A 72,089-nucleotide genomic window follows, 5' to 3' on the forward strand; every position below is an offset into this window, starting at 1 on the left:
TGGTTTGTGTTTTAAAGAATGCATGAGGAAAACCTAAACTAAGGGGGAAAGCTTGCTACCTAATGTTATCATACAAAGGGTACAAGTCTAAACTAAACTAGCAACCTACGAGAAAAGGGGGAAGCATACAATAATATCACACAAACGAGCATCCGCTTGTAAAGCAAACAAAACCAACGGTACTGACCGAATGGTAGAAAAGCGGTCCCGCCATAGCCAAGGGGAGCAGCTCAACCCAAGTCAACCAAGCATTAGACCTCGCGAAAATGATCGGGCCATAGACAAGAGGGCGGTCCCCTATCAGCAACCAAGCCGTCACGGATCGTAAAGGAAAACGGTGCGTGCGTACACCGAGCATCAACGTCGAGCGACGCGAGCTATAAGAAAGGCGGGGGTCCGGCTGCATGAACCCTTTTCCTGACATACTCGATAACAAGATCTTGTGCAGGTTCAAAAGTGAGCCAAGCGTAGCATGCGCATAATGAACGGACTCGATGAAACTAGGCGGGGGTTGATTGCTAACCCTTTCCACGTGCCTTCCATGAGGACTTAACGGAGTGCCATATAGGACTTATTACACCGCGACTCCCTGCCGCAAAGCACAAATATAAACACACCAACAAAAACAGAGCCTCTTTCGAGGGCTTGGCCAGATGCATGTCTAAGTCCTACTTCTCATGTTAAAGGATGATGCGAGAAAGCAGTAAAGTGCAATAGAAATAAAATGAAACGGGATCAATACCAAACGGATGATGATCCGTAAACTAAAGCGAAGCAAAGCGAAGAAACTAAGAATCCCGCGAGCGAGCTAGCAAAGCAAAAGCAAATGGTCAGCACACCGATTAGCCATGAAAGCACACAAAGGTCGACATGCGCGTCGATCACAATCACAATACACCTGCAAGAGGAACAAGCAAACCAAACAAGCAGATATAAAGTAATAGGAATGTGTCTCCAAGATGAGAACACGAGGCGAGCGAATAAGATTGTGTCCCGCAAATGAAATGGAACACACAAGTGATAAGCGTCGATCGGTGACTATCCAGGAACCTTGCATACTAGCACACAAGTTAGAGATAACAAACATCGCAATCGGAATTGCGTTATTACTATAAAGCGAAAGGAAACAGACAAGTAATGTAAACATGAAATGGATAATGAAACATCAAAGAGAAATCAAACATGGATGATCTACAAAATAATGAAAACTAAGCATCTAGTAAGATAGTACATCTCATAAGCTTTCCGACGATATAAAGAACGTGCAAATCGGAGCTACGAGCAAAAAGTTATGCAAGATTGAAGTTAGAAAAGAAAACACAAAAATTGCACACAGGAACCGGTTCCTGCTCAGGACAACCCGGTTCCTGGTACTAAAACACAGAACCTGGCCAAACAGAGTAAACTGGGAACCGGTTCCCCCCTAGGGACAACCCGGTTCCTAGTACAAAAACACAGGGGCATGCGTATTTCAAACAGCTGGGAACCGGTTCCTGGCTGGGACGAACCGGTTCCTAGCGCAAAAGCACAGGGAAAAAACAACGCAGGAACCGGTTCCCACCTAGGGACAACCCGGTTCCTAGTACAAAAAACCAGAGAATCAGCATTTTGGATTGATTGGGAACCGGTTCCTGGCTGGGACGAACCGGTTCCTGGCGTAGTAAAACAGAATTTTATGCATTTTTTAAGTCTCGTAGCCATTCGCAATCAATCCAAAACCGTACCGACTCGCAATCAAAACAAACAAACATCGAATCATGGATTAAACGCGTGTCATACAAGTCGAACGAGCATAATCATGCAAAGCGCGACGCGTCAAGCAAAGCAATTATCAAGCAAAGAGTGTAGTACATGCATTTATACGAACACGTTGAGTACGTCGCAAACAACACGCATGAACATCGACAATTATACACACAAAATCATCAACGAATCACGGATTCAAACATGAACATCACAATTCATCATCAACGGATATCAACCATAAGCAACAAACATCAAATCTAACCATAATTCTCATGAACATTATCGATTCGAGCAAAAATGAACAAATTCATCGATCAATCATCATTAATCATCCATAAATCAAGAACAAGAAGTAGATCTAGATTTGAATTCACATGATAATCAACAATTAAGCACTTAATTCAAGATTCGAAAGCATATCGGATGAAGATCCAAACCGAAGCGCGAACACGAACACGATACGAACGCGAACACGACACGAACTCGAAAACAAAGTCCGGAGTGAGAGAGGGGGAGGGCGCGCGCTATGTAGTGATGAGAGGAGAAGAATTCGAACTTCGGATCTTGATTTCTTCAATCCATCTTCATGATCTTGATCCAAATTGATGAATATTGATAAAAGTTTTATGTAATTTGTGGTTTTGATTCAAGAGAATTGAGAGAAAGTGTTTGTGAAGAAACTTGGTGAATTGAAATTATGAGAGTTCCTTTTTTGATTTGTGAAGAGCAAAATGTTTATATACTATCAACGCGAAATGTCCAAACTGCCTTCGGTGCGTCTTATTTTGGCTCGTTTTTAAGGAAACCCGGTTCGGCTCTGAATTCCGGAACGAAACCAATGCCACTGCGAAGATGACCAAATTTGTGACTCGTCGCCGTGAGAATTGTCTCAATCCGATAAGCGATGAAGAAAATACGCCCGTTTGAATGACGAGAAACGCTGATTCATCTGGTGCGACTGTGCAGAATTTTGTGAGTACCGCTCAAAGAACTCTATAAAACTCCATCCTCGGCTCAAAATCTGAACAGGCATGTGTGACGAAGAATCAAAGCTAACGAAATTTCCAAGAATATGCCGCCGGAATGGGATTCATACGATAATAATCGAAAAAGTTATGAATTTTCAAACTAGGCGCGACACACTCGAAAACACACTTTTTACCGAAACAACGCGATGATCCTTAAAATTCTGGGAATTTTCCGTGCATAATTGGCCTTCGGTCCGAACATATGAAATCTTGGTAATGATGGTATGGAGCTCCATTTAAATTTTCAAGCGAATCTGACGAGCGGATTAGGAGATATGAATTTTCTGAGATCCGAAACCCTACATTCAGCACCGTTTTTCACTGTGAAACCTCAAGTAATTTGCAAATCTGGCGACCTTCCTCAAAGAATTGGCTTCCGAGCCGAACACGAAAGTTGTAGATATCGTCGAAACAGTCAAGACAACTCGAGAACTTAGCTCATATCACTTTCCAAATATGACTTGCGAATTTTCTCGTATTTCCACTGTTTAAACCATTTTTCACGCCTTTCTTCCTAAACCCATGAAAACTCTTTATTATTTTTCTTCCATTTTTGAATGACGAAATAAACGTCATTATTAACTTATAGCTCAAATAAAGAGGGCAAATTTTGGGGTGCAACAACTTCCCCTATTCAAACTTCTTGAACCTGACGAGTGAGAAACGAAAGTTTCGAACCGTTGAGGTGGAAGGAGATTGAATACCAGAATGAACTCGAAAATTTGCGCTCTTGATCAATAGAAGATTCCATCTTGTAACAAGAAAGAATGTACCACTCCGCAAGCAGGGAGAAAAAACTTCAATTGATCTGGATAATAAATATGCTCCAACTTGTGATAAGAAGGAACGGGCACCCACAGGCAGGGGAAACACTTCAAATGATCTGGTTATCAAGAGAAGGAACATCTCGACTGATCTGAGTATCAGACGTAGCAGATGTCTCCGAACTTGCATCGGGATAGATGTCTTAGGTCGATCTGGGAATCGAGGGAGATACATCGGTTGATCTGGACATCAACGAGTAATAGGTATCTCTGATCTGGGAATCATGATCTGGGAATCTGGGCAGACATCTCTTCTGATGCAATTAAATCATCAGGTAGATATTCCTACTAATCTGGGAATTAGCGGCTAGCTCCTTCGTAAGACCACGGGGATCCGGAGGCGGCTCCTTCAACTGAACTGGGAATCAGGATAGGAACAATATCTCTTCCGAACTGTGTACGCCGGGGAAAGAATGCCTTTAAACTGATCTGGACATGATGCCAGAAAATAAGTAGGACAATCTTCATCTGAAAGACAAAGTCGATCAGTCAGACATCTCCATCTGATCTGATGATATCAGTGGCTTGCTCCTTCGTAAGATCTTGGGAGATCCGGAGGCGGTTCCTTCAACTGAAAGTCTGATTTATCAGGAATAGGAGCAGATATCTCTTCCGAACTGTGTACGCCAGGTAAAGAAAGTGTCTTCAACTGATGGTTAGGCATCAGGACTGGGCAGACGAGTTTCTTCTTCTGAACGAATTAAATCGTCAGGGAGTAGATATTTCCAACTGATCTGATGTGTCAGAGGGCTCGCTCCTTCGGAAGATCTTGGGAGATCCGGAGGCGGTTCCTTCAACTGAACTGGATATCAGGATTGGAACAAATATCTTCCACCGATCTGGGGGCATCGGGAATAGGAATGTCTTTGAACTGATCTGAGCTATGCCAGAAAATAAGTAGAACAATCCTCTTCTGATTCAAAACATCAGGATAAGCGCCTGTAATGCCTAGGCGAATATTGCTCTCTATAGAGCATTTGAATTTGGATAGCTTTCCTGCAGAAAGAAACAGATATGATATGATTAATGCATGATGCATGTATGAATGTGTATGGAATAACGTTCCCGAGAAGGAATACGCTACACGCTTAGAGAATGCAATGCGAATGATGCATGATTCGAACATTGCTTAGGGAGACAACGGAAGAGCACTGAATTGCTGAAGAGGTCCTGGAAAGAGTACGGAACTCTGCGGGGAGGACAAGATGAGTGACCAAGGGTCACCATTGCGAACTGACAGAGATGGATCAGAAATCTGCTGGAGATGATCAAATCTGGACGCAAGCTTTGTTTAGGGAATAAATCCTGCTTGGGGATACCCCGGCAACTTCATTGGAGAAGCAAATTCTCGACACTCTGGGGATGTTAAGATAAGGGCAAGTCATGAAGACAACTCTGACGGGGAAGTGACCAACTTGCTTGTATAGGACGCATTCCGCTGGGGAAATCCTTGAAGGAAAACAGATTCTGCTGAGGATGCATGTGAATCTTTGCTGAGGAGAGGAACTCAGTGGGGAAGATGGATACTTCTGCACAGCAATCTGCTAGGGACATGAGAGATCCGCTGGGGATAAGAAACTTAGCATAAGGCAACTCTACTGGGGAACAAGATGACTCTTCTGGGGAAAACAGGTCAATCTGTTGGGGAGAGAAACACTCTACTGGGGAGAATGAGGAACTCAGTCAAGGAACCTTATTAAGAGCTTGCTGGAGAATCAGATACCACCCAATCATGACTCAACTGGGGAGAAGGCATTCCACTCGAAAACACACTTTTTACCGAAACAACGCGATTATCCTTAAAATTCTGGGAATTTTCCGTGCATAATTGGCCTTCGGTCCGAACATATGAAATCTTGGTAATGACGGTATGGAGCTCCAGTTAAATTTTCAAGCGAATCCGACGAGCGGATTAGGAGATATGAATTTTCTGAGATCCGAAACCCTACATTCAGCACCGTTTTTCACTGTGAAACCTCAAGTAATTTGCAAATCTGGCGACCTTCCTCAAAGAATTGGCTTCCGAGCCGAACACGAAAGTTGTAGATATCGTCGAAACAGTCCAGACAATGGGGGAACTTAGCTCATATCACTTTCCAAATATGACTTGCGAATTTTCTCGTATTTCCACTGTTTAAACCATTTTTCACGCCTTTCTTCCTAAACCCATGAAAACTCTTTATTATTTTTCTTCCATTTTTGAATGACGAAATAAACATCATTATTAACTTATAGCTCAAATAAAGAGGGCAAATTTTGGGGTGCAACACATGTTTACTTTTTTATTTCTTTTTTTTCTCATAGATCTATTTGAATTATGCATTCGATTATGACTGTTGTGTTGGACATTGAGCAACAGACTCGCCATCCTCATTCTCTTTCTAAACCAAAATGAAACGCAACAGACTCGCCACCACTTCGCCACGAAGCTCCAAAATGCGAATCACCAATTCATACTTCGTCGCTGCGAAATCACCCGAAACTCACCGGAAACAAACACACCATTACATTTGTGAGCCTTCCTTTCTTCCAAATCGGAATCATCACATGATTTATTTTCTTTCTTTTTCATATTTTTCATTTTTTCCAAGCTTCAATTTGCATTGTCTTTGTATCTTTGTTGTGTTTTTTTTGTGGAAAACATTGTGTTGATTGCCATGTTTGATGTTCGGATTCTATGGAGACGTGATTTCCATGTTTGTGTGGAATGTTTAGGTTTGATTTCTACTTATTACTCATATCTTAAATTAATTTTAATGATAAGTTATGATAATTGATACACTGATTTGTGATGGTTGAAAGTTTTGTTCTTTTTGTTGATGATTTGGAGTTTGTGTTCCTCAGAGAATGATGTTAAGATATTAGTTTTGCAAAACAAGTTATTAAACATGGTGGTATCAAAGAATAACTATTGGACTTTTACAAACGAGTTCTTTGCAAAACTAAAGGTTGAGGTTTAACAAATTTGGCAGTCTTATTTTTTTTTTAAATTTGTGAACAAACGTATTATGATTGAATTTCATTATTTGGATGCAAAAATGAGCAAAAACACTTCATGAACATCAAGGGTAAATATTGGAGTTTAAAAAAAATTGAGCAAGCTTATAATGACCAGCTTAATCGAATTGTCGAGTTGGTACTTTTCAGATCTATTCTTAACAATCCCCCACATTTCATCTTTCTTCATAACTTTTCTTCAAGACTTTTTTTTAACAATCATCTTAAATGCACCATCATTTAAAAAAATATGCCTTTAGTCACTGTCCAAAATTGCTTATTTTTAGCTAATTTGGCTACTACCATTAAAAATTTAAAAGGGAATGAGAGCTAAGCCATGAAGTATAGATAATTCAAATAGGGAAAAGTATTGTGTCCAACACTATCCGATACTCGTAAAGTGGTATGTGGCCGACACATTCATTTTCAAAACATTTTACTCACTAAAGACTTTCTTGTTTTGTTTTTTGACACATTCATCTTCAAAACATTTTACTCACTAATGACAATTTTTTGTTTTGTTTTGTGACACATTCATGGTTAAAAGAATATGATATGATATAAGTACATATGGGGAAAATAATCACCATGTATGAATGACATGATGACACGCATTTTGGTCTTTTTTTAAATTATGATTCTCTTATGTTGGCTACTGATATGTTTATGCATCCATGAGCAGTTAGCAATGTAAATATCTTTGTACAAACGTCTACATGATATACTGATTGATTTTCAATTTTGCTTAGATGATTAGATATGCATATATTTATTTTTTAACACTTTGTCACATGTTTTTGGATTCCAGTTTTAGCCATTATAACAGTCGTAGTGACAATAAGAGTAAAACATAATTTTAGATTTTTTCTTCTTTGTTTTGGAAAATAAAATTGAAGAGGCGTGATGAACTGCACATGACCTGTATTTAGAATAGAAGACTAAAATGTTAGTGTATTATTCATATGTAAGTTGTTCTTTCTTTCATTCCTTGTCAATGTGTTGTCATCCAACACCAACAAGGTTTATGAATCTCTTAATTCCTTTTATCTCTTACCTCTTATTGATAATTATGACATGTATCCACGTTTTTTTTCTTATGATCACTTCACAAATTAATAAGTTTGCTCATTATTTCATTATTGTGACAACAGGTTACCAGGTCTAAAGGAGGAATTAATGAGTGTTATTTTTAATGAGTGTAACCTAATAAGTTTGCTCATCATTTTAATATTGTCACAGCAAGTTGTTAGTTGTGTTATTGTTACATGATTATCCTTATAGACAAAATTGTTGTGATTTTTCTGCACTAATGTGATTTTTGTTTTTAGTACTTTTCAATCAAGATGATGAAATGGATAATTGCTACTTCTTATTCAGTCGGTGTTATGTTTTACATTGATCCAAGTAAACTCTTGAATTTTTGAAAAAAGCTTAAAAAACAACATTGATACATTGCTTTGTGTTGATGATTGGATTAACCATATTGAATTTTGATTTGATTCGATGTAGGATAAGAAGAGGATATGATTTTTGATTCAAGATTAAGTGTGGTGATTACAGTGGGTAGCAATAGCGAAGTTGATCGGAAAATGGACAAGATAAGAGTCATACCAATCTACTTGGAGCTAGTAAAAAAAAGGTATATATCTCTATTTATTAAATTATTTGTTTTATTGTCTCTAATTGTTGTTTATTTTATTGCGAATAGTGTATTTAGATTTTCTCCTATTGTTGTTCATTGTTCTTTGTTGAAGTATATATTTTATAAGGGTGGATTCTACAAGAGATTAAGGTGAACTAGATGGGAAAGTTGGACTGATCAAGATACTTTGTTGTTGTTTGAAGCAATGGAGATTTACAACGAGAATTAGAATTAAATTGCCGAGCATGTTGGTAAGTGAAAAGTACAATGCATCCTTTATATATATACAAGTTGATTGCCAGCAGTTATTTTTTTTTATTTAACTCATTCATTTTTGTTCTATGCATTAATCAATATCTCATCATCATGATATAAGTTGATGTTTTACTCTACACTGATTGCTTCCATGATGGAAAATTTGCCTTCCATCATTCAAGTATATATTTTATAGGGGTGGATTCTACAAGAGACTGAGGTGAAATAAATGGGGAAAGTTTGACAAATCAAGAAACTTCCTTGCTGCTTGAAGCAATGGAGATTTACAACAAGAATTGGAATGAAATTTCTGAGCATGTTGTTACCAAGTTAAAAGCATGATGCATTCTTCATTTTCTTTGTCTATGGGAAAATGGAAAATATCAATGTTCCAAGCATGCCTTTGTCATCCAGTGCGATGAATAGAGATGCTAATGGAAGATCACATCATTACTTGAATGAAATAGATAAGAAGGATGAAACTGCAGAAAATGCAGCTACTGAAAAGAAGGTTGTAAATTTGTTATTTGAAGGGATAATATCATTTATTTATATTTTCTTCCGCTCAATGCATATTAATATTTCAATTATGTAAAGTAGAAAGCCAAAATGGGTACATGTTTATGTATTTGTATTCGGTGGACTTAGATTGTATCACAAAGTTTTAGGATGAAGTGAAAATAACATAAATACCCTCTATACATTGATCAGATCGTATTATATTATACTTAATGTTAAATAAAGTCAGATGTTTGTTTTACTATTCACCTTTTAAATCTACTACGGATGTTTTTCTTATTGGATTGTGTTATCGAAGAGTTACAATTATCCTCTTTTCCATTTCTAATTAGGAATATTTTGGTTTCGTTTATACATTGATGTAAGGTATCTAAATTGCAAGTTAATTCATACTGTTGGAGTAATTCTTCAAGACAGTGATCTCGATTGATATATAAAATTTTATGAGAATGTGAGAATCAATGCAATTTATGTTGAATTACAATCTTCTTATTTTCTTCACAAACATAGTTTTAGTTTATGTGAATGATTGTCGTGTAGGCTGTTAGACCAACTCTGTCAGGAACATGTGTAATAGCATAAGCAGATTCTTTACAAATATGTAATATGTAATTTAGATAATCAATTTATTGCTTTACAAATTGCTTATTTGATTTGTTTTCAACTTTGTTTTTATTGTTATTTGAAGCTTTTGTCATTTTATTGAAGAAGTTGCTATAAGCTTTTGAAATTAGTTCTATAATACATTCAATAAATATTCCAAAATCATAATATTTCTTTTCTCTTTTTAACCAATTTCCTTCATGTTGGTTTTAGTTGGTTAATATATGTTTGAATTTGATATATTAATTTAATGAGAAATTTCAAATAAAAAAAAAGGAACTTATAATTATTTATTGACATTATGAAAATAAAATACACTCTCTCATTTTAAAATATTTATTTTATAACTCTGACTTACATAATCAATTAGGGGGAAAATTATAATATTTTTTATAAACGGGAAAAAGTCAACTATTGATTCAATTATTTTTATAAAAGGAAAAAAGTCAATTGTTGATTCAATTATTTTTATAAACGGTAATAAGTTACAAATATTTTTATAAACGGAAAAAGTCTATTGTTGATACAATTATTTTTATAAACGAGAATAAGTTACAAATATTTTTATAAACGGAAAAAAGTTTATTGTTGATACAATTATTTTTATAAACGGAAATAAATTACAAATATTTTTATAAATATAAAAAATCCACTATTGATACAACTGTATTTAGGGTTAACATTCAATTTCCCCCAGCCATTTGAGCGAGATTTGAAAAAACTCCCCGTAAAAAAAATAGATTCCCACCTTATCATTTAAAGATTCCACTATTTTAGTATGGATGACAAGCAGACTCAAACCCACGAGCCCCACCCCTATCCGAATCCGAGTCAACGGGTGAAAACCCGAATTGACTGGGTTTGGGTTCGGGTGCCACCCGATATTTTGGGTGCGCGTTTGGGTAGTGTGAAACCCGCACCCAAAACCACATCCTTCATTAAACCAACTCATCCAATTAGCATACGTGGCATTGACATGCCATTTTGTCTAAATTAAAACATAATATAAATACCATATGTGATTTATTTATTTTAATTAAAACATTCTTACATTAAAATCATTGTTTAACCTAATTTGAGATTGTCGTGTTCTTCTCCCTTCTTCAAACTCCAATCCTCTGCCACTTTCCTTCTTCAAATATATATCTATTCCTGCTCCTTTCTCTGCGTAATGGCGGGAAGTTCAAAGAATAGCATGTCATCTAATGCTAGAATATCTCCTAAATATTGACACGATTTGTCAATGAAGGCGTTCATTTCTAAATCTGCTGCAAATCTAGGGAGAAAATATTGGAAGTGCGAATTTTGGGGGAAAGAAGAAGACTGTCAAATTTGTTTGGGATGATGATACTTTGGCTCAATTGATAGGAAACGGCTTATAAAAGACGGTGATGAATGCAATGGATGTGATGTGATGATTGAGAAAATTTGGGCGAGATTTTGGGAAGGAATTTGGAAGAGAATTTGGGTCAAAATTTAGTTCCAACAAGATGGAATATTTGAAGAACAAGTTGAAGAACACGAGGAAGAAATTTGCTTTTCTAGTTGTAGTACTAATGTGTTCATGGGTTTACTTTGTCATAGTTTTAGCATGAATGTTGTATTGTTTTGGAATTGTTGTAGTACTTATGTGAGCAAAATCTTTAATTTGAAATTAATGAGAAAAACAAGACTTGTTGTCAAAGTTTTAGCATAAATGTTGTATTAAACTTCCAAAATGACAGTATATAAAACATAGTCTTCCAAAATGACATTAAACTTCCAAAATACATTAAACTTCCAAAACAAGATGACAATACATAAAACATAGTCTTCCATATTACTTAGACTGTTGCTTAGATATTTCTTCCCATTATTTCATCATACGCTCACATGTTCCTAATTTGGGGTATTTTTGGGCAATAGCAGTAGGAACATCAATATCCAATTGTGCATCAGTATCAGGGTCATCAATTTCCAATGGTGCTTCAACTGTTGAACTTGGTCCATGATTTTTTTTATTGCTTGAAGATTGATTTCAGCCTATAATTGAGTAATTTGTTATGGTTGAGCATCCCGATTAGCTTCTTGTTAAGTGACTTGAGTAACCTGTGATGGTTGAGCATCCTGATTAGGTTGATCATAAGAGGCAACCAAATCCTCAATTATAGCATCCATCTTTTGATTATTGATTTTCATCAGCAGGTGTCTCAACCTCAGTTGTAGCTTTCTTAGATTTTGATGTTTCTCCCTTGGTTATGGGTGTTTTTCTCTACACGTAGACAACCACAAACAACAATGAGAACCATAACATATATTTGAGAAATAAACCAACAATGACAACCATAACATATATTTGATAAATAAACTAACAATGATAACCATATATCTTTTCTCTTCAATGCGTTGGTGTCTTGTTTTGTGCTTTGGCATTTCCGGGAATTATGCTCAAGTTTATCACATTTTGTGCATGTATATGCCACACCAGGCCTTCTCATCCTCGAGCTTGTTTCGTCACGTTTCCTTTACCCTAATTTTTTTGGCCTACCAGGTCCCTTCTTATACAATGGGGGCAACATCTCTTTAACTTCCACATTTTGCCACATGTCTTTCTCATTGATTGGGCTTACGTTAGTTTTAGAACACAACTTATATGCATCACTTTTGTAATAGTCATCAACATATAATTCTGGATCTAAATTTTAATATTGCATGGCTGCCACATCATGTTTGCAAGGTATGCCAACTAGCTCCCAAAAGCAACATGAACATATTTTTTTTCCCAATATCAACAAAAATTGCAACCCATTAAATGAATAGTGAACTTGTCAAATCTGACCAATACTCCATGTTGGTAGCCACTGACCATTCAACATCACTTCCTTATCACGTGTTTTTCTAGTTTTTGGCATCACATTATGTTTCCGTTTATCTAATTTAACTAAATTTGTAGCAACCCTATTCATTAGGTAGTTCCCAACACATTGCTTTTTTAACTCTGCAGCATAGCTCAATAACATGGAATATTGCCTTACTGCATCCCCTTTAACCACTTCATCAAACCTTGTCTTAGCCCTCCATGCCTTATCTTCGGTGATACCCACATAATACTCCATCCTTAACTCAAACTTAATCTCATATACCTTTACCTTATCTCGTGACTTTCTTTTCTGAACCACTAACTTGGATACCCACTTGGAGTTGATAGATTTGTTATTTAAAACCATAGCACAAATGTGTGTACCAACCCTTGTTTTTAATTAGTATGTATGCTTGTCAACCACTTTACTACACAATGCTAAAAAACCACATTTTCCCCTACACTCTACCCTAACCCTATAACAGTCATTGAGAACAAAACACTCTCTTATAGCATAATTAAATTCACTAAGTGAATTAAATTCCATACCAAGTTTGAATTGAAAATCTTTATTCATCAATTTTCCTATAAACTTCTCACACTTAGACATATTTTTATTACCACTATCATCAGGATCTAATCTATCTAACTCTTCACTACTATCATCTTCAACTTCTATTGCTATGTTGATGGGATTCCTTTTAGAATTAAAGCTTTTTTTTTGCAGGAACCAATAAACTTAGCTTAGAGGGGCTTTTCAACACTTTTTGCTTTGTGTTAGCCCTTATGTAACACCCCATAATTTCAGTTTATTAATTTAATTTGGATTTAAATTAAATAAGTGGAATTTTAGTATTTTAATTGGATTTAATTGGAAAATGATGGAGTAAAGCTATTGGGCTTATGGTGCGATGTTAGTAAAAAAGGGGTGCTAATTAGTTAGGCCTTTTACTAAGTTGTGGTTAATTTATTTTATTTTTATTTTTCATAAAATAAGAAAAAACGGAACCATTTGGGGAGAAAGGAAGAACACGTGAAAAAGGGCAAGAGAAGAGAAAGAGGCAAGAACGTGGAACCGGAAGGAAAGCATTCAAGAGATTCATCGAGGTAAAGGGGGACTCTTCCTTTTAGTATCTCTTATATGGTCTTAGGTAATAGGTAGATTGATGTATGGTTTGATTCAATTAGACATTGGGGTTGTTAGGTTAGGTTGTTATAATTGGCTTGAATTGATGATAATTGTGTGAACTATCTGGTTAATATTGCGTTTAAATGATGTTTTTGGTGTATAATTGAATATATGATGATTGTATGCCTGTATGTGATGTCTGGAATCGTTTTTGGGTGAAAAGGGTGTGAAATCGCAGGGTCTGTCGCAGACTTGGGGTTTGCTGAAATCGCAGGTCCGCTGAGCGGAGGGGGGTCCGCTGAGCGGAGGTCCCAACGTAGTTCGCTTCTGTTGGTCGTCGCTAGAGGTCCGCTGAGCGGAGGTCTGAAGGATTCGCTTCTGTCTTGCTTCGCTGAGCGAACCTTGCTGAGCGAGAATTTTCTAAAACTTTAAAGTAACGTATCTTTTGATCCGTGAATCATTTCTTAGTGCCGTTTTGAGCGTTGTGCAAGTAATTAAATGTTTTATATGATGAATGATGAATATGGGTGGTGGCCGACTTTATTTCTTTAAAAATCGATTTAATTACTTGATGAGAATTGAACATTGTGTGCATATGAGATAGGTGTGACAATGTGTTTGATGTGATGATGAATTGGTTGTGATTGATATTGTGATTGTGATGAATGTATGGCTATTTGAATGATGTTGAAAACATGTACATACTTATTCGGTGATGTGGTGTTGAGGTGAATTGTTCATCGTGATTCGGTGATGTTTTTAAGTATGTTATGTGTGTTTCATTCATTCATATGCATTTGATGTTGGATCCCGGTGATGTTTGGATCGTTGGTGGACATATTTCCCATTGTGCGGAAATTGTGTCGGTGGGCCGTATCTCGATGAGGCGTAGATCGGTTAGGTGGATTGATTCCACGGTTTATTGGTACCACATGCATAGTGTCGGTTGTGTCATTGCATTTCGTCATAACATGATTGTATGGATTTCTGTGTTATGTATTGTAATCTATTATTGTGTGAATCTGAATATGTATAATTGGGTGAACGGTATATTATGATGCTTGTTATTTATGAATTGCATAATATTTACTAATTGAGAATGAGACTCACCCTTACATGTTGTCATTTTCAGATTGAGGAGTAGCGACATTAGTGCTTGGTGAGGATGACTCGTAGAGTTTATCTGTTTATATTGGGTCGTGTCGGTCATGCTCTGATCTGTAACCCTGGGGAACGATAGTTTTAGAGTTTTATGAGATTATTCCATTTTATTTGGTGTTGGATTATATTTTTGTTTGGTTGTATTTGATGATGTTTCGTATTCCGCTGTAATAAACATGATTATGTTTTGGTGAACCGTTTCCTAATGAAGCACGACTTTGACCATGATTGGTTCATTTATTTTAAATAATTGTGGCACCCTTGTGTGTATGTTTTTACTCTGATTATTTATTTAAATTGCCGCGGGGTTTAGAAGGGTGTTACACCTTACTTTAAACCTAAGAGATTTCCATTAATACAACCCTTGCAATAAATATATTTGAGAAATAAACCAACAATAACAACCATAACATATATTTTGATAAATAAACTAACAATGATAACCATATATCTTTCTCTTCAATGCGTTGGTGTCTTGTTTTGTGCTTTGGCATTTCCGGGAATTATGCCCAAGTTTATCATATTTTGTGCATGTATATGCCACACCAGGCCTTCTCATCCTCGAGCTTGTTTCGTCACGTTCCCTTTACCCTAATTTTTTTGGCCTACCAGGTCCCTTTTTATACAATGGGGGCAACATCTCTTTAACTTCCACATTTCGCCACATGTCTTTCTCATTGGTTGGGCTTACATTAGTTTTAGAACACAACTTATATGCATCCCTTTTATAATAGTCATCAACATATAATTCTGGATCTAAATTTTGATATTGCATGGCTGCCACATCATGTTTGCAAGGTATGCCAACTAGCTCCCAAAAGCAACATGAACATGTTTTTTTCCCAATATCAACAAAAATTGCAACCCATTAAATGAATAGTGAACTTGTCAAATCTGACCAATACTCCATGTTGGTAGCCACTGACCATTCAACATCACTTCCTTATCACGTGTTTTTCTAGTTTTTGGCATCACATTATGTTTCCGTTTATCTAATTTAACTAAATTTGTAGCAACCCTATTCATTAGGTAGTTCCCAACACATTGCTTTTTTAACTCTGCAGCATAGCTCAATAACATGGAATATTGCCTTACTGCATCCCCTTTAACCACTTCATCAAACCTTGTCTTAGCCCTCCATGCCCTACCTTTGGTGATACCCACATAATACTCCATCCTTAACTCAAACTTAATCTCATATACCTTTACCTTATCTCGTGACTTTCTTTTCTGAACCACTAACTTGGATATTCACTTGGAGTTGACAGATTTGTTATTTAAAACCCTAGCACAAATGTGTGTACCAACCCTTGTTTTTAATTAGTATGTATGCTTGTCACCCACTTTACTACACAATGCTAAAAAACCACATTTTTCCCTACACTCTACCCTAACCCTATAACTTTCATTGAGAACAAAACACTCTCTTATAGCATAATTAAATTCACTAAGTGAATTAAATTCCATACCAAGTTTGAATTGAAAATCTTTGTTCATCAATTCACCTATAAACTTCTCACACTTAGGCATATTTTTATTACCACTATCATCAGGATCTAATCTATCTAACTCTTCACGACTATCATCTTCAACTTCTATTGCTATGTTAATGGGATTCCTTTTTAGAATTAAAGCTTTTTTTTTTGCAGGAACCAATAAACTTAGCTTAGAGGGGCTTTTCAACACTTTTTGCTTTGTGTTAGCCCTTACTTTAATCCTAAGAGATTTTCCATTAATACAACCCTTGCACCACAGTTTGGTCTTTCCACCACAACTTTCACAATGCCTTCATTATTTTCACATGTTCTTTCTTCTTCACTGTCATCAAACCTAATTCCTCTAACATCATAATCATTACTGCCATCATCATCACTATTACCATAGAGAATATCTTCATTGAATTCAAAATCTTTTGGACTTACAGCCTTGCGCATCATATCTTATACATCATGTTCAACCCATATATGGCCATCAACTTTGTTGTCAATACTGTGTTTGGCAATTGCGATAACTTGTACATCATCAAAGACATGAAGAAACCCTTCATCAATCCCTGGGAGTTTTGTCCACAACCTAAATCCATCATTCCCCTAGTCTTTAACTAAGCTCACAACCTCAAAAAAACTCCAAGTATCGATTTCTTAACCTTCCACGGTTGTGTCATCCCCCTATAAAATGTGAACTTATCATGCACAAAGTTACCACCGTGATGGAAGATGACACTGAATGCGACCATTTCTACAATTACAAAAATACCCAAGCCTTAAAATAATGTTAATGGTAATGTAACACACATGCTATGTTTGGGATCACACCAAACTTACAGTAAACAAATATTAAATTATGCATACCTTTCTCCTATCTTGCATTGTTGTCAGGACGAGCTATCCAAGGTCCACAATTTTCCAGTTTCAATGCGATGCCCAGGGTTTTCAGTTAATGTAATGCAATGCAGAGATGAAAACGATTGAGAAGAAGACGACAACATCCAATTTGGGTATTAGGGTTACGTCGTGTTAAACAATAATTTTAATGTAAAAATGTTTTAATTAAATAAACCTCAGATGACCTGGTTTTAACAATATTATGGTTTAATTTAAATAAAATGACAACGTGTCAATGCCACATATGTTGATTGGATGAGCTGGTTTAATGAAAGACCTAAATAGTAGAATCTTTAAATAATAAGGTGGAAATCTGTTTTTTTTTCAAATCCCGCCCAAATGGCATTTTTTAAATAATAATTTTTTTTAAATAAACGAGAATAAATTACAAATATTTTTATAAACGAGAATAAATTACAAATAATTTATCCTCTTGTCCTGTCCACTAAACCTAAAATTATTTTTTTAAATAATAATTTTTTTAGTGAATCCAATACTTTTCAGTTATAGCCACATTCATGTATTTATCGTGGAAAAAAATTCGGGTCATTAAACATTTTCCTATTATAAATTATATGAATGTTTATGAACATTAGGGGTGTTCATTGGTTCGGGCAAATCCAAATCAAACCAGAATCCAAACCAAATCAAGGTGTTTGGATCAGACATTTTTTAGTTTGGGTAAAAATCGAACCAAACCAATAAAATTCGATGTTAATTGGTTCGAACATCAAATTTCTAAAATTCTACCTGTGAACCCATCTACCTGAATCAATCATAATTAATTCACATAATTCATATAATCATTATCATGAAAATTATTACAAAGTATTCAACTTTAAAAAAGAATAATGAAACGTCATTGGTGTCAATCACAACATAGATAGATAAACAAAAAAAATTAAGAATTTTACAATATTATAGAAAATTAATTGATATATAAGTTATTTTTTAAAAAATATTTTTACACATTTATTTTTAGCGCATCCGATCAATCTAACATAAACCAACCCTTTATTTCTCGAAATTATTCGGTTTGGACTTTATCACAAAAGTGTACAAATTCAATCCAAATCAATCCATATATTTAAAATTTAAAAGTTGACAAATTAGATATTGCACAAATATTTTACTATGGGATTTAAAAGCTGAACATAGATATAGATTTGATGGAGGATATCAATTTATTTCTAGTGCCTTTTCGTATTATAAGACATTGTGGCAAAATAAAATATTCCATTTCATATACACATTTTTTTGCAGTTTTAATGATACACATTTTCTCCTATTCAATAGATTTATCCTTTTCAATGCTCAATTATATTTTTGTCATAAAAAATTTATATTTTTTTAATTATTCACATAAAATTTAGAATTCGGACTCACATGATTAACAAATTCCATTTATGAGAATTTAAGACACATATTTATGATTTACGCATCTTCAAAATTCCCATCAAATGAAATAATCGAACCTAGCTGTTTGTCGCGTCTTTGATTCGTTCGTCCTCAGAGGGTCAACAGGGACGGCCATCACCCAAACCCTCTCGACCCTTCCCTCTTCTTTCCTTCAACAAAAACCCTAACAATTTCAATCCCTTCTTCTCCATTTCCCCAATTCCCCTTTCCCCTTTCACGCTCCAATCTCAATCTCTCAATCTCTTACTTCCTCGCCGCACAGCTATGTCATCCGAGATCGAGGTCGTCGAGGAGGTTCTGTTACGGGATCAACAATCGACTCCGTCGTCTTCCGCCGGTGAAGTCTCCGAAGATAGTCTCCGGAATGATGTTTATACTGCCGCGGCTTATGGGGATTTGGAGAAGCTACATAGATTGGTGGAACTAGAGGGGTGTCTCGTTACCGAGCCTGATGGTTTGGGTTACTACGCGCTTCAGTGGGCTGCTCTTAATAACCGGACTGCCGCTGCTCAGTACATCATTGAGGTTCTTTGATCGGTTTGTTGAATTGAGTTTGCTTTGTTTCTTTTTTAAGCTTCTCTTCCATTGCGCGCTAGTACTTTATGAATTACTCAGTTTTTACATCCAAAAGAAAGGAAAGATAAATAGTTTAATAATTGCTGTTTAAAAAGGGATAGGATACTGAAGAAGAATTGACTATTCTTGTTTTTTGTAGTTTGAATTTGTGTTGGTAGCTTGGTTCAGCTTGTTGATCATGTTTGTGTTATGTTACTGGAAATTCAATATATCATTTATTTATGTTGCAATCTATGAAGCATGAACACCCCTTGAAATAGGCATGTCGTGGTGTCCGACACTTATATGACACCCATACAAGACGTCTAGTAAAATTCATACAAGTCTCCCAAAAAAATGATTTTTTCTTTGATTCAACACTCTTTGAATCGGTGTCTGACACCCATACAACAGGTGTCGGACAATTCAAACAAGTGTTTTATAAAAAATGTTTTTTCTTTACTTCACATCTTATACATTTCTAGAACAAATTTCACACACATCTAAAAGGATTAAACATATATTAAATTTGAAGCAATGTTATTATCAATAAAGAATTAAAGACATTAATTTTGATTAGAATATTTTGAACTCTTTAAATAATGGATGGATAAATTAAACACAAACACTATGATCAATGTAACTTTGCCAGTGTCCTATATTTTTTACATTATCAGTGTCAAGAGTGTCCGTGTTTCATAGGTTGCGATTGAATGTTCTTGTGTGTGTTTAATTTTCAAGATTTTGAATGATAGTAAGTATGGTAATATATTTGCTATCTATATGTAATGCAGAGAGTTGTTTGGTGGTTTTTGGTATTAACTTGTTTTGTATTGGTCTTGATTGGCAGCATGGCGGAGATATAAATGCAACAGATCATACTGGTCAGACAGCCTTGCATTGGAGTGCGGTACGGGGTGCTATTCAGGTTGCAGAGCTTTTACTTCAAGAGGGCGCGCGAGTGAATTCCGCTGACATGAATGGGTATCAGGTTAGTTTGATGTCATTCTGTTTTTGTTTATATTCATTTTTATTCAGGAGATCAGTGGGGTGTGGAATTTCAATTATGTTATGTATGAATCACATTAAGTACTCAATATCTGGTTACTTATGCCAAGTTTTAGTCTCTGATTATCCTCTCACCTTAAGCAGGAGTGGGGTGCTAAATGTCAATTTAACTAATTTTAATTAACACGGATGCAGACAACACATGTTGCTGCTCAATATGGTCAGACGGCTTTCCTTTACTATGTTGTTTCAAAATGGAATGCTGACCCTGACGTTCCTGATAATGATGGAAGAAGCCCCCTGCATTGGTAATTGATAATTTCGCAAGTCAACTTTATTTCCTATTTAAATGGATGTTTTGCTTTCTCTTTTTTTCGTCACATTCTATTCCACATTCAAACACCCAATTTGTGAGATGATATACAGACAGATTCATTACCCAGTATGTGTCTCTTGACAACCAATTTATGGAATCCTACAAGTGTAATTGGCTTGGTCAATGAAATAAAAAAATGAATCTAGGGATGCATTTGGCAGAGTTTTAGTGAAAATACTGTATAGGAAGTTGGTCTCCATTTGCCCAACCCAAGTTGAAAAACATATTTGGGAACTCTTTTAAAATCAAGCAGGTCTTCAATTTTGTTTGATAATTCTTTTAATATGAAGTTATTTTTTAAAACATAGTGTAATTTCCTTGTCACAGTCGTTCATGTAATATACCCCGTCATGAAGGATAATATTCAACTTGGTTTGCCAAGTGGCACATGGAATACATGATTTAAATTTTGTTTGTAACAATGCTCATTACACTTTTCTTGGATTTATCTACATAATACATTGGTTATATATATTGGAATACCATTACTTGTTTGAAAGGAATTTTTATGTTGTTTGAGACTCAATGTTGGGGCAATGGGTCACAAGATAAGATATGATTGTGAATACAATTTTTAGAGAGAACATTGATATAGTTCGCATTGTAGTAAAAGATGATAGAATCTTGTCTTAGGTGATGCGAACATGTGTGGAGAAGACATGTAGAAGCTCCGGTAAGGAAGGTTGATCACATAGACAATAGTCCAAAAGAGTTAGATGTAGAGGGATACAAACACAACTATAGGCCAATTGGTAAGACATATTTAGAGGTTAACGATCTATTTTTGAACTTGATCACAAGGAATTAGAGCATTGTCTAATCCAAACAGCCAACCCTACCTAGTGGGACAAGACTCCGTTGTAGTTTTTTATAAGCTCATCTATTTTTCTTGTGTCATTTTTGTTTTTAGGAGCCTGGATAATATCATAATGTTACACTAATTTTTTCTTTTTTCTTTAATTGATGAATTTTGTAACATCCAACATTAGTTAATAATGAGTTTCTTTTGTGCTATTTATCTTGTTTTACACGCTCACAATCCCTTGGAACTGAAATTTTAAACTCTTCTGCTTAAGTGAACAACATGTGAGTCCACTTTCAAAGTGCTTAAATTGATTATTCTCTTCTGGCTTCAATTTTAGGGCTGCTTACAAAGGTTTTGCTGATTCTATACGTCTTCTGTTATTTCTTGATGGACATCGGGGGCGTCAGGATAAAGAGGGTATGTTCTTATGCTCTACTCTCTACTCTGTATTGTGCTGAAATTATTCATGCATTGATTCAAATTATGAAATGTTTCTTGATTTTTAAGACATCATTCTTCTATTTTCCCTACTTTATTCAGGTTGCACTCCTCTCCATTGGGCTGCTATACGAGGTAACTTGGAGGCCTGTACCGTGTTAGTACAGGCTGGCAAAAAGGAAGACCTGGTGGTAACTGAGAATACTGGCCTTACACCAGCGCAGCTTGCTTCTGATAAGAATCATAGACAAGTTGCTTTTTTCCTTGTAGGTGTTTTTTAACCAACATTTTTTACTTTTCTTATTAATGCCATTTGGATGGAGTTTTTCCATCCATCTTTTTTATTCCTCTCACCCTCCACCCATCCCATGGTTTTGAAAATGTGTGACTGGCTGGCTTTCCTGAAAAGATTTGTGTTCATTGAATTTGTGGAGTAGGTGCTTAAATAGATATTTTTTTGTGTTTTCTTTACGAAGAAATGCATTTCCCGTATTAATGTGCAAAATCTACTTGACATTCTTTCCCACTGGTAGTAGTAAATACGTATATGTTTCTGGAATAATGTATATTGACTTCTGGACCACTATTACAGGATTATCCTCTCCCGTTACAAGAAGATATTATTTAGATGAGTGAGGCGTGCATACAGATAGTGTATTTATGATTTTATACTAGTTAATCATATTCAATCCCTACTCTGAATTTCTTAGATCTTAAAAAATTGATTTGTCAAAAGTTGTATCGCTTATTATGTCTTACTCCCTATGAAGCACGGACACCTCTAGGAGTAGGCGTGTCGCGGTGTCCGACACGCGTCGGTGTCCGACACTTGTATGACACCCGTACGACACGTGTCGAAAAAGTCAAACAAGTGTCGGAAAAGTCAGACAAGTGTCCCCTAAAAAATGGTTTTTTTCTTTGCTTCGACACTCTTTTAATCAGTGTCCGACACTCGTATGACACTCATACCACATATTTCCGACAACTTAGACAAAGATTTCAAACAAAAATTTGTTTTACTTGTTTGCTTCAACACACATTTATATATTTTTGGACAAATCTCACACACATCTAAAAGAGTTAAACATATATTGAAACAATGTTATATATAAAGAATTTCAGACAATAATTTTTATCAATATATGGATAAATGAAACTCAAATATTAGCTTATATGTAGCGGTGTCGGTGTCCTATATTTTCAATATTATCGGTGTCGGAGTGTCCGTGTCGTGTCGTGTCCCGGTGTCCGTGTCGGAGTCTGTGCTTCATAGCTTACTCCTAACAGAATATTAAATATAAAGCCCACTATATAATATATTGGCTCTGGAATAAAGAGTATTTACTGAACGTGAGAATGCCTTATATGAGAATATCTTCTTCCCTCTAAATGCTTCTCAGTTTTTACATCAAAAGGTCGTGCCCATTGTAAAGAGACTGTTGTTTTGTACGACTATGGTTGTCTGTGAGTTTGTAACAAAGTAGTTACCTGTCTCTTTTAAGTAAAGGCGTCACATCTGCATCTTTATTATGAACTTTCTTTTTACCTTGCTTCTTTACAAATGCCACCATTTTGCTTTGATGATTGATTATAGATCTGCCAAATATTTTCACTATATTTGGTTCAATGTTTGCCACTAACATATATGTCACTTTTCTTGCTAAATCTGTTTTGTAGGGAAATGCCCGAAGGCTGCTTGACAAACGCTTTGACGCTAACAGCCGCCTTGGAAAGATATCTAAATTAGGACTTGCTCCTGTACTTTGGTGCATAATTTTTGTGCTATTGGTCACCTATATTCATTCAGTCATCTTGGGTATCTACCTCAGCTTCCACTTCTGAAATCAATTATGTGTTTGTGTGGGCACCTTCATGTATATTTATGCCTTTTTTCATAGCCATCTGACTGTTATTTCCATCATTTCTGTTAATTTTATCTTCAGCAACAAATATGCCAAAGCTGACAGCTGCAGCTGGGCTTTTTGCATGGTTTGGAGTGTTACTTGCTACCGTTGGATTGGTGACGTTTTATAGATGTAGCAGGTGAGTATGATGGACTTCAGAACTATTAACCTTCCCATGAATATCCTCTAGGCCATTATATTATAAGGACCAGAGCTTAATTTATAAAACCGCAACATGACATTGTTTCATCTTTGTCATTGTTTCGTCTTTAAGAGATCGTTTGTAGATTTTCTAGAGCTGTTATGTAAAATCTTAATGGAATTTGTATCATCCAATTATGATAGGGGTAGTAGTATATGATATGACATGATTTTAAAAACGAAAAAAATTTGGTGGCTTGAACCATGCAATCCTTATGACGTAAAGCCAATATAAGCTTAACAACACAATTTGCAGTTTAACTTTTGGCAATACTAATCCTCTTTTCCTTGTGACTCTGTATAGAGGAGATTGTTTCCGCTGTATTTTATTGGTTTGGGCAAAGTTGCTTCATGTATCTGTAGGGAAATGTTTGTTCCTCATCTCTGTCTTAAAGTTAACCATCTTGCCATTTTTTGATTATCCATAATATAGCGTTTTATTTTATATACATGTGAAGTCTAATGTGATAAACTAAGAATCATATTTTCCCTGCCACCATTACGATAGCTAGATGCTATGCATTCATGTCTAGTCTATTATAGTAGTTATCCTTATGATAGTTAGGCTGTATGATCTAATAGGACAAGGCCCAATATGCTAGCTGACCCAATCATTGGGCCCACTACATGTTTCCACCGTCTAGAAGGTCGTAGAAGAAGTGCAAGTTAAAGTCGGTTGGGATATTCCCTGATTTTTAGGAAGGTTCTGTTATAAGAAAGGGAGGGAAAATTCAGAGTCATTCTAAAAAGTTGTTAAGAGTCAGTTAGTAGAGTTTGCTCTCTGGTTTAAGAGCCTACCTCTAGTTAGAAGTTCATAAAACTCTGGTTTACTCTTCTGTTTTTCTCCCTTTTCCACCATTGTGAGAGCTTTAAGCTCAATCACATGTAGTAATAATAATACACAATTGTTGCCCTTCAATTTCTGGTCTCTATCATTGGTCCGTCCTGCTGGATTGTTTAAGAGGAGCCAGTGCATTTGAACTGTTAATGCCACCAAAGAGGAGCAATCGTCTAGCTTTTTTGGAGATGAGATTGGAGACCATGGAGGATTTGATGTGACAAGCATTGGAGGGCTTTGTCACAGCAAGTTGATGGAATTTGGGAAGAGCATTGCTTTGTCACAGCAGGTTGATGGAACTTGGGAAGCTACTGAATCGTCCCATACCAGAGATATCAGTTCCACCTCCAAATGATGAATTGGAGTTAGATTTCAAGAAGAAGGTGAAGAAAGTAGACACCGTCGTTCGATGAGGAGGATCTGGTAGGGTGGATAAAATGTATGCAGAGAGCTTTGAAGTACAAGATACGTCGGAGGAGGTTGACTTGCAAAGCTGAGCATGGTGGGGACAACCATTCACAGGTTCAACCGCTTACGCAAGATCGTATGGAGGAAATTGAAGCAAGCTCTGAATGAAAGGTATGGCGGAAAGTAAGGTGATAATCCATTTGAAGAATTGAAGGAGTATATAATTGAGTATGAGTATGTATCATCCGTCGCAAGTGGGCTGTTCCCCGGAGGAACAATATCTAGGGTATTTTGGAGGTCTTCGATCCGGTTGAATGTTCAAACCTTCAACTCACTGAATTGCATTCAAGTGATGAAAATGGCAAGGGACATTGCGATGGAGCTGCGAGGATCCTGGATCACTCGAGGCGCTAGGAGAAGTAGATATTGGGCTTAAATCCAAGGGGAATCGGGTCTGAGCCAAAGTTTCTGGTTCGTCCCCTCTACTTTGGCGGGCGTGGGCCTAAACGGCGTGGGGCTGCCCCTTTAGCCCATAATTTATAGCGGTCTGAGTCAAGGTTTCCGGCCCGCCCACTCTACTTTCTCCGCACCATTTTTTTGCGGGCTTTGGTGGGGTAGGAATGCTCATTTTCCGCCCCTAGATATGACCCAGGTCAAACAAAAAACATTGTGGACCTGACTTGACTTCTGGTACCGCCTAGGTGATCGGAATAGGGAATCAAGCATCTCCCCTTATTCCAATTATTGAATAGAAGACTCGAGGGTTCTGCTTCATATGTGAGGAAAACTACCACTCTCTGCATCAGTGTGCAGAAAAACAGCTTCGTCGATGTCGTGAATAACAAACTAGAGGTACCATTCTCTGCATCAGTGTAACTCTTTGAGGCTGGTGAAGGGAATGCATGTGACGATAATGGTCGATACCAGCGCTAGTCCTAACTTTATATTCCCTCGATGACAGTGATGTTACAATTTGCAACTTCTGGTGGACCAGAACATGGTAATACGTTTAAAACTGGGAATGTCGGATGCGTCCCCAGGGAAATGTAAGAGGTGGAAAATCAGTTTGGAAAATTTTCCACCAGGGTTGAGACCTTAGAGTTGGAAGGTGTGGACATGATTTTAGGAGTGGCTTGATTGCAAGGGTTTGACAAGGTAATCTTTGATTGGAAAGAAATAACAAATAGTTTTGATTGGTCGGGTGAAGTGACAAAGCTGCAAAGTCACATGACAAAGAATGGGAAGATTGAATGGGGGGAAACCATTTAGCATGGCCACTATGAGCACTTTGCTGACAAGAAAGGTCACAAGGATATTATAAGTTGGAAACTTGGAAATGGAATAAAAAAATCCATATCCCTCATGCTATCCTTGAGGAGAAGGCTGTTCTATTGGATGTGGTAATGATAGGACACCAAGGGTTAATATTAGCTAGCTGAACGAATCGTTGGGCCCACTCTTCACGAGCACACCTTGAAAATAGTAGAAGTGTGAGTAGGAGTCAGTTGGGAATACTCCCTGATTTTTAGGAAGGTTCTGTTATGAGAGAAAGGGAGGGAAAGTCAGAGTCATTCAAGAAAGTTGTTAGGGTCAGTTAGGAGAGTTTTCTCTGTTTTAGGCGTTCATAGAACTCTGGTTTACTTCTGTTTTTCTCGATTTTCCACCATTACAATTTAAAAGCTCAACCATTTTCAGCAATAATACACAGTTGTTTACCTTCAACCATTCGCCGTAATAATCCACAGTTGCTTTCCTTCAATTTCTGGTCTCTATCATGATCATTTATGGAACTCATTAATATGACTGAAACCAGACCATCTAAAATCCGATGATGCTTGCTTTACTGGATATATTCCCCAAGTAACTTTTTTTACACTCTAGGTGGAATGTTCTTAAGATCAGTCTTGTAAGATGTAACTATTTGATGTGTATTGGAACTTTTTCAACAAAATTTTCCCATCATTTGTGTTCAAGTTCTCAAGATAACACTATTGATGGAACAATCTTGATGGAACTTCAATGTAACATTGGTTTGTAATGTATGATGGTCATTGGTCACTACTATGTAATAAATAGTGTCAACTTGTCCACAGATACACATGTATATCAGCAGTTCATTTTTCAGCTGTTGATTATTTGAATATCTAGTTACAGCTGTTTCTTATTACCTGCCATTTTGTACAAAAATAAATTATTTGCTTTATTGTTTCATTGTTTTCTTAATCTTTCCTGTTTTGTTTGACAGCAAGGATCCGGGTTATATCAGAATGAATGGGCATGACACTCAGAGTACGAAGGATGATGTGAGTTTTATTCTGCTATAGCTATACCTACTTTCTACCTTGGTTCTCGCAGACCTACAATATTTTCATTTTATTTCCTTCTGCAGTTTTTAACTTGTCAGTGTGTCAAATTGTTTGTTGCAGGAGCCTCTTTTGAAGATTGAGATAAATAGTCCTGCTTTGCTAGCTGGAAATTGGTCCCAACTTTGTGCAACATGCAAGGTTCTTTTGCTTTCTTTTAATAGAACCCTTATCACCAGCAATCAATATCTCTCACACACAGATTATACATTTCCGCTCATCTTTTGCTTCAAATAATTTTGCAGTCAATTTTATGTTGCCTTTTGTTTAGATTGTCAGGCCCCTGCGTGCGAAACATTGTTCTACATGTGATCGTTGTGTGGAGCAATTTGACCATCACTGTCCTTGGGTATCTAATTGTATTGGCAAGGTACTTCTGGATGGAGTTTTGGTTCCATGCTTTTGCATTTGAAACTTAGTTGAATATTTAAGCTTATATATTGTCATTGACTTTGACCAAAAAAAGAGGTCGGCGAGCAAGGGAAATTAATCTTAGATATGTTTTTACTTCTGGGCTTTTCCCCTGTTTTGGATCAATAAATGCATTAATGCACCTTCTTATACAATTTATGTCAGTCAGTCTTGTTTGAGTGGAGGTGCTGGTGACTCTTCAGTTTAATTCTACATTATAGCTGTAAATAAAATATAGTACTGTATAAGATGGTAAATAAAATATAGTACTGTATCAGATGAATGATTTGAATTCAATTTTACAATAAACCATTTATGTCCAGTAAATCATTTTACTAAGCTGGGCTAGACTATTAATCGTATCTCATCTTTTTTCTAGTGTGACGAAGGTAGTTTACTAATACTACTTCAATGCCATTTTTGTTTCATTATCCCTAATTTTGAATAGGCGGTTTTATCGTTTTGACTGATTGAGTTGACCGGGTTTTCCCTTGGCAGACAAATTATCCTGATTTGTTACACTGTATGTTTGCAGAAAAATAAATGGGATTTCTTTGCTTTTCTTGTTCTTGAAGTTTCAGCAATGTTGGTTACTGGTGGAGTTTGTCTTACAAGTATGTGTATGTCAAGACAGAGTTACTTGGTTAATTTTTATGCAAGTTAAATTGCTGATAGAAATCTAAATTCTGATATGCAGGAGTACTAACTGATCCACTTGCTCCTTCGTCATTTGGGTTATGGATTAATTATGTTGGTAAAAATCACATCGGTGCAATATCATTTCTTATTGCCGATTTTTTCCTCTTCTTCGGAGTGTTTGCCTTGACAGTTGTTCAGGCTAGTCAGGTATGTCTTACAAGAAGCCTATCGGTGTTTAAGAAATTTCATTTCTTCTGATTTGACTTATATGCCTTTTGTTTTCCTTTATTTTCTCAGATATCACGCAATATTACAACAAACGAAATGGCAAATGCAATGCGGTATAGCTACCTCAGAGGTCCAGGTGGTAGATTCAGAAACCCATATGATCATGGCATCAAGAAGAACTGTTCAGATTTCTTGATCAATGGATACAATGAAGACTTGGAGTGTCTTGAAGAATCAAGTAACTCAGAAGAGGGTATAGGAATGATGCAAATGACAAGAAGCTCAAACATAACAAATGGAGAGCCGCATTCTCATTCTGATTACGCCAAGGGCAACGGAAATAGTCATGTTGTTATTAATGTGAATTCAAACAGTACCAACTCAAAAACACATCATGGGCATAGTAATGGTCATGTTCATTCTTCACATTGTAGTCATAGTAACCAAGGCAAAACCAGAAATGACAGCATTCCTGCGGGCTTAGGTCTTGGCCTCGGTCGCAACACCAGATCTGTTTCACCCTCGTCGTGATGATGTCATGTCTGGTTGTACCTAACTGTAATGTATCATAGGCAAGCTTATTGTTAGATTACGTTAATTCAATTTATTGTGGCTCTTTCCTACCATACCCATTGTGCCATTTTATGTATTTGTATATTCTCTTCTCTGCCCTTTGTGATTTTCTGCCTTCTATTATAATACTTCCACCGTCCTATAGAAAGTAATCTAGTTATTTAATTTACACACAGAAGTGTATAAATGAGATTTTTTTTTTTATCAAAATATTGTTAGTATGTATTGTTGTCTTAACATTTACTATAATTGCAAAAGTGAAATATATTGAGTTGAGAGTGATGTAAGTAATTAGTTAGATGATATAATTAAAATAATATAATCAACATTAAATTGAAAATTGCAATTAATCAATAATTTAAAAACAATTTCCTTCTTAACAAATAAATCAGTTATATTGAGAATGAGTGAGTGAATAATTTGAGTTTTCATTACAAAGAAAAACTGAAGAAGAAATGAGTTGCTTGGATATTCTTAAAAGTTGTAAAATGTGACGTCTATATATAAGCACTAAATTGATCAATAGAAATATGTGCATCTGCACCACTTGGATCCTCTCCTTCAATATTCTCTCCTTCCCTCTCCTTCCTCTCTATCTCTCTCTTAATTTTACTCTCACTCATCATTAAAAAACATAAAATATTCAAGAGAGAGAATGAGATTAAGAGAGAGATAGAGAGGAAGGAGAGGGAAGCAGAGAATATTGAAGGAGAGGATCCAAAGTGCTTGTGCATCACTTTATTAAAAAAGTAGATGCACATATTTCTATTGATCAATTTATTAGTAAGTTAAAAAAAAATATTAAACTATAAGAATCTATCAGAATCTATAATCAATGGGCTTTGCCAATTATAATCCGCCATAATACCCCGCACCATTTCTGTGTTAAATGTTTGAGTAAGAGAAATGCACATTCCATTCAAAATGTTAATTTTACATGCAAAGAAAGTTATAAATGAAATGCAACCTCAATTTCTATGAAGATTTTTACTGAGAGCTTTCTGCAAGAGGTTGGCATAAATAAACAACTATCCTCTTAAAATTGATTCTTTTAATGAAATCTCATGTATTAAAAAACATTACAAAAGGTTGTGGAGGCAACACCATTACTATTACACTTCATCCAATCAAGAGGTGGACGATGCAAAACCTCTATGATTTGAGGAGCTCTTGGAGGTTTAACCTTGATATGGAAAGCCTTTAGAATTTTGAAATCCTGTCTTGAAGAAGAGGATGTGGTGAAGAATTAAAACCAATTAAGCATAATTGAGATTTTACCTTGTTTATGATTTTGATAATGTGCGACTTTTTATCCCTGAATTTCTTGTGATTCCTAGCTTCCCATATGTTGCTTAGGATGTAAATAATAATAGCCTTGAGAACTAAGGAGCACTGGTTGGATCTATTGATTGTGCAAGAGCTCCACCAAACTTCTAAAGTATGAGGAGGATTGGAGAACTCAACTGTATTCTGAAACCAAAGCCAAACATTCTTAGAAAAAGAACAATCAAAGAAAATATGTTGAGAGGACTCAGTTTCCATCTTGCATAGACTACAAATGGAGGTCATGTTGCATCCTCTGAGGCAAAGATTATCATCAGTTAGGAGTTTCTCTAGCATGAGTTTCCAAATGAAAGTTGTCTTAGATGGAGGTATATCAGGCTCCAAATAGCTTTAAACTTGTAGGAATTCTTTAGAGTGAGGATACCCGAGTTATAGTGAGGCCGATAAAAGATATCATCAAAGTCTGTGTTGAGCAGTAAGTTCTGATTTAACCTTTGCAGCAGTAAATGGAAGAGAGAGCTTCAGGAGTTAGGAAAAGTTCCTTTGAAATAATTATGTCAGTTATAGGCTTGAGGTAAGAGGATTTTGTTTTTCCTATGAAAATAGGCACTCTAAGATACAAGAAAGGCAAAGTTCCTTTAGTGAAACTTGTCATGTTGATAACGTGTTGTAGCCTAGAGGTGGTGATTGAAATTGAGTATATGAAAGGCTTGGTGATGTTAACTATTCGACCAAAGGCAAGAGAGTATCACCTGAATAGATCAATCAGTGCCTGAATGTTGGATATCTTGCATTTACAAAAAATTAGAATGTCATATGCATATAATAGAGTAGTTTACAATACATGCCCTTATTTTTATCTTTCTATTCTGTTATGCTGAGCTGTCAGCTTTGTTATGATGAGCTGTTAGTTTGTTACACTCTATCAGCTATTTATTAGGATTACGTTGCTATATATAGTAGCCCCTTGTATCATTGTTTAATCACTGAATACAATAAGAGTTTCTTTCACTTCTCTCTCTAATACCTAACTCTATCATGGTATCTAGAACTTAAGTTTTTTTTTTCCGATCCATGGAGCCTTTGTTTCCTTCCTCTCAGGTGAAGCTTTCTCACCTCATTTCTGTTAAGCTTGACGACAAGAATTTCAAACAGTGGAAGCAGCAGATTGATGGCGTCGTTCGTGGCCATCGTCTTCAACGCTTTGTTACTGTTCCGGTGATTCCGCCACCGTCTACCTCAGATCCTGCATCTCACAGTGCGTTTCTTGAGTGGGAGCAACAGGATGCTCTCATCTGCACCTGGCTTCTTTCTACCATCTCCGATGCACTTCTTCCAAAGCTTGTTGAGTGCAAGCACGCGTGGCAAGTCTGGACATAAGTTCATCGTTACTTTGACGTTCTTCTCCCCACCAAGGATCGTCAACTCCGATCATAGCTCCGACGTCTTACGAAGGGTTCACTGACGATTGTTGAGCTTATGACGCGTTCACGAGAGATCAGTGAGTCGCTAACCTCCATCGGTGATCCTGTTTCTCTTCGTAACCTAATTGAGATCGTTCTTGATTCGCTACCTGAGGATTATGATTCTATCGTCGCCGCCGTTAATAGCAAAGATGACGTAAGCTCCTTGGAAGAATTGGAGTCTTCCTTGCTTGCTCACGAGTCGCGATTGGAGAAGCATCGCAAAGCTGCGATTGCAGAACCGGCGACGGTCAATCTTACTCAGGCTACACCTTCCCCTGCTCCGGTCGCCTCCGATCAAGTCGTCTCGGAGGCATTTCCTCAAGGAACGAGTCACGTCACAGCTAATGCTGAAAATCACTCCTATGGTGCACGTGGTGGTCGTTCTGGTCGCGGCGGTGGTCGTTTTGGCCGTGGTGGAGGTCGTTTTGGAAAATCAACATGTCAGATTTGTCACAAACCTGGTCATGATGCTTCAGTATGCTACTATCGTTATGCAAATTCCAGTGGTGCTAGTTATCCACAACAACATGCTCCCTTCAATCCTTTCCTTGTGGCTCCTCGTGCTGTTTATCCGGTTCAGTTTGCTTATGCTTCTCCCAGAGCTGCACCTCCTAGATCTTCTGCACCACAAGCCTTTTATGAAGGTACTTAAGCTAGTAGTGCAAATCAATGGTGGTATCCTGACTCAGGAGCTTCTCATCATGTTACTCCTGATGCCTCTAATCTGTCTGACTCTGCCTCTGTGCCTGGAACTGAACAAGTCTTCATAGGTAACGGCCAAGGTTTGTCTATCAACTCTGTAGGTTCTATGTCTTTTCCCTTACCTCACAAACCTCACCTATCTCTCACCCTTAGAAATCTCTTACATGTTCCTCACATCACCAAAAATCTTATGAGTGTGAGCAAATTTGCTCAAGATAATGCTGTGTTCTTTGAACTTCATCCTAAGTTTTGTGTTGTCAAATCTCATGCTACTTCTGAAGTTTTACTCAGTGGTCTTGTTGGTGCTGATGGCCTCTATAAGTTTCCCAATCCTGCTGCTCCTCAATTGTCCAAGTCTCTCCCCTCTTGTAGTTCTAGTTATAGTTATCCCGCAACAAGCAATTGTAATACTTCATATCTGACAGATTCTATATCTCATTGTACTGAATCTTTTGATAGTAATACTATAAATCATCTGTCTACTTGTAATGACTCTTGCAATAATAATAATAATACAAGTTCCTTTTTCATTCCTTCTCTTAATTCTACTACTGCTAGTACTGTTTTACCTTCATCACACTCTAATAATGCAACCTCTATTGCATCTAATAAATATGTGCTTTGGCATACTAGGTGGGGACACCCTAACCATCATGCTCTTGTTGAAATTTTTAAACTGTGTAACCTGTCTATGCCACCTAAACCCCCTGCAGAGTTGTGCCATGCTTGCTGCATTGGCAAGTCTCATAGACTTCCTTCTTCATTGTCTACCACAGTTTACTCTCATCCGTTTGAGCTTGTTGTGTGTGATCTATGGGGTCCCGCCCCTATGCAATCTTCTAGTGGTTATACCTATTTCCTAACATGTGTTGATGCCTTCTCTAGGTTTGTTTGGGTTTTTCCTCTAAAACTTAAGTCTGACACCATGGTTCAGTTCCTTCAGTTTAAGAAAATGGTAGAGCTTCAATTCAACTGTCCCATTAAATGTGTCCAAACTGATAGGGGAGGCGAGTTTAGGCCTCTTACTAAATATCTCACAGATTTGGGGATTGTTCATAGATTCACTTGTCCCCATACACATCACCAAAATGGTCTTGTTGAACGCAAGCATTGGCACATTGTTGAGACTGGTCTCACACTTCTTGCTCAGTCCACTCTTCCCTTAAAATTCAGGGATCATGCCTTTGTTACAGCTGCATATCTCATCAACAGAATTCCTACTCCTACCCTTGACAATGTCTCACCTTATTACAAATTACTTCACAAACCTCCTGACTATTCTACTCTTAAAGTCTTAGGATGTGCTTGTTATCCTTTCCTTCGTCCCTATAACTCTCATAAGCTTGACTTTAGATCTCAATTATGCATCTCCATTGGATACTCTACCTCTCATAAAGGCTATAAATGTCTTGCTTCAGATGGCCGTATTTTTATTTCCAAGGATGTTGTTTTTCATGAAGCAAATTTTCCTTATTCCACATTATTTTCTTCTTCTAAATCTTGCCCTCATTCTAATTCAGCATCCTCCTCCTCTCCCTATCTCAGCTTTCCACCTGTTCCTTCTGTCTCTGCTCCTTCTACTCCCAGTTTATCTTGTCTTCCTTCCTCTCCCTCAAATTCTGTCTTCAATCAGCCTGGCAGTCACAATGTTCCTCATGTATCTCCCATGTATCCTTCCTCTTCCTCTGCTGCTTCCTCTAACAACTCTTCTTCTTCTGGTCAGCAACTTATCCCTCAACCCCTAACTGCCATTCCCATTACCATTTCTCCTTCTTCCTCTCCCGCCCTCATTCTCTCTGATCTAGCTGAAGCTAGAATTCTCTCTCCCTCTTCTTCCAATTCCTCTCTTTCAGTTGGCTCTTACCCTACTCCTAGCCCTAGTCCTATTTCCATCCCTGCTGCCACAACTTTACCTTCCATTCATCCTCAGAATATCCACCCTATGCAAACTAGAGCCTAAAGAGGTATTACTCTCCCTAGACTCCACCCTACTCTATTGTTAGCCCACCTAGAACCTACATCTGTTGAGCAAGCCTTGGCTGCTCCTAACTGGTTTCAGGCCATGAAGGAAGAACATCAGGCACTGCTGATAAATCAGACCCGGACTTTGGTGAAAGCTCCTGTTGGTAGGAAGCCTATTGGATGCAAGTGGGTTTTCAGAACTAAGGAGAACCCTGATGGTTCCATAACCAGGTATAAAGCCAGATTAGTGGCTAAAGGGTTTCATCAAAAGGCTGGTAGTGATTTTCAAGAGACCTTTTCTCCTGTCATTAAACCTGTCACTGTGAGAATTGTCCTTTCTATTGCTGTTACAAACAGGTGGCCCTTGCAGCAGATTGATATTAACAATGCCTTCCTCAATGGCATTCTTGAAGAGGAAGTATTTATGCAACAACCCCCTGGGTTTGAAGCTCCTGACAGGACTCTTGTTTGCAAGTTAAACAAGGCTATTTATGGTTTAAAACAGGCTCCTAGGGCCTGTTTTGATAAGCTCAAGAGTGCCTTGGTTCAACTTGGTTTTAAGGCTAGTAGATGTGATCCTAGCCTATTCTTGCTGCATCAAGGTAGACTTCAGATTATGATTCTGGTTTATGTTGATGACATCATCATCACAGGCAGTTCTGCTCCTTTTATAGCTTCCTTGATCAAGCATCTCAATGATAGATTCTCTCTCAAACAGCTGGGACAAATTGATTAATTCCTAGGGATTCAAGTGACTCATCTCTCCAGTGGTTCCCTTCTCCTATCTCAGACTAAGTACATCACGAATTTGCTTTCCAGGCTTAATATGTTGAATGCCATTGGCATGCCCACTCCTATGGTCTCTAGCAGCAAGTTGTCCAAGGTTGGGTCAGGCGCTGTTGATGATCCCACTCAGTTTAGGTTTGTGGTTGGTGCACTTCAATATGTTACTTTAACTAGGCCAGAGATTTCCTTTTCAGTCAACAAAGTCTGTCAGTTTTTGTCCAATCCTTTAGAGGATCATTAGAAGGCTGTTAAAAGAATCTTAAGGTACCTAAGTGGTACTCTACACCATGGTCTTCTTATTCAGCCTGCTTCCATTAAGCAACCAATGCAGTTGCTAGGGTTCTGTGATGCAGACTGGGCATCAGACCCTGATGACAGGAGATCCACTTCAGGGGCCTGTATATACCTTGGTCCTAATGCTGTTTCTTGGTGGTCCAAGAAGCAACAACTTGTTGCAAGGTCCAGTGTTGAAGCAGAATATCGCAGTATGGCTCAGCTAGCTGCTGAACTCATTTGGATTCAGTCCTTGCTTAAGGAACTCCATTATTCCTCTCAAGTTCCTAAGATCTTGTGTGATAACTTGAGCACTGTCACTCTGGCTCACAATCCTATTCTCCACAACAGGACTAAGCATATGGAGCTTGATATCTTCTTTCTGCGAGAGAAAGTACTCAGCAAGAGTCTGGCTGTTGCTCATGTTCCAGCTCAAGACCAATGGGATGACATTCTCACCAAGCCCTAGTCTGCTGCCAAGTTTGTACCCCTTCGTTCCAAGCTGCGTGTGTTGGATAAGACTGCTTTGCCAAACCTGCCAGCAGCTTCTAAAGGGGACTAATAGAGTAGTTTACAATACATGCCCTTATTTTTACCTTTCTATTCTGTTATGCTAAGCTGTCAGCTTTGTTATGATGAGCTGTTAGTTTGTTACATTCTATCAGCTATTTGTTAGGATTACGTTGCTATATATAGTAGCCCCTTGTATCATTGTTTAATCACTGAATACAATGAGAGTTTCTTTCACTTCTCTCTCTAATACCTAACTCTATCAGCATACATAACATGTGAAGGAATGAAAATGTTGCTGGTGTTTTTGATCAAATTTAGAGTTCCATCATCAACAATCTTAGTCAGATTCCTACTTAAAACCTCATATGCTAGACAGAACAAAAGAGGAGAGAAAGGGTCACTTTGTCTAACCCCTATACTATAGTTGAAGAAACCATTAGAAGATCCATTTATTGAAATAGAAAGGAAAGCAGAAGGAAGATGCTATGTATCCAATTACATACGACTGAGTTGAAACCAAATTTGTTAAGGACATGCAGAAGAAACTTCCAACTGATAGTATCAAATGATTTTGTAATATCCACTTTTAGAGCAATATTTCCACCAAAAGCTTTGTTGTCCAAATGATTAATGGCATCCAAAGCAACACAAATACAATTTTTTTATGCATCATCCCTTGATGAAGCCTATTTGCTTTGAAGAAACCAGAGTAGGCATGAAGATAGAAAATCTATCAGCAATGATCTTGGTTATGATCTTGAATTTAAAATTAGCAAGAGCAATTGGCCTGAAATTTTTCGTAGTGTCAGCATCTTTGATATTTGGCAGCATAATAATGCTGTCAGAATTGTACTTTGGAAGAGTCCAACCAGTTTTGAATAATTGTATGACTGCATTGGAAACATCATCTTTGATATGACTAGAAAGTATGATAAAAGATACCTCCAAAGCCATTAAATCCAGGAGCACCACCATCTTTATTGAGGTTGAAGACTGCCTTCACTATCTCATCCTATGATGGGATGCTAGTTAGAAAAAGATTCATGTTGGAGTCCACCATATTAGGAATCACTTCATCCACCATTGTTAGATCTTGAGATGTACATCCAGAACAAAAGATATTAGTGAAATGTGTGACTGCATGAGTAGCCATTTCCTCAAGATCATGAATCAGACCCTCATTGCTTCCAAGTATGTCTTATTATTTTTTGATTTTCTAATCTTGGATGATTTATGGAAAAGGGCTATATTCCTATCCTCATCCCGATGCCACTTAATTTTAACTTTATCTCTCCATAACTCTTCCTCCATGGCAAGGTTTTGCTCTAATTTCTGTTGAGCCAGAGTTTCTTGCTCTCTAAGACACCTCTTGTTTCCATTCACATTAAGTTAGTTTTGAATGCTGACTAGTTTCTTAGTAGATGCTTTGACAAGGTTATGGATGTTACCAAATATTATTTAACTAAGTATATGGCTTAACACAAAATTTTATTGTACTAGATGATCTGATATTAGATATCAAGCTTAACACAGTTACACTTATCAATATCCCTATATAAATATGAATTATATCTATAGTCGTCTTTGAGGACAATGCAATGCAGACTAATGCACATGACACAAAATTTATTACAATTAAACAATGACTAAATAAATCTTATAAAATATTTGTCAAAGTTAAACTGTAATTAAATAGAGTTTATATTTACTTTGTTATGATTAAACTATGACTAATTTACACACGACTTAAAATTTTTTGAGACAATTGTGATTATATCAATTCGAACGCTGGACACATTATAAAGATGGAGACATATTATAAGGATGGAGACATATTTGAAGTTACAAATTTCCTTATAAAGCCAACATGAAAGAAGTGCAAATCTATTATTGCTAGAAGTTTGTCCACTACGTAAGAAATTGCTAGTTCAATTAAGAATCTAATGCAAGTGACAAAGAAAAAAATACAATTTGCACATGTAGACAATGTTGAATCTAGTGAGTTGTTATTACTAATGGCCAATACACTAGTATCTTGACACTGATCGCAACAATCACGTAACAAGAAACAAATATTCGGTTATCAATTTGATAAATCAGTAAAAAAATTCATTAGATTTGATGATCGTAACAAGATCACATTTAAACTGAAAAAAATTCGTAATAAACTTAAACGAAATTATTTGTGAATTTTAATTGGAGTTAAATTTAAACTGAAAAAATTTCTAACAAACTTAAATACAAATTTAAATTAATTCAATTTTTAATAAATCGAGATTAGATGAACGAAATTGGATAAATTTTAGATTGATAGTCATAGTGTCCCAAACCAATATCCCTTTTAAAATCTTTAAATCTTTTAAAATTAAGCAACGTATACTTTATTTCCTCCCACCACAATGTCAAAACTGTTATGAAATTAACTAAAACAATAGAGAGATCAAAGAGAGGTAGAGAAGAAAGAGAGCAATATTATCTTATCTTATTTCAAGTGTGCTTTACATTGTAATATGGGTCTCTATTTATAGGACTCAAGGGAGGTAGAAAATCATACATATTAAACACATATTAATTATGGAATAGGAAGATGAAGAACTAGGAGATGGATGGACATCCACTAACATAAATATTCATAACACTCCCCCTTGGATGTCCATTGAGGATATGCCTCGTTAAAACCTTACTAGAAAAAAACCCAGTGGGAAAAATTCTAGTGAAGGAAAAAGAGTACAATATCCTTTGAATGTGAATTGCCTCGTTAAAAACCTTACCAGGAAAACCCAATGGGACAAAACCATGGTGAAGGAAAAAAGAGTGCAAAACATATGTATTTCTCCCCCTCATGCAGACATTTACATGTGAGACGATATTCTTTGTAGTTGTTTCTTAAAATGTCTTCTTCGAAGTGACTTCATGTAGTGGTAATAGTAATGCGGGATTTGATGAAGTTGTTTCCATGAGTTGTTTCATAGATCTCCATGAAATGGTTGTACCATCACATGTAAACAAATAGCCTGTTTCTGATCTACTATTGTGAGAATCTGACAAGTAACCAGCATCTCTAAGATAACGAAGTATATGTTTGACTCCATTCAAATGTCTTCGTGTAGGTGAATAATTGTATCTTGGTAATAGATTGACCACAAACGATATATCAAGACGTGTATAATTAGCAAGGTACATTAGTGCTCCAATTGCACTAAGATATGGTACTTCAGGACCAAACAATTTTTGTAATCATTTTCTTGAGGCCTGAAAAGATCTTTCTCTACATCTAATGATATAACAATCATTGGAGTAGACAACGAATGAGATTTGTCCATATAGAAGTGTTTCAACACTTTTCTATATAATCTTCCTGGTGTACAAATATTCCATTGTCCAAATTCTCAATTTGTAAGGCTAGACATAATTTTTGTTTTTCCTAGGTCATTCATCTCAAACTCTTTCTTTAAGGAATTTATAGCTTTTGGAAGCTCTTCAGGAGTTCCAATAATATGTATCACATTCACATAGATAATTAGTATTGCAAATTATTTTCCACATCATTTTATGAAAATACAAGTACAAATTGAATTATTTGTATATTCATCATTTAGTAAATATTCACTGAGGCGATTATACCACATGCATCCAGATTCTTTCAACTCATACAGAGACTTGTTCAATTTGATGTAGTAATTTTCTCGAGATCCATAATTACGTGCCTCTGGTATATTGAACCCTTCAGGGAGTTTCAGGTAAATGTCACTATTAAGTGAACCATATAAATAAGATGTCATTACACCGATCATGTTCAAATTATGCCCTTCATGTGTTACAAGGCTAATTAATTATCAAAAATCGATTGAATCCACTACAGGTGAATATATCAAAATCAATCTTAGGTCTTTGTGAAAATCATTGAGCAATAAATCAAACTTTATATCATTCTTATTTTTCTTTTTCACAAAAACTCATTTATATCACATTAGTTTCACACCTTGAGGAGTTCGGACTACAGGTCCAAAAGTGAGTTACTTGTAAAGTAAGTTTAATTCTTCAATTGAATTTATTTATTTTGGCCAATTCTCACTTAGTCTACAATCTTTAATAGACTTTGACTCATGATCCTCGTTATCATTGATTACTTTTAGCGCTATATTGTATACAAAGACATTGTCAATATTGACTTTATTTGGTTATCTCAATTTCGGTTCCATTCCATTTCATCCATGACATAATTTATCGAGATCTCTTTATTTCATATTTCAAGTACTTGATTTGTTCTTCTAGAACTGAAAACTAAATTAGGTCAAAGTGTTCTTAGCATTTTCATATCCTCACTTTGGTCATCTTTAGTTTCTTTTCTTAGTAGATGACTTTTAACATTGAAACCGACTTTCATACTACGCTTCAGGCGCAACAACAACTCATTTGCAATATTATATTATTCAATAGGAGAATCCACTTTGAGTGCAGTATTATCAGCTGATAATTTATTTCATAAACTTTGCAAATGAATAATATTTTGAACTTTTGGTTCATATTGATTTGTACGAGGATCAATACAACAATTTATTTTAACTTGTTCATTTGAACTTCTTGTTCATGATTTCAGCTGTTCATTTTCCTCCCCCTAATATTGAGAAAATTAATTTATCCAGTGATAATCAGCCTACTGGGCTGCAATCAAGTATTTGATTATTTGCTCAAATTATATCCTAAAAATTGAGATTCATATTAATTATATTTTCCAATATTCTTTCATAACTCGTCTTAATGTATTATATTGGAGCAATTGGAATATACACAACACATCCAAATATTCACTTAGATGAGAAATATTAGAATAAATTAGGGAGGACTAAGATATAGTATCTTGTTGGCTTAATGCGAATAAATATCTTAATATCATACTTTAGATGTTTCAAATATATAATTTAGAATTGATGATCTCATGAGTATCAACCATATAATTAACTTTAGACGTCTAAAGAATGGATCTTCGGGTCCATTTTCTTTTTATGAACATATATTACATGATATTCAATATCAATTTTAATAATATATGTGATACTTATACAGGAATTTCTAAAAAATCCAGAAAACAAGATCTTAATCTAATTAGTTGAGAAAATAATTTCACAAACTTCTGGTTGTGAGTAGAGACATATGCATGATATTTTAGTCGATGAAACAATTAGTGTCATAAAATCGTAATTTCTCAAATTTTTATTTTCCTTTAGAAACACAAAAAAATTGACTGGATTGAAGAAACTTCTGGTTCTTCAATACAAATTATCCGCGTCATATTAAATCCGAGATGACCCAACCGGTTTTACCAACGACACATTTAAGTGTAATTTGTAAACTACAGGTTTACAATGACATGTGCTTCAATTGTACTAATATAAGTGTAGTACAAGCCCGGGAAAAAAAAACGGTAGCTTTTCTATTACCCATTTTCTGTCCAAATTGTGTTGTGTAATACAAAGATATTCGATACCTCCAATATAAGTCAAAACCAAAATAATAGTATTTCATTATTAAACACTTTAATCAAATACATTCATATCGATTAAGAAAAATAATTCTTTAAGTAATTCTCTTGAGATATCTTAACATTAGTTTAAGAGAGGTTTTTTTTTTTGTATAGTTCTTCACGAACTCAATCACAATCACAATTTTTTTTATAGTTCTTCAGAAACTCAATCACATTTTGTAGTTCTTCAGGAACTTAATCACAAATCGTTTACTAATAAAAATAATAATATTTATAATCCTTATGGGATGCACGTTATTCATGCAATTCTTCAGGAATGCATGAAAATTACAATTATATTGTTGTTTTCTTAAAAATTGAACAATCATTCTTTAAGTAAGCCTTCAGGGATGCTTCAAGAACTTATCGATGATAGACAACTTTAAAATATATAATTGTGTTAATTAAACAAAATTTCCAGTGAAATCTTATACAAAAAAATAATAGAATAGCATGCTAAAATTTAATCTATAAGATGAAGAAAAATCTTAAAAACTTACTCGAAAGAGAAGAAACATGATTATGCAAATTGATCATAAAATCGCTCACACGGTAGAGTTTCGTGCTGATAACGTGTTATGAAATTAACTAAAACAATAGAGAGATCAAAGAGAGGTAGAGAAGAAAGAGAGCAATATTATCTTATCTTATTTCAAGTGTGCTTTACATTGTAATATGGGTCTCTATTTATAGGACTCAAGGGAGGTAGAAAATCATACATATTAAACACATATTAATTATGGAATAGGAAGATGAAGAACTAGGAGATGGATGGACATCCACTAACATAAATATTCATAACAAAAACCAAATTTAAGACTTTGTTTATCATAATCTCCAAATCCAATGAACGATGAAGGATATGGCAAACCGCTCTCTCTAAACATGGAGCATATACTCCAAAAAGTTCAGCTTTAATGTTTAAATATTCAAACATTATTATCTCATTTCGTCGTGGTTAATTTGGTGCAGGCTTAAAAGTTACTAACACTTTATTTATTTATTTATTTGAATTTTTTATTATCCAAGTGTCAATATAATTTGATTTGATTTTCATGGTATCCACGGACCACGGCTAGTTTGCACCTAGTTTTGTGTATAAAATGTTATTTTACAAAAGTCAGGTTGTAAGATACATTATGCCACTTCTCTCATTTAAATTGAATTTTTTCTCTATGCAACCGGTTTAACATTTATTTAAGAAATCTAAATTCCTCACTATATACATGAATTAGCTTATAGGTGAGTGTTATACATTTCAGGTGGCGGATAGGTAATGGAGAAAAGGTGAGTGTTTGGAGTGACAATTGGTTGCCTCAGAATTTATTTAACATTACGGCTCCATTTGTGGAGTAAACATCATACTCAATCATTCAAATACTATCAAGTTAGGTATCTTAATCTCCCGATCAATATTAACTACTAAAATAAAACATTAAAAAGAGAAAACCAACACCTCATCATAAAAAAAATATCAACATTTAAAAAAGAAAATTTTAAAAAATAACATATTTATGTTATCTATTCAATAATAAAAAAATTAAAAAATAATGAAAATGAAAGAAAAGGAAAACGACGACACGTTTAGAAATCGCGAATGATCCAAGTCCAAGTGCGGAAGAGGCGGACGTGGGACCCGCACATAATAAACCCCACTCTTTTCTCCCTCGTTGTTTGTTCTTATCCCATTTCATTTCCATACTCACTCTTCACTCTTCCCCATTAACAAGTACCGCCACATGTCATTCATCACCAGGTCTTTTCCTCCTTCCTCTCTTCTCTCCCTGAATATCTCGCTCATCCAATTCTCTCTCCCTCTCTCTCCGTACACCTTTAACCTATCGTCACTCACTGAACCTCTTTCCATTTCTGTCATCACTCTACCAGAATAACGTTTCCGATCAAACTTCCTAAACCTAACCTAATCAAAGCAAGTGCATCTTTTGCTTTTATCTTCGTCTTTTTCCAAACAACAATCATTCCTTATTATTAAATTAAAACTAAAATATGTAAAGTTTCACTCTCTGTTTACGTTTCGAATAAGCTCAAAATAGAAATACAAATTCATCTTCATCATCGGAGTAATCGTTGAATTAGGGATATCCAACTGTTCAAAGTTCTTCTATTACTAAACGAACTTAATCATGGTGTTTTTCATTTTATTTTATTTAATTGATTTTACTTTTTGGTTACTATTTGACTAGCACTGTTTTATGGTGTTGTATTCTACTTCTTTGTTTGATCATAACTATGGGCTAGTTTTGTATGATTCTAGTTATTTATTTTTCCCCAAAGCTTCAACTGTTTTTAGGTTGACATATATTTGATTATTGCTTAATTAATTAATTAATTATTTTCTTGCTTCATGCAGTTGAATCCCTAGCTATATTGTTCTCAAATGAGAATTTGATTTTCCATGCATTAATAATCAAGGAACAGGATTGTAAGAAAGTTAAGTCATGGGTGGTATCTGTTCTAGGAAAAGACAAGTGATAGAAGATGATTTACGCAGGGGAGTATCTGGAAGGTACTGTAGAAGTGCAAGCACTAAATGGTTAGGGGCAAGAAGTTTACGTTCTAAGACTAATCATTGTCCTGGAGTGGGTACTTGTCCCTCTCTAATGGATTTATGCATAAATAAGATGCGCGAGGTGAATGTTTTGATTTGTTTTGTTTGTTTCTCTTTGTGGTTTTGTTTTGTTTTCATTCAGTAGTTGATCCATGTTATGACAGGATTTTCATAAATACGATTCGTTTTCAATTCTACCGAGAGACATAAGTCAGCAGATCTTCAATGAATTGGTGGATTCTCATTGTCTTAATGAAGCATCTCTCAACGCTTTTCGTGATTGTGCTCTTGAGGTACTTTGCGTGCAAGAGGGTTGGTGAAATTGCATGTTTTGGTTTGATTTAAGTACTTAACAAATATGTTGTGTTTTTTATGGCAGGATGTTTACTTGGGAGAATATTTTGGAGTGAATGATGATTGGATGGACGTTATTGCTTCACAAGGCTCATCTTTACTTGCCGTTGATGTTTCTGGCTCTAATGTGACAGACAATGGACTGCGATTCTTAAAGAATTGCTCAAATATTCAAGCATTGGCCCTCAATTACTGTGATCAATTTTCCGAACACGGGCTCAAACACCTCAATGGTAGGTAGAATTATTATTTTCTCTCGTTATCACTGTCTTTCTTTTTATGTAACAAAACAAACTATTATTAATATATTTTTTTTGATATCTTGTGAAGAAAATTGGAGAAAGTCATTCATGAATGTTAACCCACATTGGATGTTATGCATATTGAAGTTATTTTACATAAATAGATATGAGACATCAAGAGTTTTATTTGATTAACATAGTTAATCAAGGCAAATTTGTTTCATAGGTCTATCAAACTTGACTTCATTGAGTATCAGGAAGAGCTGTGCTGTCACACCTGATGGAATGCGAGCCTTTTCCAACTTAGTTAATTTGGAGAAGTTGGACCTTGAGAGGTGTTCATATATTCATGGCGGATTTGTTCATTTTAAAGGTTCCTATTCTTGATATCTTGCTTAGTTATGTATACGTAAACTTCCTTATGTATTTGGCGTTGTAAAAAACCAACCTCACATCTAGTAATTTGAAACAAAAGTATATTTTCTTTAATATATAGTTAGGCATGAGGCATGGTTGGTTAATTTGGCAGCCTGTCATGAACTTCTTCAGGCTAGATGGGTACTATTATTATTCCTGAAAACTTCATCTAAAAAATTTGTTTTCTTTCTTGCTCGACTTTTAAACCATTTGCACAATAGGTAATTGTTTTGCTGGTTGTTTGTTGTAAATTTCAAATGTGTCTTATGAGTTCACCATATTCTTTGAATCAGCTGCATAATATATACTCTTATTTTTAAATTATTTTAGATGAATTATCATCATTATCTTTTAGTTAGTGTTGACAGCATCTAGTTGGTGGCATAGCCTACGCTTAATGGCAATAATAAGTTTTACCTTCATTCAACGAAACTTTTTTCTGTTACAAAAATGTTTAAGGGGAGGGAAGGGCTGAGGTCAGGGTATGCCAATTTATGATACAATTGACTTCAAACAAAGGACTTCCAATAAGAATCGATCTATGGGTCCGTGGATCAGAGGCTGTTTTATCTTGCCACTTGAGCCAACCCTTTATTAATTACTTCTACAAAATTTATTATCCAGATGTTATTAAATGCTTTCCTGCTTAGAGTTTGCTTTTAAAGAAACTTTGTTATGGAATTACTAGTATCAAATTAGTTCCTTTGTTTTTTTTAATACAGGTTTGAAAAAACTGGAGTCTCTTAATATTGGATGCTGTAAATGTATTACGGATTCAGACATGAAGGCTATCTCAGGTATTGGTTGTTTATTTGTTTATCACAGTAGTTGCATTTCTAACTCTTCTATCTGTTTGTGCACGACACAATTTATATTTTCATGCTTTGTGATACGCTATGTAGACATTTTTCCCTAATGAGGTGGATGCAAAATGTTATTATGGTTGATACTCAATAACAATTTTTGTTGTTGAGATTATATCTGAACATCTGGTTACTTAATTAATAGCTTCTGAGATTACCTGATTTAATTCTTTCTCTTCGTACTTTTAGATGACAAATGCTAGGCCGTGGTTACAGTTTGAGTTGACTCTCAGTATGAAATATTTCAGGTTTTATTAATTTAAAGGAGTTGCAAATTTCCAACAGCAATATTACTGATCTTGGGATTTCTTACTTAAGAGGTATTTCCGTATTGTTTGTTATCCATTGCTAGTGTTACAACAAGACTATAGCTGCCGCGTCTATTTTATGCACATCAGAACATATCTGGCTGTCAATTTGTTCGAATATAAAATGATATCTTGATAATATATTGGTTTCTTTTTTAAGATTAGTCGTTAATCTTAGAGTATCTTAGATTATCTCATTAGATTAGTTTTTATATTTCTCTGTAACTTTCATGATTTTCCTATTTATTTAGGATTTGGATCAAGTTAGCATCAAGTTATTATCATATTTTTCAGTTACTTTTGTATCAAGTTAGCATCATGTTATTATCGTATTTCTCAGTTACTTTTGTATCATGTTAGCATCAAGTTATTATCAATAACATCCAATTTCCTGTTATTTCTCACTTCCTTTTATCTATAATCCATAACTTCCAAACAACTAATGTTTACTCTTTACTGAAAATTCATTATTCTTTTACTGTAATCAAAATGCAGTTTCGGTTTATGGAATTAGTTGTAAAAACAATTTGCTTGATACATTATTATTTATTACATTGCTTGGATATTTCTCTCTGATTTACAGGCATGCAGAAGCTTGCGACATTAAATGTTGAAGGATGCAATATCACTGCTGCATGTTTTGAGTATATTTCTGGTAATTAAATCCTCATTTTGTTCTGTCATTTTCATATCCATTGATTGTATACATCAACTCTATTTGTTCTGGACGACGTTTTTTAATGTTTGAACTTTCCTTCCAATTTATTTTGAAAATTAATGATCTGAGTAGCTTGATTTGCAATCTAAGTAATGCTTAAACGGAAACGACTATAATATCTGATATCCGCATATCATATTTGCTTATCACTGTTCCAATGTCCAAAATTTCCTTGGTTAGTTCTTTAATCGCGTTTCCTTTCATGTACAGCCTTAGCTGCCCTGGCATGCTTAAATCTCAACAGATGCGGTCTTTCTGATGATGGATTTGAGAATTTTTCTGGTAACTCAATATACAGTGACCAAATTTGAGGGCTTTTCATGCCCATGTCCATACTTCTTCTTACTCTAAAGATGAATAAGCAACAACTTCTCAGTTTTACAACACATGTTCCCTTTCCTGCAGGTCTTACAAGCTTGAAGAGGTTAAGTCTTGCATTTAACAAGATTACAGACGCGTGCTTAGTTCATCTAAAAGGTTATTCATACTTCTACAACTCTTTTAAGAGCGGCTTTTTTCCACAAGCTGCTTCCCTATGTTGAGAAAATACATGATTTGTATAGTCTGTGGATTTATCTCTTCAATTTTCACCGCTGCCTCCCAATTTTCAGATGCTAACTGCACATTTTTGATGGACCTTCCCATTTATATAATTGCTATTCCTTTTGATAATTTGAAATTAACTTCTTCGCGACTTCCTTGGTGACACTGATTTTGATAATCACTTTTCCTTTCCTTTTTATTAAACAATTTGGGGAAGAGGGAATATCTTATCCTCCTCCCATATTGCACTTACCTTCCCTTCTCTTAGGGTCATGTATAATGACACAAATCAAATATTAGTCTTCAAATAATTGGTCTCTTATGTGTGCTTACTCTACGCATTCTTGAATACCATTGTGAGAATAACTTGTTTCATATTCAACTTCTGCCCCATTGGCTATCATCATGATTGAAACTTGTTTATTTTTCAAATTGTCTGCCAGATCTTTAATTGGCTTCTCTTTGACAGGTTTAAAGAATTTAGAGTATTTGAATCTGGATTCTTGCCTGATTGGCGATGAAGGGCTTGCGAATTTGACAGGTTTACTGCTAAATTTTACATTTTCCCTTTTGTAGATTTGAATGGCTGTTACATTGTTTAAAGCTTATATAGAATTGTTATACTTCTTTAATGTTCCTGCAAAAGCAAGGTTACAATAGATCTGAATGGGATCAACTTTTCCTTGGACCTTGCAATGCTAGGAGATTTTTAGCATCAAGTTTTCTTTAGATCCGTGATTGGGGAATATGTGGAATTACACCTTGTCATTTTCAGCTGAACAGTGTTAACTTCATGATTCAACTTCTCATATTTTCTTGGTCAATTAATATTGGGATGGAATGGAACAAAGCCACGGAACTTAACATTAGCCAAATGATTTTGAATTGGATTTATAATATTATCATGTTGTAAATTTAAAGAATTATTTGGTCTAGAACTTGTGCTTCGAATATTATTAGTGATATTCATTGTCTGGTGGTTTTGATTTGTTCTATCATAATGTTCTCTTTGAGGGGGGAAGACTCTGTTACTTCTGAATATGTAATGAGGTTTTAGGTGTCCAATATTTGGATTGGAAGTATTGCCTAGTATGAAATTTACAGCTATTTGTTCTTTCAGGCCTCACTCTCTTGAAAATCCTAGTGTTGTCCGACACTGAAGTTGGAAACGGCGGGCTTCGATCTTTATCAGGTTGATAGAAACAACCCTGTAGTTGTGAAATGAGAATTTAAACTCAATTATGTTTCTATATTTGTATTTCTATCTATGAAGCACAGACTCCGACACGAACACCGGGACACGACCCAACACGGATACTCCGACACCGATAATGTTGAAAACATAGGACACCGACACCGCTACATATAAGCTAATATTTGAGTTTCATTTATCCATATATTGATCAAAATTAATGTCTTTAATTCTTTATTGATAACATTGTTTCAATACATTTTAACTCTTTTAGATGTGTGTGAGATTTGTCAAAAAAAATATATAAATGTATGTTGAAACAAAGAGAAAAACAAATTTTTGTTTGAAACATTTGTCTGAGTTGTCGGACATATGTGGTATGAGTGTCATACGAGTGTCGGACACTGATTAATAGAGTGTCGAAGCAAAGAAAAAAACCATTTTTTAGGGGACACTTGTCTGACTTTTCTGACACTTGTTTGACTTTTCCGACACGTGTCGTACGGGTGTCATACAAGTGTCGGACACCGCGACACGCCTACTCCTAGAGGTGTCCGTGCTTCATAGATTTCTATATTTGTTGGTTATATGTTGACTGCCACATAATCATTAAAGTTCCTGTGCTGTGTACGGGGTAATCTATGTTTCATGTTGTCAACTTCTAGCATGTAAATTGACATTGTGTATTGAGGCTCAATCTTGGAATGTTATCGTCTATTGCTGTATAACATTTTGGACGATAAAACTTAGAAAGCTCATTTAGTTACACAAACGTAAGTGAAATTTTGTAAAAAGAGAAATTGTGTCTGTCAATAATTTGCCAACCTGCTAAGATGTGGTTGCTGCAAGCGACATTTTGATTTGATCCAAGACATCTTGTTTTTATAGTTGTACATTTTCGTAGTCTATTATGAAAATATCTTTTCCAGTTACATCTACTTGCACACACGCATGTGTCCATCTATCTGATTCTGTCTTGTTAGAGAGATATTCATAGACACTGATTATAATACACATGTGAAATCGTTTTTGCTTTTGTCCAGGGTTAAAAAAACTCGAAGATCTGAATCTGTCATTTACTTCAGTAACTGATAATGGCCTGAGAAGGCTCTCTGGAATGACTAGTCTTAAATCACTTAATCTGGATGCTCGACAGATAACTGATGCTGGACTGGCAAATCTTACAAGTAAGCATTTCCTTGTGTATAATCAATCATATTATATACATCACCCGTAACTTGCTTCCACGTGTATTCACTTGTTATACTTTTAAATCTGGTGCTCTTGTACGATGTATGAATGATTTTGTATATGTAAGAGGTTACTGCCCAGGTTTGAGATAGTGGCATGAATAAAACATTAAACATGACCCAACTTCTTTGACTATTTGCCATTTACTATTTTTCCTTTTAATTTTTTCATTTTTAAAAATCTAAAACTGCAGAATGCCACCATGCAAAATGTAAAATTGAGAATTCTGATAATAGGTGGTTTTAAGATAGTTAGAAACCTCTATCTTATTTCTTTTGAATGATTTCATCTATGTGGACTGTTGAGTCATCTTAATGCTTCTCACTCCTCTCATTTCCCTTCTTTACTTTCACATGCTCCATTTTTTTTCTGGGTGGATTATCCAATATACCTTGCTAATGACTGATTATGTTTTTCCCTAACATATGTGTTTTACTTTTTTATATAATCATTTTTAGAAGTCTAAAACTTTCTAAATAACCACTTTTTTCGATTGCATATTTGTCACATGCTATTTGGAAACAAGTAACTTATTGTATTTTATTGGATCAAGTGCTTCCATATGGTTAAATCTATATGCCACAACTCTTTCTACTTAAGCCCTTGCACAAACACCGTGTTTGAATCCAATTCTGGCCCTATCTAAGCCCTCACACTGGACACGATGACTTGTCTTCAACTGAAAATCCCTTTTTAGCACTTAGCTCTGAGATTTCTACCTTCATGAAATCAAATTCCAGTTGGATCTAACTCTACCCACCATGTTTTTATACCAATTTTTGTTTTGAGGGCTTCCAAGTAGGCTGAAAGCTATTGTAGTTAGCTAGACACTACACCAACTTAAACCTGTCATCAAGCTCTGTGGTATGGTATTGACTCTGATACTATTGGTTAGGCAGATTGCTAGTCCACAACATATTGTAGGGGTATCTTTGGTTTAGATATTTAATTGAAAGAGTGTTCTTAAATTTAGACGCGACCCTGCATGAAGTAAATACATTTTATCCAAATTAAACAATTTTTGAGCTGACCAGGATCTCGTCCATTTTATGAGGTGCAAGCTATTCCAATATATTGTTTCTCCTTACTTTTTACTATTTAAATGCACGAATTAATTTGTGTGAGATGTAACTAACTTTATCTCTGTTAGCACTTAGGAGCTTCAAATGTAAATGTCTGATCGACTCTTTTCTTGTATAGGTCTGACTGGATTGATAACTTTGGATCTCTTTGGAGCTCGTATCACTGACTTTGGAACTACATATTTACGATGTATGTGCGCACTTCAGACTATTGTTGATTTCCTTTGTTCATTTGATTTCCTTCCTTCTTTAAAATACCTAATTATAATTTGTGTCTCTATAATCCGTTATGAAATTGTTATAACTATTCAAAGAGAATAAATAAATATACATAAAGTTTACTCTTCTTTTCTTTATTATATATATATTTCATACGAAAATTTTAAAACTGCTGAACTGGACAAACAAGTCTTTGTTTCTACCCGACAAGCCAGATCTTTTTTACTTTCGGATTGAATGCATTTCCATTTCCTTTCAATGTGACAATACTGGAGAATACATGGTTTAATGACTCTAAATAAAAACAAAAATAAATTGAGGTCGCACTACTCAGAAAACCTCATTTAAGGACCAGCTAACTTTTTCATTACTTTTCATATATATTGTATACAAGGAACGCTAATTGAAGTAATTGGAACACACGGGTCTATATAGTCTTTTTCATAAAGTTATTTTGGTGGCTTAAATCTTATTTCCTCTTATTGCATCATGCAGCGTTCAAGAACCTGCAATCCCTTGAGATATGTGGTGGATTTTTAACTGATGCAGGCGTGAAAAATATTAGAGAAATTGTCTCCCTTACACAGCTAAACCTTTCTCAGAATTGCAAATTGACAGATAAAACTCTGGAGTTAATCTCTGGTATTTTCTGCATGTCTTCATTACTGCATATCTTCTTTGCATGCTTTTTTCAATAATAATGATCTAAATGACTTGGCATATTTAATATCGACGTAAAACTGTAATTTGAACGTGTAGTCAACTATCTGTTACACCTTCCAAATTCAAGTTAACTGTGAATTAAGCACCTAATGTATCGACGGTGCAGCTGACGGTGGTATACTAATGCTACATGTTCACTTGCCAGATATAAATCATCCATAGATGGAGAAAATCATTTTTTTGCTTTGCTTTCTGATTCCGTCTTTGCTCTGTAGTTTTGATTAGGGAGGTTTTGTTCTTCTTTCCTTAACATATTCTTATATCCATATCTGACTACTACAGGAATGACTGCACTGAAGTCGCTAAATGTTTCAAATTCTCGTGTAACAAACCAAGGGCTGCAATATTTGAAGCCTTTAAAGAATTTACGCACTCTTTCCTTGGAGTCTTGCAAGGTCAATGCAGCTGAAATTAAGAAGCTCCATTCAACCGATCTTCCAAATTTGATAAGCTTTCGGCCAGAGTAGACAAAGTGGTCGAAAGAATTCTGTTCTCTGCATGGTGATCAAACAATTGTCTGTACATATTTATTGCTTCTCTTTTGGATAATCATAAAATAATATCAGTTGAAGATGAAAGGTAAATTCTAAAAAAGTCATTTACAGTATTTGGCATGCGGGTGTAATTATGCTTTCTTTTGCATGTCTGGTAATAATTGTACATATATTTTTTTTCTTTCTTTGTTTTCTCTCTGAAGTGTGTATGTCATGCCGACTATGTTGTCAGTGCATTATGTAATAATATAACAATCTCATGTATGTAAATAAAAACAGAGACGAAGTTTGTGCATAAGTAATTTTCTTTTGCTGGATAGTTTAGTTCTCAATTTTTCAGAATCACATTCTAATGTTTTATGAACTGTTTTTATCTCCCATCTTTGCTTGGAAACCATGTTTCTGTTCAGATTAAAGTAAGCGATTCCTACTGTATGCATTATGAAAGACTAAATCATTAATGTAAAGATAATGAACAGTCGTGAAGAGATGGAAACATTAAAAGAACATGATTTGCATATGCTAGTTCTTGTTACAGATAATATGTGTTTTTGTCTTTGATCCAGCAAATTGAAAATTGGAAATGATTCAAAAAGTTGACATTTTGGAGAAGCTTAGGAAAAACCATGTTAGCATTTCCAAAAACAAAAAATACAAGTGAATGCCTTGCTTGAGTCTATCAAATTAGAAAATTTCTTTACCCACCTCCCTATGGGTGGTCACCTCCTGCGAAAAACCAAAACTACCCCTGCTTCGGAAGTTCATTTTCGAAAGCGTGTTTTTTTAAAAAAATTGACTTACTTCGGAAGTTCATTTCCGAAACAATTACTTCGGAAGTTCACTTCCGAAATACTGCGATTTCTGCAGATTTATCAAAACACTCCCCCTCCCCCAATCATTTACCCTAAATCAAAACAAAAAGTGGCAAAGGCGAAAATTTGTGCAAACAGAATTCCAAAGCTGCATCAAGGCTCCAATCACACTGCTAAACAACATTCAAAAGCCCTCAATCCTAACACTTTGTAAGTTTTGAAATTTTTAGATCTATTATTCAAATGCATGTTATTTAGGGTTTTAATTGCATAAATGATATATGGTTAGGTTGTTAGTAGTATTTAGGTTGTTTAGAAGCATTTTGATTTGGTTTGAAGTTTGGTTTAGGGGTCTGCCATGGAAGTTGCAGAAAAGTCCATCGCAGGGGTGTTTCGGAAGTTCATTTCCGAAAACACCTCCCTCCCAGTTTTCGGAAATGAACTTCCGAATTGTATCAGAAGTTCAAATTTTTTTGTTTTTTATTTTGTCTCGCATATTAATCGATTTCAACTGTTTACAGGAACATGTCAGGCAACCAACAAGCACGCAGGACTGCGTCTTCTAAAGAGGGCGCTAAGGGAAGAAATGGTTCTTCAAAGAAGGAGGTGAAAGAGGTGAAGGAGGTGACGGAGGTGAAGGTGGTGAAGGAGAAGAAGAAGCTTTTGACTGGTTCTGCTTCTCGTCCCCTGGGAGTCCATGGCTCGGACGCGCAGGCTCAGCCTTCAGGCGTGATCAACGCTGATGGTTCTGATACTGAGTGGGATGAAGATTGGTATAATTATCTTCATTCGGAGGAGTTCGCTCGTCGAGAAGAATAACGTGTTTTTATTTTGTTTGATGTGTATTTTGTAACGCTCGTCGGGCAGAATAACATGTTTTTGTTTTGTTTGACGTGTTTTGTTTTGTTTTGTTCGGATTTTGGATTGTATCGCACAGTGTTTTTGTATTGGATTTATCATGTTAATAAAAATACGTACTACTGTAAGTAACAAATGACGGAGGAGGTGTAACCGGGGCCGGAACATATGACGGAGGAGGTGGATGTCCGGAGGAAGAAGAACTGGAGGTACGTCCACCGCGAGACAAATGAGCCAATCATTGTAAGCTATAGTTTATCATTATCATCTGGGGACGTCATTTCTAAAAAATCAAGATTAAAAATAATAAGATTTTTTTCCCAATTTTTTGTAATGACGTCCCCTGATGATAATGATAAATTATAGCTTACATTGATTGGCTCCTTTGTCTCGCGGTGGACGTACCTCCGGGTCTTCTTCCTCCGGACATCCACCTCCTCCGTCATATGTTTCGGCTCCGGTTACACCTCCTCCGTCATTTGTTACTTTCAGTTGTACGTATTTTTATTAAAATAATAAATAAACCTTTTGAAATTTGGAAGCCTTTTTTTCTCCCCACCACTCTCTCATCCCCACCTACCCGTGTTTAACAATATGTAACTTTAATTTTATGTAATATTATCGTTGTAATTTTCACCCGATTAAATAAAGCGAATTGTTCATTTTCTTCTGTCCAGACCTATTTTCGGAAGTGCATTTTCGAATTCCTCCAAGGGGGGTGCGCTCGGAGATGAACTTCCGAAACACCACATTTTCTGAAAAGTGACTTTATTTCGGAGATGCATCTCCGAAATCAATATTTTATATTAAAAAAAACACGTTTTCGGAAGTTCATTTCCGAAAACACCTTTTTTCCAAAAAAAAAGTACCGTTTCGGAAATGAACTTCCGAAACAAGGGGTATTTTGGTAAATTCACCAGGGGTGGGCAAGAAGGTTAGGAGGTGGGTGAAGAAAAAACCTCAAATTAAGCATAGAGATATTTTGAACCATGGAGGAGCCTAAGTAAAAAGAATTTTATAGTTTTAAAACCTAGTTTTGTAGTTTTTGAGAAAAATAATTTTGAAATTAGGTAAAAAAAATCAATTTAACATGATTTTAGCCAAATATAATATATTTTTAAAACAAGTTTTAAATTTTAAGGGGATTGCTCTTCTCGATGAAGAGGCACCATTTAAAAATTCAAAAATGCATTTGTAATACTACAAAAGATAACTTCTAGATGCATGACATATACACCAAAACACTTGTAAGTGACCCAATTCCATTTTGTAAAAAAATAGTACCTTTACATTTTGAACTCATGATAATATGTGAATTTCACAAAATTATCCGTTGATAATAGGGAAGTTAACTTCTCTACTAACCCCAGAATACTCTATAGACATCCAAAAGGGTGAATGATTCGTTTAGGTAGATGTGGATATATTAGTTATGACGCACAAGTAAACCATCCTGAGTAGAAATATATCTTATCGAAGAGGTGTGTTTCATGGTGATCTTCGTATGGTGAAGTTTATATTATCTTATGTGATGCAGTCATGATAAATTAGGAATAACTCGGTTGCCTGATTCTCTCCAAGTGGGATGAAGGAGTAAGCACGTGGAAACGTCTCGTCATAGTCATTCACATATACCCAACCGAAGAGACACGGAAAATGTAACACCCTAAACCCCACACATAATTATCAAATAATTTAATTAAATAAAATTCAACCATTTAGGGTGTTACACAAAACAAATATGGTCCGCTCTATAACACGGGTTACAACAAAACATTTTAATCCATACATTTGCACTTAGGATGTTAACACGACATTACTTCATCTGATCTGTACTTAGGATGTTTACACGACATCTAACTCATCTAGTATCATTGCAGTGGAATCATAATTATAGCAATACAAAAACCATATAGCACTCGTAGCATTTAGTCTCATAATCTTCAACTTTTATAACATAAACATGAGTAGTATTATCCAACTCTTAACACTTTAAGATCTCAACAAAATATAATTAGTAAAATTCAACAAAACAAAGCCAAACAAATGAAAGCAAACGTTTCCATCCCGATGTTACATGATCGGAGCAAGACCATATTAATAAAACGACAAATTAACAGAAGTAACTCCAAGAGCTATCTTTCACCTACTTATAATCATACTCACAACTCATCATCATCCCAACCAACAATCATCACAACATCAATAAATTTCATAATTAATCATATTCATAATTCCTATTGGAGGTTAAGGACTCCTCTACCCCACCCCTCATGTTATCCTCCCCCATTACCTTAGTTTTTTTCAGCAAGATTCTTCCAAGCTCTATCAATGGACGCTCTTCCTATGCCTATTCTTGCTCTTTCTCTTGTCCTAGCTTTCTTTTCCTTTTTTCTCCTAAAATTCTACGAATTGCTCATCTCCCTTCTTCTAATTCTCTTTTTACACTAAAAACCTAATCTCTTAATTAGGATATTCATACTTTGCCCTTAATTTCTTTAATTTTCTCTCTAATTCCCACCATGCCTTCAATATCTCTACAACTTTTATTTTCTATTTATTTTATTTAAATAAATTATTTGATAATTATGTGCGAGGTTTAGAGTGTTACATTAGTAATATCAGATCAGACCTCTCCCATCACGATGTGGTTCAGAGACGAACCAAGTAGAAGTTGGTGGGCATGTAACACCCGAGGTGAACGAGGACGGGGTGTGGTTGTCGGTGCATGAGGCATGACAGTGAGACACTCTCAAGGCCGAAGAGGGTGAGGAGTAGTCACCAAATTTACATCGGAATGAGAGGGATCCTGAGGCTGTGCAGATATGTGATTGCATGCTTGAAGGAATACTTATAAGGATTGATTGTTATTACCTATACCAAAAAGATGCATTTTCTTTTCGGTAGCCTAACAGATAAGAACTCCATAGTTAAGCGTGTTTGTCTTGAAGTAGTATTTGGATGGACTCCCTTCTGGGAAGTTTCTCGGAAAGCGTGTGAGTGAGGACAAAACATGTTGAAAAGACTCGTGACACAATTTTTATGAAGGTACGACAAACACTGTTCCCTAAAGTCTAAATTTGTAAAATTCATGAAAAATGGAGGCAAAACGAGCATGTTCGATGAGGTCGTTCCCGTTTTGTCACCTCTAATAATTTGTATCACTAATTGTTTGAATATTAGTGACTTAATATTATTTTAATCTGGTATTGTAGAATGTTCCACTTATCTCAATCTATTTTTATTTTGTTGTTAGTTTTACTGCTTAAATTATATTTGAGTTTGTTTCAATAGTTTATGAATTATATAGTTGATTAATATTTGATCACAAATATGCAACGTCACATGTACCTATGCATTGTAGTTTATTCTCTTCTCCGGTGTTCATATTCTTTGCTCAACTATGACATTAAACATGATTTTGTTATGTGTACTTTTGAACAAGTTATTGTACCATATCTAAATTGTCTTTGTTTTTATACTAAGTATCTTAAATATTTTCAAAATTTTAAATTTTAATGTATTTTAAGTATAATTCACTCTATCAATTATAAATATCCTGATTTACAATTATTATCCATCTATATATAAGTATGAATCAATAATCCTCACCACACAAAGTGTGAGTCGAGTCTTTTAATAGTATATATCGTGATAATTGAATTTCATACTAGTATAATTATAACAAACAGATCCGGTTAATGAATCCTAACTAAACACAACTCAACTGTCATTTTCTTGATCCAAGATTTCTCCACAATATGAAAATTTGAAACTGTGTTGAATATTTGCAAATTTGGAAACAAAATGATTTTCATGCCATTCCCCATGACTCCAGAGCAGATGAAATTGGCTTACTCTGCCTACTAAATAATCTACTTTGTAAGTTAATTTTCTCTTCAAGTTATTATACAAGCATGTAATTTATTAGTTTTAATTCTTATTATATCGTAATTTATTAGTTTTAATTCTTATTATCAAAACTTTAAGAAATCTTATAAGCCCGTATAATTAAATAGATTTATTTGATAAAATCTTTTTATCACGAGTTTGTAACTTATAATTTATTTTTTTAATATTATTTTAAATAGTGTTTCAACTTATAATTTATTTATAATATTTCTCCATTTTTATTGTTATTATTTAAAAAAAGTTATTTTTATCTTTTATAATTTATTTTAATTTAAAATAAAATAATTTATTTTATATTTATAAGTTAGTTTAAAACTAAACATTTCAATTAACTTATCAACTAACAGACATCAACCATCACTTATAAACTATAATTATCAATCATTAGTTCTCAGACATAACCTATAAGTTATTGGCTATATAATATTGATTGAGAATTTTAGTTAAAAATTATTTGTTAATAAATTAAACAATTTAATTTCAATATATTAAATGTAAAACTTTATTTTTAACAAAAAAAATTATTTTGAAGTATCAAATTATACTTCTTAAAATAGTTGACTCATTAGATCATCTTAATATACCACGATTTACAATATTATGACTAATTATAATTTTTTTAGAGTATTCAAAACTGCAACTTAATTTTTTCGAAAATTTTTAAGCTATATTATTTAAAAACAACTCATTCAATTTTAATTTCAATTGTGGAACTTTACAGAATTCATAAAATCGATAATTTTATCTTATATATTTAAATTGTACTTATTAAATTTTGCTTTTAACTAAAATTTTAACTTAAATCATATAAAATACTATTAATCTATAATTAAGAATAAGAGATGGAGTTTAAAATTAAAAGATTAAATATGGTACATTTAAATTATCATAATTTATAAATAAAATTATTAATTTTTAAAACGGAGTATAACTGTTTTTTAGATAAAATTTAATCAAAAAAATATTTATTAAAATAATTTATTATAAAAAGAAGAAAGCAAATAAATATAATATATTTTTTTACTATGCTGGCGAACTACCCTAAAAAAATAATAATCTCTATTGGTATTTCTTAGTGCTATATTTTTATCCTAATAGTTTTTTTTTATAATTAATGGCGAAATTAGGATGAAATTGTTGAGGATCAAATTTTTTTAAAAAATAATAATAATTATTAAGAAAAACTATAATAGTCAGCAACAGAAAAAAATATAATAAAGAGAATATATTGTTGAAATTTGGAGAGACTTTGACAAATATTAAAAAAAATCAATTGTAAAAATATAGTTAAATTTTATATATAACGACTAAAGTAGTATGTAAGACACCATAATAAAACTTCATTTTCTTATACCACTGTATCATTGTATTTAGACCTTTTAACAACCCATTCGATATGAATTAGGCTATATCATTGAATTTAAACCTTTAACAACCCATACCATTTCAACCTTATGTTATATTATTATATTTAAACTTTTAATAAATCATACCATTTAAACCAAAACCGTTTAAGTTTTTTTAGGATCTACTATAGTTCAACATTGATAAAATAATCATGAATTATATTTAGCCATGAGTGTGGCAAATCTATTATGAGATCATATTTATTCACAATTTAATAGTGATAAATTCGAGGCCTCACGATGTAGTCCATCCTGCACGTGATGGGAAATTAAAACATAATAATTGAGCAATAAGCAGCAGCAGTAGGAATTTTATGCAGTCTGGGCAAAAACTTTACACTATTGATTATTCATATATTTTAATTTTCACACCCTATTTTTACTAATTTTTCCTCTAATTTTGCTCTTAATTTAGTCAAGAAATCGATTATTAAATTAGGGGGAGTACAAAGAAAATAGGGATTGAGCCCGGGTGCCTGCCCAGGCTAGCTGGACCTTGGCTCCGCCCCTGAGCAGCAGATATAAAATTCTCCACACTTGTAAGAATCTTGAAGATCAACGATAAATATAAGACAGCAAAATAAATGCACAAAAGAACACCAATATTTTTAACGTGAAAAACCTCTCAATTTGAAAAACTACGAGTCGTCCATACCAAAACACAATTAGAGAAATTGTCTCCCTTACACAGCTAAACCTTTCCCAGAATTGCAAAGTGACAGATAAAACTCTGGAGTTAATCTCTGGTATTTTCTTCAAGTCTTCATCATTACTGCATATCTTCTTTGTATGCTCTTTTCAACAATAATGCTCTAAATGATTTGGCATATTTAATATCGACACAAAACTGTAATTTGAACGTGTAGTCAACTATCTGTTACACCTTTCAAATTCAAGTTAACTGTGAATTAAGCACCTATTGTATCGAGGGTGCTGACGGTGGTATACTAATGCTACATGTTCACTTACCAGATATAAACCATCCATAGATGGAGAATATCATTTTTTTGCTTTGCTTTCTGATTCCGTCTTTGCTTTGTAGTTTTGATTAGGGAGGTTTTGTTCTTATTTCCTCAACTCATTTGTATATCCATATCTGACTACTATAGAAATGACTGCACTGAAGTCGCTAAATGTTTCAAATTCTCGTGTAACAAACCAAGGGCTGCAATATTTGAAGCCTTTAAAGAATTTAGGCACTCTTTCCTTGGAGTCTTGCAAGGTCAATGCATGATTAAGAAGCTCCATTCAACGGATCTTCCAAATTTGATAAGCTTTCGGCCAGAGTAGACAAAGTTGTCGAAAGAATTCTGTTCTCTGCATGGTGATCAAACAATTCTCTGTACATATTTATTGCTTCTCTTTTGGATAATCATAAAATAATATCAGTTGAAGATGAAAGGTGAATTTTAAAAAAGTTATTTACAGTATTTGGCATGCGGGTGTAATTATGCTTTATTTTGCATGTCTGGTAATTATTGTACATATATTTTTTTCTTTTTCTCTCTTAAGTGTGTATGCCATGCATGCCGACTATGTTGTCCGTGCATTATGTAATAATATAACATTGTCATGCATGTAAATATAAACGTTTGAAGCAGTGACAATTTTCTTTTGCTGGATAATTTAGTTTTCTCAATTTTGCAGATCCACCCTAATGCTCTATAAGAGCTGTTTTTATCTCTCTCCTTTGCTTGGAAATTTATTAGACTGTTGAATACAGACAAACCGTGTTTTTTTTTTTTCAGATTAAGGGCTCATTTGTTTTGTTTTTGTTTTTTAAAATTATTCGTTTAAAAAATGATTTTTATAGTGTAACATAATTTGATGGAAAAAAATTTACAAAGAAAGCATTTAAATAAAAATTTGGTTTGAATAGTTTTGTTAGTTTGTTATTTTAAATATTTTATTGAAAATTTTTTGGATATTAAAATTTAGAAAATAATTAATTTTGAGCTATTTCAAATAGCTTTTTATAAAAATTATTTTTAAAATATAAGTTTTTGAAAAAATTGCAATTTTGAATAGGATGTCAAAATTAATAATTTAATTAAAAAAAATAAATTTTTTATAAAATATTTTAAAAATGGTTTTACAAAATTTATTTTAAAAAATAAAAAAAATTAATTTTTTTAAAGTTAAAGCAAATGATTTTTTTTTAATAAAACCTTGTATATTAAATAAAAACATTACAAAAAGGATGAGACTAAAACAAAATCTATCCGGAGGAAAACCTAAAATTAGACATTCCTAGCTTATTATAAACAAATTAAAGTTTTTTTTTTAAGAGGCAAGAAGAGTTAAATTAAAAGACCGTGTGAAGGCATAAAAAAATGCCAAGACCAAAACTGATACAAACATAGAGTTAAATAAAACCAATACACCAAAAGTAGAGTTAAATAAAACCAATACACCAAAAGTCAAAGCAACAAGACATGAGAGCCACCTAAAACAGCAGCGAAGGAAAACTTCTTAACACACTGTTAAACTAAAAAAGGCACAGTCTTGTTTGCATATCCTAGTCCTCGTTAGAGATAATACGTGTTTTTGTCTTTGACCCAGCAAATTGAAAATTGGACATAAATTCAAATAGTTGATATTTAATACACGAGCGAATGCCTTGCTTGAGTCTATAAAAAATTAAGCATAGAAATATTTTGAAGCATGGGCGGAGAAAAAGCCTAAGTAAAAGAATATTATAGTCTTAAAACCTAGTTTTGTAGTTTTTGAGAAAAATAATTTTGAAATTAAGTAAAAAATCGATTTAGCATAATTTTAGCCAAACATTAGCATATTTTTAAAATTTAAGGGGATTGCTCTTTCCGGTGAAGAGCCGCATTTTAAAAATTCAAAAATACATTTGAAATATTACAAAAGTTAATTTCTAGTTGTTTCTCATATACACTCAAACATTTCGTAAGTAAGTCATTTTCATTTTGAGCTCATGATAATGTGTGTATTTCACAAAACTATATCTGGATAATAGAGAAGTTAAGTTCCTTACTAACTCCAGGACAATAAGATTCACTCCTAGCATTAGCATTGTTAAAATTTGACATATTTTAATAATCTTTATATTTTAAGCCATTTATACAAAGTATATATTATTGTTATTCAATTAAGCCATGCACTTATGTAATTCAATCAAAATACCATATATTAATTCAAAATGCAAACCATACACTGTTCACTAAATACCAAACCAAAATACAAAGAAAAGTCAACTATTGGATATATATATAACCTTCTGGTTCCTCCTCTTCCCCCTGTATTGTAAGGCATTCTGTTTCTCGACTATCACGACCTATATAGTGGCCCTCTCTGGAGTGTCTTCTTGAAACTCACCTTTTTTTTATTCCGCTCTCCCAATAGGCATAGTACGGTGGCAGTCGACAACATATAAACAACATGGTCCATCTTAGTCTGCTCCTCTTCTAATATCTCATGATGAGTTGACCTGAGTGGTTCTACCTTTACATCCGGTGTCATGTAAGGATGTGACACACTGAAAAAACCATTGGATGTACTTGTATGCAGTACTCCATGGCTAGGGAGCTGACACACTACATACATTCTCTAAGACACGATGATTATGGTACTCCGTAATGGTGAATGACTAACTCAGATTGAAGTAAATATATAAGTCGTGACCCACAAGCCAACAATCTGGAGTAGAAGGATATCTCATCAAAGAGGCGTGTCTCATGGTGATCTTTATATAGTGTGAAGTTTATATCATCTGCCGCGATGCATTCAAGATAAACTTGGAACGACTCGGTCACCTGATTCTCTCTTAGTGGGATGAAGGAGCAAGCACGTGGAAAAGTGACGTCATAGTCATCCACATATACCCAACTAGAGAGACGTGGAAAGTGCTGGAGGATTCATGTCTAAAATAGTTCAGATGAAATATTAGTAACGACGTAGCATAAGTGTTATGAAATATTAGTAATAGTAAAGGTACAAACATATTACAGTAAATAGGGTGTTGCTTGCTGTCATCTGTCTAGTTTTACATAAACCAAACAAGAGTCCCCCAGTTGTACTCCTGAATCCTCTTGAAGTCAATGAAGCATCTCAGGTAGATGACATCGACATAGTATTCACTTTTGTCCCCGAATATGGACGTGTCTAGCAAATAAAAGAGGCATGACCTTAAAGCAAATACTTTATGATGTGCTACCCGTGCATCATCACCGCCAGTCTCAATTTACGCATTCAAGTGATATCTGTACATCCTCTCCAGAAATCCAAATTTAGCACGACGTCCTCTACTGTCATGTATCTCTTGTTGGGCATCACGTGGGTCAACTCTCAAATATCGAACCATCATTTCCAGTGTGTCAGGATTAGTGAGTCTGGAGTAGTTTAATAATCTCCCCTTTATCGAAACTGTTGTGAATTCAATACCAAGAACAAAGTATAATCCAAGGGAAGAATAAAGGACAAGGAAGAAGAGGAACACAAGAATTGGTTATAACTGCTATTCTTTCACTTTCTCTTAAAACAAGATTACAAGTTTACAAGAATAACAAATAACCTCTCTCACCCTAAATTAGGATTTGCAGCTTAGCAATGATGAGAGACTAGTATGCTATTTATAATAAAACCTAACATACTAACTAATGGGCTTTTTCAGCAAGGCCCATTACACAAGCCAACTTAATAAACAAGCTAACTTAACAAATTAGGGTTTAAACACTAAAACCTAATTTAACATGCTAACAACCTAGCATCTTCGACATCTGCATGCTAGACCCATCTTTGACTACAACATGCACACTTCGACACCAGCATGTGAACAATCCTTCGACTTCATGCTTAACTCTGTCGAACTGTCGAACCAAGAAGCTACCCTTCGAAAATACTAGAGTTCGATCCAATATCTCACAAATCTCCACCTTGGACCTAACTCTACAATGTCAAGGAACAGACTAGCTTTCTTCACGCAGCTTTATCAACTGCATACAGTGGAAAAACTTGCAACTCGGCAATGTCTTGGTGATCATATCAGCAGCATTGTCTTCAGTCGAAACCTTCAGCACTTGGACTTCTCCACGCTCGATTACTCCTCTGACGAAATGCAGCCTCACATCAATGTGCTTAGTTCGCTCATGATAGGCTGAATTCTTTGACAGGTGTATTGCACTTTGACTATCACATTTAACAATGATACCTCGACCTTGAAGTTTCAGCTCCTTCGCAAAACCTTCAAGCCACAATGCTTCTTTCACAGCTTCAGTGAGAGCAATATATTCCGCTTCAGTGGTTGATAGAGCAACAACCTTCTGAAGAGTTGCTTTCCAACTAATTGCTGTGCCAAACATAGTGAAAACATATCCAGAAATAGACTTTCTAGAATCCATACAACCTGCATAATCAGAGTCGACATATCCTTCTATTACTGCTTTACTATCTTCTCCCAAGGCTCCACCATAAATTAGGACTCTATTCAGAGACCCATTTATGTACCTTAAAATCCACTTCAATGCTTGCCAGTGAGCCTTTCCAGGATTCGCCATGTACCTGCTTACAAGACTTACTGCGTATGCTATGTCGGGTCTAGTACAGACCATAGCATACATCAAAGAACCAACTATATTAGCATATGGGATGCTATTCATATAGGCTCTTTCGACATCAGTACTAGGACACTGATCAATACTCAGCTTGAATTGAGGGTTTGTTGGAGTCACAACTGGCTTCGAATTCGACATACCAAACTTTTCAAGAATCTTCCGTAGATATGCCTCTTGAGATAGACATAACTTCGACTTCTTTCTATCTCTTCGAATGTCAATTCCAAGAATCCTGGAAGCAGCTCCCAGATCCTTCATATCGAACTCCTTATTGAGTTCAGCCTTCACCCTCATCACATCTTCAACATTGTTGCTTGCTATGAGAATATCATCCACATAAAGCAACAAAATAACAAATGAATTACCAGGTCAAAATCTGAAGTAAACGCAGTGGTCGAACTGACTTCTAATGAAACTTATGCGTGCCATGAACTTGTCGAATCTCCTATTCCACTGTCGAGGAGATTGTTTCAGCCCATACAAAGATCTCTTTAACTTGCACACATAATCTTCCTTCCCCTTTTCGACATACCCTTCAGGTTGCCTCATCAGGATCGTTTCATCTAGATCACCATACAAGAACGCAGTCTTCACATCCATCTGTTCCAGTTCAAGATCGAACTGTGCCACCATGGCAAGCAACATTCGAATGGACCTATGCTTCACAACAGGAGAAAACACATCATTGAAGTCGACACCTTCTTTCTGAGTGAAACCCCTTGCAACTAACCTTGCCTTGTATCTTTTCGACGTCACTCCTTCAATTCCTTCCTTAACTTTGAAAATCCATTTACAACTGACTAACCTTGCCCCAACAGGTTTCTTGATCAGTTCCCAAGTATGATTATCATGAAGAGATTTCATCTCATCATCCATGGCCTTCAGCCATTCAGTCTTATTTCGACTCCTCATAACTTCCTTATAGTCTCTAGGTTCTTCGTCTAGAACCTCACTTGCAGAGATTAAGGCATAAGCTATAAGATCTGCATATCCAAGTCTCTAAGGTGGCTTGATGACTCTTCTCGACCTATCTCTCGACAATAGGTAGTCATCATCAGTTTCCTCAACTTCAGCATCTTCTGCTTCTTCTTCGACTTCATCTGGGATATGCAATTCAGCATCAACATGCTCCACCTCAACAGGAATCTCTACCTGTTCTAGCTCTTCGTCAGATGTTTCTGTACTTCGACCAACATCATTAGTTTTCTTAAAAGCCATTTCAGCTTCATTGAAAACTACATCTCGACTGGTGATACACCTCCTGTGACCTGGCTCTAGGCACCATAGCCTATAAGCTTTGACTCCTTCAGGGTATCCCATGAACATGCATTTCAGAGCTCTAGGTTCGACCTTGTCTTGCCTAATGTGAGCATAGGCTACGCAGCCAAATACTCTCAGTTTGTCGAGATCTGGTGGATGTCCCGACCAAACTTCTTCAGGTGTCTTCATATCTAACGCTGTTGAAGGACATCTGTTTATCAGATATGTTGCTGTCGAAACAGCCTCAGCCCAGAACACCTTTGTTAACCCCGCACTAGTCAACATGCATCTGACTCTCTCCAAAATAGTTCGATTAAACCTTTCAGCCAAACCATTTTGCTGTGGAGTACCTGCAGTAGTTCTATGCCTTGCAATACCAGAGGCAGCACAAAAACTGTCGAATGCCTCATTGCAAAATTCAAGGCCATTGTCGGTTCTCAACCTCTTGACCTTTCTGCCAGTCTGATTTTCAACCAGAGTCTTCCAACTTTTGAAATTCTCAAAAGTTTCATCCTTAGTCTTCTGGATGAATACCCATAATTTTCTGGAATAATCATCTACTATGGATAGAAAATACCTTGCTCCTGAATGTGATAGACACCTTGCAGGCCCCCAAAGATCAGCATGGATGTAATCAAGGGATCCATGTGTTCTTTGTTTGCCTTTGTTGAACTTCACTCTGCAAGATTTTCCAAGTACACAGGGTTCACAAAACTTCAGCTTTTCGACTTTGTCTCCACCAAGCAGATTTTGTTTCCCTAATTCGACCAGACCCCTTTCACTGACATGGCCCAATCTCATGTGCCAGATTTCTGTTTTCGACAAAGGTTTCGTGGATGCAACATTTGTCGAACCACTTACAACTTCAGCCTCAAGGGTATACAAGCCTTGTTTCTTCACGCCTCTCAAGACTTCCTTCGAACCCTTCATGACTCTTAGGATACTTTTCTCTCCTTGGAAAACATATCCTTTCTTGTCGAATTCACCAAGAGAAAGCAGATTTCTCTTCAAATCAGGAACATACCTGACTTCAGTCAACAACCTTATTGACTCATCATGGAGCTTGAATCTCACAGATCCAACACCTGCAATCTTGCAAGCCTTGTTGTTTCCCAGCAATACTGATCCACCATCTTGATCACATAATTCCTCGAACAAGTCTTTGTTTGGAGTCATGTGCCAAGTGCAACCTGAATCCATAATCCACTCCTTCTTAGAGTCACTGCTTGAAACCACAAGAACATCAGATGATTCGAAATCATCTTGAACAATGGCAGCGTTGCCATTATCCTTACCTCCATGATATTTCAAGCGTTCAGGGCACACCTTTCTTGTGTGACCCTCCTTCTTACAATGGTGGCATCGAATGCCAGATGCTTCGCCACTGTAAGTCTTCGACTGGCTTTTGCCTTTCTTCTTGTCGAACTTACCATCCTTTCGTAAGAGTTTTCCTTTAACGGCCAAACCTTCGCCAACAGTCGAAGGTTTATGCTCCTTTCGTTCATTCAAGTCCTTAGAGTACAAGGCTGATTGAACTTCTTCAAACGTCAGGGACTCCCTTCCATACAAGAGAGTTTCTTTGAAGTGAGCATGTGATCGAGGCAAAGAACACAATAGTAACAGCGCTTGATCTTCATCATCGATCTTCACATCAATATTTTCAAGATCAAGAATCAGCTTGTTGAACATATCCAACTGCTCAACCAATTCTTTGTCTTCAATCATCTTGAATGAATACAAAGCTTGCTTCAGGTAGAGTCGATTTACCAGCGATTTGGTCATATACAAACTTTCAAGTTTCACCCATAACCCTGATGCCGTCGTCTCCTTTGATACCTGTCGGAGAACCTTATCACCAAGGCTCAACAAAATTGCGCTGTGTGCTTTCTCGATCATATTCGTCTTCTCCGCTACCGTCAATTCTGCATTCATGGCTGCCTCTCCCTTCAACGCTTCCAAACAACCCTGCTGAACCAGTAGAGCTTTCATCTTCAAGCGCCACAGACCGAAATCATTCACTCCGGTGAACTTTTCAATCTCATACTTTGTTGAAGGCATCTTCTCCACGCTCACCGCACCAATTTGTTGTGAATTCAATACCAAGAACAAAGTATAATCCAAGGGAAGAATAAAGGACAAGGAAGAAGAGGAACACAAGAATTGGTTATAACTGCTATTCTTTCACTTTCTCTTAAAACAAGATTACAAGTTTACAAGAATAACAAATAACCTCTCTCACCCTAAATTAGGATTTGCAGCTTAGCAATGATGAGAGACTAGTATGCTATTTATAATAAAACCTAACATACTAACTAATGGGCTTTTTCAGCAAGGCCCATTACACAAGCCAACTTAATAAACAAGCTAACTTAACAAATTAGGGTTTAAACACTAAAACCTAATTTAACATGCTAACAACCTAGCATCTTCTACATCTGCATGCTAGACCCATCTTCGACTACAACATGCACACTTCGACACCAGCATGTGAACAATCCTTCGACTTCATGCTTAACTCTGTCGAACTGTCGAACCAAGAAGCTACCCTTCGAAAATACTAGAGTTCGATCCAATATCTCACAGAAACATGTAGGAGGGATGACACATTATCAAATGTGATGGATACCTCACCAATCCAAAGATGGAGCGAAGAAGTCTCTAAGTGCCATCTCCCGATGAAAGTAGAAAGAAACCGATGGTTAATAAAAGTATACACAATATTGCATAAATCTTGCAGCCTAGATATATGTATGGCATCTTAACACCATGCTTCATTAAGCCGTGACATCTTCACGATATTCCTACTGGGGTTGATACATTTTAATGACTCATAATGCTGCAAAAAAACACATTCTCAAATTCAAATCTTATACTGACTCACGATCTCCATGATGTTCCCACACGTGCTCCACCAGGGAGTTGATGCTTGCTGTATCGTTTGGCGCACTAGCTGATGAAGCTCTTCCTGATGCTTGGCATTCTGATACACACTTTTTCAGAGAAAACTCTTCAGTTTCTCATTTTCAAATGTGATCAAAAGTCTACCATTCACCAAGATTATGGTACGTATTTTCTAGTAGAATTCACCTTAGTGTCTGTCTTGATGGTGGATACCATGTTTTTGATGATAGAAGAATGTTTTGTGTTGAAATGGGTGAAGATGGAAGAATTGTGATGATGAGTCCCACATCGATTTACTTACAAATTATATAAGGGTTTATAAAGCTTGAACATTAGAGAGTTAAGATGCAATAAAAATGGGCCATTGAGAATTAAACGCATGTGTTGTAATGTTATGAGCTTTTAAATTTATTAAAAACTATTAATTTTTAATTAATTCATTAAAAAAGTATTAAAATAAATAAATTATCTTAGTTAGCCATTCCATGTCATCATGAAAAATTGTTTTTCATCACTGCCGCATATGCAAAATTGAAGGATGACCAACAAAGTTTCAAATAAAGTAAAATTTAGGATTAAAAAAATTGGATTTTAAAATAGGGGGACTAAAAGTTTAAAAACACCTAAATAGGGACTAAAAGTGCCTTTAAGCTATGATCTTATCTTATTCTTTAATTTTTTGTCTTAGTTCAAAACAAAGTATAACACATTATATATATGGTCAACATTTAAAAATTTGTAAGCAACCAATGTATGTTATGTCATCTCAAACGGGGGGTGGCAAAACAAATTTGGCCCGTGGGACATGCCTGTTTTGCTTGCACTTTAGTGCGGAGAAGACCAAGGGTTTATGTTCTCACCCACTAATATGTCAGCTCCGCTCATTTTTGTCAATTTTTGCGGACACAGACATTAACATAAATTTTATATTTTAAGGTTTATAACGTGCAGTGCCCAAGACCTGCCCGCTCTCATTTTTAGTGCGGGACGAAACAATGTTTCCGACCCGCACCCTCAACTATGTCCGCCCCCTTTTTTTGCGGGCTTTTGTAGGACGGGTCTAAACGGAGGCATACCCGTTTGCTTTCCCTATCTCAAACACTTCAACAATTTATGGAAAAAAATTTAATCGTGTTAAAAATAAAATGTATATGCGGGGCAGTGCAAGGTTTCAGGCTCATACCCTTAACTATGTCGGCCCCGTTTTTTATGGGCTTTTGCAGGGCGGGTCTAAACGGGGCATACCCGTTTGCCACCCCTATCTCAAACACTTCAACAATCTATTGAAAAAGTGTCTAATTGTGTTAACAATAAAATGCAAGTGACTAATTGAATCTTCTATAATTAAATCAATAAATACATAACTCCCATGGATTAGCCTATTGGTTTAGGCTTGAGTGTTGAAAGTGTGCTCCTCTCAACTAGATTAAAACAAGTTGTTGTATTCCAAATTATCTTTTTTCTTTATATTGAATATCTTAAATTATACATCAACAAATTATCTTTTTTCTTTATATTGAATATCTTAAATTATTTTTCAAGTTTTTACATTCAAAAGTCATGGAAAAAATTGACTTACTATGTCGACCAAACAATCTACACTGTAAGTTAATTTTTTTCGTATTAGGGTAGGCATAAAATCGCTGCCACTTCAGAGCCTACACCAAATATTTCTTTTGAACTCAAACATGAGTTGCCTGAAACTGTTTCTACTAAACTCAAATATGGGTTACATGCAAGAATGAACTCAAAGTGGAGTATTCAATAAACTCAAACTTATTTTTTCCTTATAACTTTTTAATTCGTTTCTTGATCTGTAGTTTGATTTGGGAGATTTGTTCTTTCTTAACACATTTATATATTCATATCTAAATACATTTTTAATAGTGCAACTTAACTTCGGATTTTGTGTGTGAAATTTTTTAAACTACACCATCTTAAAATAATTCATTTAATTTTAATTTCAATAATGGAATTTTAAAGAATTAGTTTCACAACTTTATCTTATTTACTAATATTTTATTTATTAAAATTTATTTTAAATTTAAAATATTAATTTAAATCATATAAATAATATTAATATAAAATTAAAATAAGAGATTGAAGTTTAAAATTAAAAAGTTAAATATGGTACATTTAAATTATCATAATTTATAAATAAAATTATAATTTTAAAAAAGAAATATAACTATTTTTTAAAAATAAAAATTAATCAAACAAACATGAAGAAAACAAATAATATTCTTTTCGACTTTGGGTAACAATATGTTACGTGGTTTATCTTTTTGTTTGAACTCCAATGCAATTCGTTCAAAAATAAATGTTTTTTTTTTTATAAATTTCATGTTGGTGAAATACCGTAAAAAAAACCTCGATTGGAAGTGTTCTCACTAACTAGTACAATTGCCATATTCTTGATTTTAAAATTTCTTTGTAACTAATGGCAGAGCTAGGATGACATTGTTGAGAGGTCATTTTTTTTTTTAAAATTAATAAGAAAAAGTATTATTAATAAGAGAAAAATTACAATAAAGAGAATATCATGTTGAAATTTGGATTTTACATAAAGTTAAGTTTTATATA

At 35.2% G+C, this 72,089-nt stretch overlaps 3 protein-coding genes across 8 annotated transcripts; all 3 read left to right on the forward strand.

The window, feature by feature from the left end:
* The first annotated feature begins 18,559 nt into the window (after positions 1–18,559).
* Positions 18,560–29,462, forward strand: LOC131631172 (protein S-acyltransferase 24-like). 2 transcript variants are annotated; one of them, XM_058901947.1, is made up of 13 exons: positions 18,560–19,071; positions 19,952–20,092; positions 20,305–20,417; positions 21,628–21,707; positions 21,831–21,994; positions 23,406–23,544; positions 23,672–23,771; positions 27,325–27,382; positions 27,506–27,583; positions 27,714–27,812; positions 28,389–28,467; positions 28,551–28,699; positions 28,790–29,462. In XM_058901947.1, the coding sequence occupies exons 1-13, from the start codon at positions 18,811–18,813 to the stop codon at positions 29,249–29,251; spliced, it is 1,923 nt and encodes a 640-aa protein (XP_058757930.1). In that variant the 5' UTR covers positions 18,560–18,810; the 3' UTR covers positions 29,252–29,462. The 2 variants fall into 2 exon arrangements, with proteins under 2 accessions (XP_058757930.1, XP_058757931.1); XM_058901948.1 differs by having other exon boundaries at positions 18,944–19,083.
* A 13,970-nt stretch (positions 29,463–43,432) lies between these two features.
* On the forward strand, positions 43,433–53,097 carry LOC131631173 (uncharacterized). Of its 5 annotated transcripts, none has more exons than XM_058901951.1 (16): positions 43,433–43,559; positions 44,175–44,454; positions 44,537–44,665; positions 44,752–44,959; positions 45,195–45,341; positions 46,108–46,182; positions 46,497–46,568; positions 47,140–47,211; positions 47,485–47,556; positions 47,680–47,751; positions 48,287–48,358; positions 48,938–49,009; positions 50,053–50,196; positions 51,461–51,532; positions 52,057–52,203; positions 52,567–53,097. In XM_058901951.1, the coding sequence occupies exons 2-16, from the start codon at positions 44,263–44,265 to the stop codon at positions 52,749–52,751; spliced, it is 1,731 nt and encodes a 576-aa protein (XP_058757934.1). In that variant the 5' UTR covers positions 43,433–43,559; positions 44,175–44,262; the 3' UTR covers positions 52,752–53,097. The 5 variants fall into 5 exon arrangements, with proteins under 5 accessions (XP_058757934.1, XP_058757933.1, XP_058757932.1 ...); XM_058901950.1 differs by having other exon boundaries at positions 43,498–43,812; XM_058901949.1 differs by having other exon boundaries at positions 43,498–43,733.
* A 138-nt stretch (positions 53,098–53,235) lies between these two features.
* On the forward strand, positions 53,236–54,517 carry LOC131631175 (uncharacterized). Its single transcript, XM_058901954.1, has 2 exons — positions 53,236–53,800; positions 54,112–54,517. The coding sequence occupies exons 1-2, from the start codon at positions 53,490–53,492 to the stop codon at positions 54,407–54,409; spliced, it is 609 nt and encodes a 202-aa protein (XP_058757937.1). The 5' UTR covers positions 53,236–53,489; the 3' UTR covers positions 54,410–54,517.
* Positions 54,518–72,089: the final 17,572 nt, after the last annotated feature.

The sequence above is a fragment of the Vicia villosa genome, unplaced genomic scaffold (genome assembly GCF_029867415.1).
Source record: "Vicia villosa cultivar HV-30 ecotype Madison, WI unplaced genomic scaffold, Vvil1.0 ctg.000780F_1_1, whole genome shotgun sequence".
Classification (NCBI taxonomy): Eukaryota; Viridiplantae; Streptophyta; class Magnoliopsida; order Fabales; family Fabaceae; genus Vicia; species Vicia villosa.

Bases quoted from the DNA above. Each gene is read 5' to 3' on its own strand.
- LOC131631172 (XM_058901947.1), top strand. From the start codon at position 18,811: ATGTCATCCGAGATCGAGGTCGTCGAGGAGGTTCTGTTACGGGATCAA. The intron at 19,072-19,951 runs GTTCTTTGATCG...CTTGATTGGCAG, and splicing joins CTGCTCAGTACATCATTGAG to CATGGCGGAGATATAAATGC. The intron at 20,093-20,304 runs GTTAGTTTGATG...ACACGGATGCAG, and splicing joins CTGACATGAATGGGTATCAG to ACAACACATGTTGCTGCTCA.
- LOC131631173 (XM_058901951.1), top strand. From the start codon at position 44,263: ATGGGTGGTATCTGTTCTAGGAAAAGACAAGTGATAGAAGATGATTTA. The intron at 44,666-44,751 runs GTACTTTGCGTG...TTTTTATGGCAG, and splicing joins TTCGTGATTGTGCTCTTGAG to GATGTTTACTTGGGAGAATA. The intron at 48,359-48,937 runs GTTTACTGCTAA...TTGTTCTTTCAG, and splicing joins AGGGCTTGCGAATTTGACAG to GCCTCACTCTCTTGAAAATC.
- LOC131631175 (XM_058901954.1), top strand. From the start codon at position 53,490: ATGGGTGGTCACCTCCTGCGAAAAACCAAAACTACCCCTGCTTCGGAA. The intron at 53,801-54,111 runs GTAAGTTTTGAA...AACTGTTTACAG, and splicing joins GCCCTCAATCCTAACACTTT to GAACATGTCAGGCAACCAAC.